A 56025-nucleotide genomic window follows, 5' to 3' on the forward strand; every position below is an offset into this window, starting at 1 on the left:
CTACTTCTTTTGGAATGCCAAGATGCTGTTTATTTTTATTGTAGCAAATTGCTTACATATTCACAAATAAACACATTTATTTATTTATTTCTGTTGTCTTTATTTATTTATTTATTTATTTATTTTATTTTAATCCCATTTATATGCCGCCCTTCTCCGAAGACTCAGGGCGGCTTACAATCTAAGCACAAATCATCTACATTTCAACCAAAAGTTCCTGGTTTAGAAATTAATTATTGGTTAATTTTATTAGGTAATACACTATGTCAATTGATAGCACTATTAAATAATTAGACATCTCTTTGCAAGTTTTGATGCAAGATATTTATTACAGAAGCAAAACATTTACCTGAAAATGCAAGGTTGCAGGAAATCTCAGTAAGTTTGCAATTAGCAGATTTACATAAAAATAAATCTCTGAGCTTGAAAGGACATATTATACTTCTAAATTATTATGCTTTATGCTGAGTAGTGTAGAAATCACTCATAGAATTATGAATCTGAACTGTAACTGTAGAGAAATATATTGAAGGAAATATAATTAAGGAAGGCATGTCTGAGTTTTAGAGCATCCAAATATAGAAAATGCATTGTTGACAGAATATATTTATGTACAACAACCAGCATTTGCTTAGCTTTGAATTTCTTTGAGAATTATTTTTTTAATGGATCCAATATTTAAATATTCACAAACAGTTTGATTATTTTACAAAGACCATACATATTGCTACCCTTATTGTACAAAAATATTAATCAGAATGATTGCTCCACTATAAAGAGGAACAGTACTTGTCCATTTTTAGAAAAGAATCTGATGTTTGTAAATTTTGAAGCAGAATGGGCTTTATGTGTTAAAATCAAGATGAAATTTTACACAGAAACATTAATTAATTGTATAATTAGTCCTTGCTGGAAATGAAGATACGTTCTATACCCAAAATTCTGCAAAGAGAAATGGAGGCTGTCCCTAAGTTTTCTAACCACCACTAAATATTGAATTTATAGAAGCTGATACAGGATAAAGAAAAGTTATAAGATGCAAAGATGGTGAAAATAAGATTTGCCAAACAGAGTGTTTTTCAAGGATCTTTGAAGGTGTTGAGGCAAAATTCTAGAGAACTGATAAAGGAAAAAATCTCTCAACTACACCAAAATTCTTGATTGAAGTTCCTTAGGAATGCAGGTGATGTGATTCAAGGCCTCACAGTTAAGTTCACAGGATATTACGCCTGACCTCAAAAGCACAGACCGTTGCTCTCAATTTTGTATTGTTGTACGGTGGGTAGCGCATTTTGTTCATCATCTCCAGGCCCATGCAGCGCAAAAGACAGCCACGTTGGTGAGTAAATGTATCGAAAGTAAACTTGCCATGGTATTTGCCAAATCCACTGAATCCTGCAATATTAAAAAGGAAAAAATAAGATCAAATTCATTTACTCTTTTTTCATCAGGCTGGACAATACTTGCCCTTAAAAAGGTTTTTCCTCATAGTACTTACTATAAGAAGTTTAATATTCAATGGATATTGCAATGGGTATTTTTAAAGAAAGGGACTAAATTCAATAGAGACAGCAAAGCTTGGTTAGATAATAATTTCCTAGTTTGCTAGATTTCGTGATCATTGATCTACAGCTGCCTTAATCCACAATAAAATGAAACTACAGTACTGCTTTTTTTGTTATCACAATACCTAAAAATTGAACAGAAATTAAATATGCACATCAGTTTAACCATGTTTGGTAGTCAAATGCAATACTGATTTACACAGAATGTTAACCTGTATTTAGTAGAGTATGACCAGACCTATTGAACCTGAGCTACTTATCCTGATGATCTTCTTAGTACCACTTATAAAATCAAGAATATTAACCCCTCTCCCTTTATTCCCGTTTACCAGTGTAATGTAGACCAGTTCCAGCCCTCTCCTTTATTTATAAATGACCACATGACTTATAGCATGGGATATTCATTACTTGATCGCATTTGATTTAATCTGGAAATATACTGGACAAAGTAAAAAAATGGACTCTTAATATCTTTGTCCGAATGAAAAACATCAAGTGGGAGAACTTTTTGGGAAGGATAAGGATGGGGGCAAGAAATGGAGACAGCACAGAAGTTAAAAGGTTAATCATACCAATGCCACCATACGGTAGGGAAAGCAACATTGCTTGGATCCCGACATCATTACCGCAAAAGGTACCACTGCTAGTACAATTCAGTACATGGTTCACAACCTATAAAGAGAAAAAGAATAGAAGCGTATTAAGAGTCCCGTTCTTAATCTTCCAAATGTGAGTTTGATCAAGTCTCAGCTCTATAATAATATGAGTCACAGTACAAACAAGGGTCTTTAGCTTTTGTGCCACTACGAATATTTGAAATGTTGAAAATGTGCCACAGACACACTCACAAAATGACGAATGTTGTAGATGGGGCCAATTAGCCGTTTGCTAAAAATCAATTGGAAGGCAAAAATAAAGAAACAAAAATTCTCTATGAATTGTAGTAAAATAGTTGAGAGATTGAAAATGGGACTAGGGTGGGGTCCTCTCCTCTCATTTCCTTGGAGCGACAGGGAATGACATATTGCCTCCCCCAGATCTGCCAGGTGGAGAAGCACCCCAGGCAAGCAGGCAAGTGGTCACTGAGGGCTTCAGCCAATACAAGACCTCTAGGCAGCTGGGGGGGGGGGCAGACTTCCACAACTTATCCCTCAGGAGCAGGCAGGTAGGGGAGGTGAGGTGGGCCAGGCTAGGCCCAGCCAGAGGAGGAGGAGGAAGAGGGAGGCAGTGGATTGACCACCATTGGGCTCCAGAGGCCCTTAGGGGCTGATGTTTCTTCTGGTGGGACACAGTTATTCCTATGTCCACTTGGCCAAGGCAACTTGTTCCATGCTGACTGGGTTGCACCCACACATCTGTGCCCACCTGGCCACGCCCATCCATCCATGCTGATCTGGCTGCACCAAATCAACCATCCCGATCTGGCTGTACCCAGCTGTTCATGCCCACCCATCTGTGCCAACCTGACCACTGTGAGTCATCTCATTCTACTCTCAAGCAAGGACTTTACGGCATATACTCAGAACTTTCTCTCAACTTCTCTCTTCCCAGGTAAAGAGAAAGATTGCTCTTTTAAAATGCAAAGGAGACCTCTGAGGTATAGGGCAAAAATATCAGTGCCTGAATTGAGGGAGGGTGCCATTAGCTCTGATAAATAGTTGAAATTATCTCCCAAAAGTTGAGGGGTGTCCAGGGACAGAGAAAGAAAAGACTTTGCTTCAGAAATCCAATGCAATTGTAATCCAGGAGATTACAAACCTCCAAAGGATTCCATGTTCCTCAGAATGTATACACAGAATGTCTAAACATGCCAGAACAGCATAGAGCATTTCTTACCTCTTCAGCAGTGGGCAGGTGATGAGAGAGAGGCTATGTTTTGACAACATAATCTTAAAAATAGTACTAATTCTTTGCATTATGGATGTGTAGATGAGCCAATTATTTTTTAACATCGGCTTATTGGTAAATAATCAAGGGTAGAATTGGGTTTTTCTTCTATCATCCAGACTGTATTATCAGTGGGCAAAGAACTGCTACCATGTTGGTTCATTGCAGCTTACGACATAAACATATTTTGAGAACAGTGCAAGTCTCCTATCTTTTGGCCAACATGGATGGGGTTATGGGAAATGATCCAGATTCTCTCACATACAGTATGCTAGACCTAAACAATGTACCTTGGAGTCAGAGGAGAAAGCATACACAGCTAGTGGGCGTTCTCTACAATTAATGTAGTCTATGGCTTCTTCCAGATCTCTCACAATGAATATTGGCAGGATGGGCGCAAAAATCTCCTCTTGCATGACTGGGTCCCATTCTTTCACATCCACCAACACTGTGGGAGCTGTAATGGGCAAACAATCATATCAAGGTCTGTTTTGTTTATATACTATAACTTTATTGTCTGATTTAACCAGAGTTTTAGCTTTCCCCATGAATACATTTTCAATATGAAACCCCAGAAAACATGTCTGTCTTCTTGCTTTATTTAAAACAGATTTTCCCAGTCTCTCACTTGCCAGATCATTAGACTTCAACTTTTAAAAAAGCCCCTACTGTGTGACCAATGACAATTAAAGTCCAAAACATTCGGTGAGCACCAACTTGGAAGGGTGATCTACGGCCCTATATCTACTTATAATACACTTTTTAATAAGATTGATTATTATATGTCATCATCATTTTCAACTCTTAGCAATCATACAGATTTTCTCCATTGTCTTACTAGATAGTACAGCTAATCCTTGACTTATGATGGTAATTGACCCCAGAATTATAGTTGTAAACTGTGCCTGTCAATAAGCAAGTCATAAGTTGACTGACTCAATTCTACAGACTACTTTTTTTTGCAATGATGATTAAGTAAACATAGCGATTGTTCAGCAAGCTTTGCAGTTGTTAAGCAAACACACTTTTTGCAACTGGTGTTTATTTTACCGATTTCTGGCAAAAAAACATAATAGTGATCACATAAATACAGCATACTGCAAACATCTATAAAATGCAGGCTGGTTGCCAAGTGCTCAAAATGCAGTCACGTCACCACGGGTTGTAAGTATCTTTTCTTGAGCTCCCTTGTAAGTTCAAATGGTTGATTAATAAGGACTACTTATAATCATAAACTGTCTTCCTGTCTTTCCCAAACTCCAAATCTTTCTTCTTTAGTCTTCCTCCAGCCCCAAGCTGTATACTCACCAATATAACGCTCACACTCATCTGTCTCTCCACCAATGGCCACCCGGCCACTTTCCAACAAAGCTCGGGCACGCTGGAAATACTTGTCATTGACCATGCGGGCAAGATCAGGTGACCCCTTGGGATCTTTGCCAAAAAAATCACAGATAGCTCGGCGCAGGCAAGGCAGCAACTGCTCTTGTGTTTCAACTGTACAGATCACATAATCTGGTGCAATGCATGTCTGTCCAGCATTGAAGAATTTTCCCCACACAATTCGGTTGGCTGCATTTTGGAAATTGCAGCAGTTATCCACATAACAGGGACATTTGCCCCCCAGTTCCAGAGTCAATGGTGTCAGATGTTTTGCTGCAGCAGTCATGACGATCTTTCCTACATGGTTATTCCCTACAGAGATATGGCCAAAAAAAAAATGGGTCAAGAGAGATATACAGACACCCACATCTCCAATCCAGTATCAGGGTCCTCAGTTCTGTGTTGTTTTTTTCTCTAACATTTTCCCATACAGTTCTGTAAAATTCCACAGATTGTTTTAAAAAATCCACTGTGTAAATAACAGTTGACAAAGCAACTGTTTTTTAGTGTTTCCTACAGTTTTTATTCCATCCAATTTTGTTTCATCTGTAGAATTGATAACTATTTTTTCCACTCCTCCTTCAAGTTATTAAAATATCAGTTTAGATCTAGAATGTATTAGGGACAGTCAATTAAAATCCCATGTCAAACTGCTGTCAAATTCCTGTTAAGTGTTGTTAATATAATCTTGAGTTGTTCTGGCAATGAAAAAGAAAAGCAAATCTGAGAAAATCTATGTGGGTTGAAATGAAGTATCTTCATTGTGCAGAAAAACACCTGAGACTGATACTTTTCATTATTTCCAAAAGCTGAAGTTCTATATCAAGGACAGGCTTTTTCCTACTTACAGTGTGACAACTCATCTTTTCTACCACTTGTGGGCAAGATCTACAATCTGGAAGCTGCTGATAGGTGAAGTTACAAATGCCACGTGCAACAGTTTCCCTGACCTAACTTGCTATTAACTCAGCTGTACTGTGATAGACCAAGATCATGGCATCCGGCCCTCTCAATTCCTGGCAAATAGATGGGGAAGAAATGGAGGTAGTGACAGATTTTATTTTCCTGGGCTCCAAGATCACTGCAGATGGGGACTGTAGCCAAGAAATTAAAAGAAGCTTGCTCCTGGGGAGGAAAGCTATGGCAAATCTAGACAGCACACTAAAAAGCAGAGACATCACCCTGCCAACAAAAGTCCGTATAGTCAAGGCTATGGTCTTCCCAATTGCAATGTATGGCTGTGAAAGTTGGGCCATAAGAAAGACTGAGCGCCAAAGAATTGAGGCTTTTGAACTATGGTGTTGGAGAAGACTCCTGCAAGTCCCTTGGACTGCAAGGTGATCAAACCGGTCAGTTCTAGAGGAGATCAACCCTGACTGCTCTTTAGAAGGCCAGATCCTGAAGTTGAAACTGTTGTATAGTGAGTTCTTCGCGCAGGAAAGGAGACGAGGCAAGCGAGTTCAGCAAAGCTCATGGTTTATTGCTTGCAGGATCTGAACTGAACTTGGGCTGCAGCTTGCAGCAATTTATAGCCTGGCCCCTAGGCAGCAGCCAATAGGTTTAAAGCAACCCATTGCCACCTAGGGGCAACCAATAGCAGACCTGGAGACCTGGAGTCTGGGTTGCTGGAGAGCCGTTAGCTGCTCCAGCTTACCACGTGGTGTTACCATTGACCCCAATACATAACAGAAACTCAAATACTTTGGCCACCTAATGAGAAGGAAAGACTCACTGGAGAAGAGCCTAGGGCTGGGAAAGGTTGAGGGCAAGAGAAGAAGGGGACAAGAGAGAATGAGGTGGCTGGATGGAGTCACTGAAGGAGTAGGCATGAGCCTAAATGGACTCCAGGAGATGGTAGAGGACAGGAAGGCCTGGAGGAACGTTGTCCATGGGGTCGCAATGGGCCGGACACGACTTCACAACTAACAACAACTGATAGACGTGATAAAGCTACTTAACCAAGTTACGGTACATCGCAAATTGCTGCAATATACAATGCCTTCTAGAAAGGCAACGCATTAGCTACAGAGATAAATTCTACTGCAGATGGGAGGTAGTGGCAGGGACCTAAAGGATGATTTTAGATAAATTATCTGAACCTTTCAATTTCAATACTTCAGTATTGCTTACCACACTGTTCTGTGCAGATATTATTGATAAATAATTTTAAATATTAAAAAGAATAACCTGAAAAGAATATTCAAAAAGGGAAAATCACCTGTGTAGAAGATATAATCAAACTTATTTTCCAGTAATTTTCCTGTTTCTTCAGGACCAGCTGTCACCACAGCAAAGGTTTGCTGTGAAATAGAAAAGGAAGTTCACATCCAGTCAAGCTGCCTGCATATCAAACAGGCGGTGTTTTCTGTCCCTGAAACTTTGCAAGACAAAAAGCCTCTTGGGGGCAATTTGGAACAGAAAAAGGATACAGTAAATTGAAGGTAACTAAGATTTTTCTTAAATATTTTAATTTCAAAATGAGACAATTGCTTTTGATGTAGTGAGCATATGGTAATACAGGTAGTCCTCAACTTACGACCGTTATTGAGCCTGGAATTACAGTTGTACGTTGTGCTGGTTGTTAAGTAGATCGTCACATGGTTGTGCCTGATTTGATGACCTTTATTTGCAGCAGTCACTAAACAAATGCTGTAGCTGTTAATTGAATCCATTGTCTGCAATGGGGTTTTTTTTGGTCGGGAACCAAAAGCAAACACCAGGTTTCAGCAAAAAATATAAATTGCTATCAAGTGACAGCAGGATGCTTCAAACAACTGTAAATGCAGATCACTTGTGGAGTGTACAAAAATGCAATTACATGATCTCTGGGGGTGGGGAGAGAGAAGGGGTGCCTGGCCATCACAACTTCAAACATGGCTTGTAAATAGTCCTGGAATGATCTGTTATAACTTCAAACAGTTGCTAAGTGACAGGTAGGATTCTATTTTTTTTTGTCTAACCTTCCTATGACAGTGGAATTGTCTTACATTCATAGTAATCTCCTAGCCTCATTCTTCCTCAAATCTCCCGCAGAGGGTTTTTCTATTAAAATAATAATCTATATAGTCAGTTTACCACCTTCAGACATTTACCAGCCATCACAATCCAAAAGTAAATAAATTTTGGAGGGATTTCAAATGAACTTGGAAATAAACTGACTCAGCGTCCAAAAATAGATAGTTTGAAATTAGTTCAGAACCAGAGTTTTTGTTTTGTTTCTGAAAGTATCCAAGGAATTGCAGTTAAAATTTCTAGGAAATTAAGGCAAATGGCAGAGGGACAGGCAAATCAAAAACCCTCAGTTTTGATTTTTTTTTTTAACAAGGCAAACTGGCAGTTGAGGAACTCACCGGATCCAGGTAACAAGGCAATGCTTCTGCAAGGAGCTTTTCAGTGCAGCTGCTCACCTCTGAAGGCTTGAGAATCACACAATTCCCTAATATGGGAAGAGAATACTTTAGGAGGGTTGCAACAGATCAATATCCACCACATGCCTGGATCTCCTGGAAGAACACCCATAAGATCTAATGTCTAAACTGAATTAGGAAATAGCTTCTCACTCACCAGCTGCAATGGCTCCCACAAGGGGCAACAAAGTAAGCTGGATAGGATAGTTAAAGGCTCCAATGATCAGCACCACACCAAATGGATCCTTGCGAATGAAGGCACAATCCATCACTGTTGCCTGTAGAAAACCAGAAAAATCCATGAAACCAATTGGGAAAGGGAAATTAATAGAAGATTTTGTAAGAGTGAAAATACTTGATGAGCTACAAAGCACAACCCCCCTTGATGTCTACTTCAAAATAAATCTTTGCTCTAATACATATGATTTAACATTGTTTATCTTCTCTTTTGTCTTTTAAAAGGCAGTGCAAGGCTTTAATATAGATATTTGAAAAGCTGATGCCGAAGTGTTTTCATTTTCAGTCATATAACCTTAATTTGTCTGGTAATCATGTTGTTTAATCTCATTAACTTTCCATCTTGATATGTACAAGAAGTACTTCTGATATAAAAAAAAGAATTCTCCATGTCATTGATTATGATTGGGTATTACTGTTCCAGCTTCAGAAGATGACACATATACACAGACACTTGTGGTGTATTCACTTGCCCTCCAGGAAGCATAATGGACCAGGGCTTTTCAACCAGTGGTACGGGTACCACCTGTGGTACATTGGCACCTTGCAGGTGGTACACGACCATCCTAAAAAAGTGGTAGCGGGGGAGGGGAATGAGCTGAACCAGTGGCAGCACCGCACAAGCCTGAGCAAGAGATGGCTGGAGCTGCAGGGTTGTGAGGGCTCAGCGAAACTGCCAGGATCAGCGCTTCTTCGGGGCTGTCAGGGCTCAGGGAAAGTGCCAGGATCAGCGCTGAGCTCCAGCTGGAGCTCAGCGCTGATCCTGGCACTTCTTGGCCCAGAAGAAGCGCCGATCAGCTGGAATGTTGCAACATCTCCAGGGTCTTGTGATTTACATTCAAATGCTTGGCAACTGATTCATATTTATGAAGGTCACAGTGTCCCAGGGTCATGTGAAGTGACCAAAACCTGCTGCAACCACCCAGCAGACGGGGGGGGGGATAAAAACCAAACATCCCCCACCCCACCCCCGCTGCCAATCCTCAACAGAAATGCTCACAACAATGAAAACTTTGGACAGGAGGAAGAGCGCCTCTGGGTGGGCAGGCAGGTGTCTTGCTTGGCTGTGGCTTGGGGGCCACTTTTTTCAGTGCCATTGTAACTTCGAACAGTCACTAAGTGAACTGTTGTAAGTCGAGGAGTACCTGTACTTCATCAGTTTCTTTCCTTTTTTTTTTTGGTCATCAAGTTTTTGACACCTTGCTGGGCTAGGCGGCACTCAGATGTTGCCATATCCTAAAAGTGGTACAATGGGTGAAAAGGTTGAAAAGCCCTGTAATAGACTACATCAGTGGAATAGGAGAGCTAAAATATTGACTGATTTTAGAAGTCCTAGGAATTGTGAAAGGTGTGTATTTACATTTGGGGAAGAGGATTAAGGAATGGAATGATTGCCTTAAGCCCCCATTAGGCTTACAGGGGTTTAAACCTCCAACTTTCCCCAAACCCGTTTAAACAATTACAACTCCACTACATGTAAATTTTATACTGAAATCAAGGGGGAAAGGCCAAAATGTTTGATCTTATCACACACTCCACAAGGTTCTGAGGGTATCAGGGAGGAATATCATTGACTTTATATCAAATATGGGATTAAGAAAAATTCTGTTGAAGGACAATCTCCCTGAAGGTTGTAAGGAACTTTATATCATTTGTAGGTAGGACCAAAGATTATTACATCATTTGTAGGTAGGACCAAAGAAACCATTCAGGTTAAGGCAAATCCAAGCATGAAAGGGGTTATTCATTCTCTTCTTTTCCTTTTTATGACACCCTCTTTTCTCTCTCCCGCCATGTAGTAAGTTTGGCAACTATAGTGTGGGAACTCATCCCCCACCCCCGAGAAGGAAATATTTTGGGGGACATTAAAAAGGCAGAATATTATATTTCCCCAAAGGAAAGCAGGCCCAGGTTTTCTTAATAGCCCCAAACAGAAACTCTGCAGGCCAGGTCTGTAAAAATGCAGATTTGATAATCCCATTCAAAAAGTCTAAGGCCCCATTCATGATCAAATACTGTCTGCAGAAACTGATTCAAGACAGGATCTTTCGAAATCCCTTGAAGCAAAACTGATAGCTAACAATAGCAGAGTGATAGGATTAGAACCAGCAACCCCTCACCCATCCAACACAGGACATAGCCATTAGCCACAGCCCCAGAGAAGCGGACATGAACTTTAGGACATAATAGGATTAACACACCACCATCAGAATACAAAAAGGGCACACTCAGACTCAGGTCAAAGTATATGACACAGGAAATACAAAGCCACAGGAACAGGAACAAGTGTGGTTCTGCTCTTCAATAAACTACAACCTTCTTTCTAAAGCAGTCTCCATTTTGTTTATTCCTGGTTTGGACTGGATCCTGAAGATTTTTCTTTCAACAATAATGTTCCTACTAAAAGCTTGAACCAACAGCTTGCAAAGAACTCTGAAATCAGGCCATAGGCTCTACTTTCCTACATTTGCCTTAAGTGCATGTAAAACATGATAATTTCACACCTAACACTTAAAACATTTTAATCTCTCTTGCACTGTGTGCTGGTGAGATTGCTGATCATATAGACTGGAAAGCAAATAATAGCTATAGTAACTAGGATTAACTGAACTGTGAAGGTTATCTGAAGGGCAGTAGATTGGAAATGTCTGTTCTAAAGCAATGCAAATTTAATTAATCTAAACTGGAGTGCAGAAATTATCTTTAAAAAGCAATTGGAACTTGTTCCTCCGATGGCAGAAAAAGCATGGCCCTAGAGACCCTCATTTCCAGAACCTGTACATATCAATAACCTGATGTCAACCTGTTTTGTTAAATTACAAATCTGATAATTCCCAAATACCACGAGAAGGGTAACAGGAAAGACGGAAGTATTAATACTCTAATAGTTAGAGATTTGCCTTCCAAGATGAGCATCCACGTGTTTTGAAAGGACATAAGTAGAAAGCCTATCTTCTGTTTGATGAAATAGTACACCCCATAGACTTTCAGCCCTGTCCAACATAAGACCCATTATTTTCCATTTGTTCTTCACCCATTCGGTTTAACTTCTTACTAGGTTCTTGTTCACGTGTTCATCCTTCATCCAGCAGCATAAGTTGTTAAGAGCATTGGCCAGTTCATTTCTGACTAAGAGAACTTCAGCGATCTCAGTTTCAAAGCAGGGCTGCGGAGAAGAAAGACAAAATGAGACGCATCAGTGATGTCCATGCTGAGCAGTGGTGGGATTCAATTATGTGAACAACCGGTTCGCTGTGTGGATGCCGCTTCCGGAAGTCCATTCTGGGCCTGGACAACAAAAAAATTAGCTACCGGTTCTGCCAAAGTGGTGCGGACAGGCTGAATCCCACCACTGATGTCGAGTACAAGAGGTGAACTAGGAAGCAGTTCATTGGGCAAATTTGTGTCGCATTCAGCACATAACACTGCTTTATCATGCTACCATATCATCCCAATTGATTCCGGAAATGTAATGTTTGAACTTTACACCAGGTCATGGCACTAAGCTTAGTTCAGTATCCTTTATAAGATGTAGATATAGGTAGTCCTCAACTTACAACAGTTCATTTAGTGACTATTCAAAGTTAGAACAGCACTGAAAAAAGTGACTTATGACCATTTTTCACACAATACCATTGCAGCATCCTCACGGTCACATGATCAAAATTCAGATGCTTGGCAACTGGTTCATATTTATGACGTTTGCAGTGTCCTGAGGTCATGTGATCACCTTTTGCAACTTTCTGACAAGCAAAGTCAATGGGGAAGCCCGGCACACTTAACTGTGTTACCAACTTAACACGTTCAGTGATTCATTTAACAAATATGGCAAAAAAGGTCATAAAATGAGCAAAATTCACTTAACAAATGTCTCACTTAGCAACAAAAATTTGGGGCTCAATTGTGGTCATAAGTCCAGGACTACCTGTACGTAACCCTTAATCAGGCAGAAGGCTTGCAGACAAACTCAACTACAAATGAAGCCATATACAGTATAGTCAAATGATTCACTCTGCAAAGAAATATAAAGTCTTGATAAGTTTAGACTTTTTCTGCCCACTTTACTGAGATAATAGATATTGGTTTTACTGAATCATTTTAGGAGACTGGTCAACTACATTTACATAAAGATTTTCTTTAGACTGATAATTGTTACTTGCCACCTCACTAAATTCAGCTGTCATGGCACATACAAAGAGTATTATTTCCTGTTCATAACTTTTTCACAGGAAATCCAGCAAAGAGAAAAACGGAATAGCTGTACCATGTCTATTGGGGCCAGCAAGCCCATCAGCAACTCCCCTCTGAGCTGCCAGATGCTCCGGCTGGGAGGCTCACTCACCTTGTGTAGGTCTGCACACAGGGCACGCTGGATATCTGCATGCCTTTCTTCCAGAAAGTGGCACAGGCCCTCCAGTTGTTGGACTCGATACTCCTTAGGAAGTGTCTTTCCTGTCATCCAGGTAGCACGTAAGCAATGCACTAGGTCAGCATAAGGGTTTGTACTAGGACAAAACAAACACTCATAGAATCAAAAGAGTTATGGGAGAGTCCCACTCTTTTTATCATTTATGTTAATTCTGAGCCCGCAAGGCAGGGTGCCCTGAAAGAACTGGATGGATAACTGTATTGCCTTTTTTTACTTTAATAACAGAGTTTGGGAAATTCTGCCATGACCCAATACTTTTTTGGCTCCCTAACACTTCATACAAAGGCTTCTACTTCAGAGAAGACTCAAAATAGTATTTTCCTTCTTGACCCACACTTGTGTCCTTCTTTTTCTAAAGAATGTCATCATTTTGTGCCAGAAGCAAGAACAGCTGCTGCCATACTTTTCTCATACTTTTCTTACAAACTCAAGTTGGTCATATCCAGATAATAATTAATGTTTTTTTCTTTCATGTTTAGAATCAAAAATTAAAATGATGAGGTGATGGAGCAGAATGATGAGGTGATGGAGCATAATCTAACTACCGTGTTTCCCCAAAAGTAAGACCCTGTCTTACTTTCTTTGGGGCTCTGAAGTAAGCACAAGGTTTTACTTTCAGGGAGGACTGACTTTTCGCCAGTACCAGCACCGGTACCGGTAGTCCCACAAACACATGGCGATGGCTGAGAAGTGAACGGAGAAACACAATGCAGCTGAAAGGCAGGTTAGTAAAAAAACGCTTGGGGGAGGTGAGGCATCTGGGTGGGGGTGGGCACAGTAACCTTACCCTGCACAGTGGTGGTAGGGTGGGGTGCATTTCTTTCCTGTGCAAGACGAGCCCCTGCTGCCCCTGGGCGGATGTGCTGGGCAGCAGTGGGCAGGGTGTTGAGGTGGGGGTTGCCAGGCTGACCAAAGTAGCAGGTGAAGCACCGGAGACTCAGGGAGGGAGGGCGGGCAGGTCATTGGCAAGAGCAATGCAGCTCAGCCGAAAGCGACCTTGGAACAAGTGGGGCAGGTAAGGAAAGAAATCCTTGCTCCCCACAGGAATTGCCTTTCTTTGCTTACCTGACTCCCAGCCCCATGCTGTTTCTCCTTCACAATCTGCCACCGCCACATACAGGGAAATAAAGGAAGGTTTTTTTTGGGGGGGAAAGGTCAATCAATTCCAACTTCGCGACATCTTTTTTTCCCCACGAAAAGTTGGAATTGATTGATTGACCCGCAAAACTGTAAGGTGCAGGGTTTTTGCTTTTGACAATTTTATTGTTTCATTATTATGTTACTGCATTTTATTGCTGTTGTGAACTGCCCAGAGTTGTTTAAGATAGGTGGCCATACAAATCTTCTAAATAAATCAATAAAATCCCTTTCTAAATGAAAGCTACATCTGCCATAGTGAGTCCACTGCTTAACTATAAACCAGTTTAAGTTCCCCATAGCATTTTTTTTCTGGAAAACCTCTCCCATAATCTTACACTGTGAATTTTCAGTATGAATGTTGAACACATGAACAAAGCTACTTGTCTGTTAAAGAAACAAGAGTGGCAGGAAAGCAGCAAAGTATTTTGGCCAAGGATCAGCAGATTGAGGTACATAGAAACCAACGGACTCAGATCAGATTGGTGCAACTCAACTGCTACATCAAAATAATTACCTCCACAAAAGTTTCTATTGTGAACTTTGGGCTGTTGAATCCTGTTGCTTTGTTCACGTTGCCCAGAAAGTAGGTAATACAAAATACCTTTGAAGTCATCTGGGCGAGCAGTGACAGGCTGCCAAGAGGTTTGCGGAGACTTCCTGCAACAACTACAACTCACACTCCTGAAGCTTGCTAGAGTTACAGGTGTCACCCTGCACTTCCCAAGTTTGAGAACTAAGTCAATCTTTTTATAACAGGGGAAGTAATTCATGCAGAGTAATAGCTCATACAGACAGCAATTACAATGACCTTGTTAAATGCAAGATGCTTTTATCCTTTATCACTCATTTTCTCAGTTAACCCGATCATTTTTATTTGCTTGAAAACACTTCAATGAATTTTGCACCATAGGCAGACAGTCAGGATGGATAATGATTCCAAGAACAGATAAGCAATGTTGGAAAGAAGCAAGACAGAACTTACTGAATGCCTGCCTATCACAGGTAATCCTTGGCTTAATAAGCATTCATCCGGTGACTGTTCAAAGTTACAGAGGCCGTGACAAAAGTGACTTATGGCCTGTCCTCACACTTAACGACCGTTGCAGCACCCCCATGGTGACATGATCAAAATTTGGGTACTTGGCACCTGGCATACAGTATACATAGAATGAAGGCTATAGCTAAGCACATTGATTTGTGCTTTAGACTGTAAGCCGGCCTGAGTCTTCGGAGAAGGTCAGGATATAAATGGGATTAAAAAAAAATCACTTAAATATGAGCCAGCAGGGTGCTGCAGCTGCCAAACAAGCCAACACAGTGTTAGGCTGCATTAACAGAGGGATAGAATCGAGATCACGTGAAGTATTAATACCACTTTACAATGCCTTGGTAAAGCCAGACTTGGAATACTGCATCCAGTTTTAGTCACCAGAATGTAAAAAAGATGTTGAGACTCTGGAAAGAGTACAGAGGAGAGCAACAAAGATGATTAGGGGACTGGAGGCTAAAACATATAAGGAACGGCTGCTGGAATTGGGTATGTCTAGTTTAATGAAGAGAAGGACTAGGGGTGACATGATAGCAGTGTTCCAGTATCTCAGGGGCTGCCACAAAGTAGAGGGAGTCAAGCTATTCTCCAAAGCGCCTGAAGGCAGGACAAGAAGCAATGGATGGAAACTAGTCAAGGAGAGAAGCAACCTAGAACTAAGGAGAAACTTCCTGACAGAACAATTAACCAATGGAACAACCTGCCTCCAGAAGCTGTGAATGCTCCAACACTGGAAGTTTTTAAGAAGAGACTGGACAGCCATTTGTCTGAAATGGTATACAGTTTCCTGCCTGAGCAGGGGGTTGGACTAGATGACCTCCAAGGTCCCTTCCAACTTTACTACTATTATGACTATTATATACTCACCAGACTCCGATTCTTCTGTTTTACCAATAAAATATCACACAACTGAGCTCAACAGTCTAGTAATCTGGAAGGATCTCACCTAACCTGCTTTCCTCTGTACCAATTTTTTACCTTTTTGAATCTTGGCATTCGCTGGAAGCGTCCTTGGGATTGCGGCACATTGGATTGGATTTCCCTGAGAAGCCACTCTGTGTGTTCCCACTTGGGAATTCTTGAGGTTGTCTGTTGCCTTGTCTTCTGCTATCTTGCTCTGAAGAATCACTGGCAGCATCTTGGATTTTTTGTTGGTGCTTCACTTTGTGATGCCTTGAGCTGCTTCTCTGCATGCTACCTTGTTCGCTGGTCCTTTCGCTCTGCTTTCTGATAGTCTGCCTCCCTGAATTCTCAGTGTCCTGGATTCTTTCATCTTCAGGAGGAATTTCATGGCATTTGTGTTCATCCAAGGTAGCATCTTGCTGGTCTTCAGATTGCCTGGATATGTCCTGAATTTTGGGTTGTCTTACATCTGACTGTCCTAGAAATACACTTGGCACTATTTCTTCTGCTAGAAAAAGAGAAGAAAATAATCAGATGTGCTCTCTTGCTGCTATTAAACCCTACACATTTTCTCTGTATAACTGCTACCTAGATATACTAAGTACTAAGTCAGTTTCAAGAAGATCTTAATTCATTAACAGTATTTTAGGTCCATGGATTCACCTCCATTATATTCTATATTGAAAGGAACAGCATTTGGGGATATGGCCACAACCTGTGACACATTTCAGGGCAGATGGTCCCCCTATCATTTCTCTCTCTCTCTCTCTCTCTCTCTCTCTCTCTCTCTCTCTCTCTCTCTCTCTCTCTCTCTCTCTCTCTCTCTCTCTCTCCCTCCCTCCCTCCCTCCCTCCCTCCCTCCCCCTCTCTCTCTCTCTCTCTCTCTCTCTCTCTCTCTCTCTCTCACACACACACACACACACACACACACACACACACACACACACACAAAATAACCTTCATTTGAAATTATACATATCTTCTACAACTGGTGGCTTCTAGATCAGTTATAGTGAGAAAACCTCACATCTCCTAAGGAACCATCTTTTTTTTTCTTACTGGATATTGTTGGGTTGTTATTTTTTTTATAAAATGCCACAATGAAAGGTTGGACAATATATGTTCAAAAAAACACAGAAGTCTTGATAAAAGTCACTGTTAGCACAGGCATCCTTAAATCTTTGGTATTCACTTAGGTCAATATCTCATGACCTGCCATATACCTTTGTAGTGATAGCCCTTGGTTGCCTCTTTACTAACACAACTCAAGATTTAACTCTCCTTTATTTCCTCTCAAAGCAATTTTGCAAGTCCTGCAAGTCTTGCAAAACCAGTAGTCTCCAGAAGTCTCCAAACCAGGAGGTACATTGTTTTGCATGTTGATATATGAACATGCTTCTCCCTACCTAAGTTAAAAAAAACAACAACCCAAGTTTAACCCACATCTTAACTGCACACTAATTCCTGCCCTTCACTTGACTAACATAGAAAACACCAGATAAACAAAGGTCCTTTTTTGGCTCCGCATATTTTCTCTGTAGTTTAACCCTGGAAACAATAACTGGGCATCTTAATATATTCTTAGGTATATAGTTCAAATCATTCATGCAGTATTCATTTTTACAATTATTTTATAACATGTCTATTTTACAGATAGAAACCTAAAACTGAGATATAGTAAGACTGATGGAACAGCAACAAATTCCCAAGAAAGGGACTCGTGTCTTTCAAATCCAATACCAGAATCCAAGTGGGCTAACTAATGAGTCTCTCTCTGACTGACTTCTAAACCACACACCCCAAAGCTCCGATTAAATTCAGGTACTTCCTATCTAAACCACTTATCACAAGACAGAGAATCTATGATGCTCCAGAGGTTGCTGACCACCAGCTTCCAGAATCCCTCACAGTTTGCTATGCCAGCTGAGGTTTCTCTGAAATGGGGTTCAGCAATATATGGAGGACCTTCACGGTTTGTTCTCTGAGATCAGAACTGTAAAATCTCAGAAGAGAATCCAGTCAATGCTCCTTAACTCCCTGGACCCGTAGCTGAACTGGCAATAGGTTCCTCTATATCAGAGTGGGACAAATTGTTGTCTTCTAGATATTTGAGGCTGAAATGCCTCTCTCTTGCCATGCTGCCTGTGCAGGAAGAGAGAGAAGATTCAAGGCATCAGATTGTCAAGTCAGCCTTAGGAAGAAAATATGGGATTTGCTTCCAGCCTCTGTGCTTTTTTGGTACCTGTTTCCATTGTTGTAGTTGTATTCCTCAGCCTCTACTTCTGCTTCTTTCTGCCTGGCTGGTTCTGGGTGCAACTGGAAAGTGGAAGTTTCCTCTTCACCCTGTTTATTTCTGGAGAAGTGTTTTTTACTTGGCACCCTTATGTTGGTTTGTTTTCTTGGCACTCCATCTCTGGCCATGCTGATTGGTTGTTAGCCAAAGCCCTCTTGTAATTCATTGGATGCTGAAGGAGCTGTGGGTGTGGCTCTGCAAAGCCACATGAATGGGAAGGGAATATTCAGTGCAAAGGATGTGACTGGAAGGGTGGAGATAATCCAGGGTTTGAAACAAATTATTTTCTGTGCCAAACCTATTTGAGAAATGTGAGTAGATCAATCAATCTAATTTTTATTATTATTTTTTTTATTTTATTTTAATTCCATTTGTATCCCGCCCTTCTCCGAAGACTCAGGGTGGCTTACAAGCTTAGCAGTAGCCTTCATTCTATGTATATGCCTGCTTATTAGGGCTTTCACACACACCCCAAGCGGCATTATTACAAAGTCAGCTTAATTGCCCCCAACAATCTGGGTCCTCATTTTACCTACCTCGGAAGGATGGAAGGCTGAGTCAACCTTGAGCCTGGTGGGACTCGAACCTGCACTAATTGCAGGCAGCTGGTGTTACTTAGGGAGGCATTAGCCCACTGCTCCACCAAGGCAGTGAAAACCAGCATAAGGAGGCTGGGATAGTGGGCTGTGGAAACACCTGATGAGCAGGAATGCACGCATGTGCATCCTCACTTGCAGGAGCAACGTGCAAGTGCGTGTGTGCATGCTCCATTTGCCACTTGTGCAAATGAAGCTGTGCTTGTCGGCCGCTTGCGCAAATTATTGTCTCCCCCACTGGTCTGCAAAGCCAGAAACATTGGGGAACTCTGCTCTACAGCACATTCTAGCATAACGAACTGGATGAGTGGTGGGATTCAAATATGTGAACAACTGGTTCTCTGTGTGGATGCTGCTTCCGGAAGTCTATTCTGGGCCTGGGCAACAAAAAATTAGCTACCGGTTCTGCCGAAATGGTGCGAACTGGCTGAACCCCACCACTGAACTGGATGCTTATTAAGACTAGTTTATGTCACACGTCATTATCTGATGGATTTTAAGAATTGCTGTGCAGAACCTGACAATATTATATGTAGAAGCAGGATTAGTATCTGAAAATAGCTGGAAGGTATAAAATTGTTCTGTGCGTCTTGTGGTACAGGTGGTCCTTGACTTACAACAGTTCATTTAGTGACCATTTGAAGTTACAACAGCACTGAAAAAAGTGACGTATGACCATTTTTCACACTTATGACTGTTGCAGTATTCCCATGAACATGTGATCAAAATTCAGACACTTGACAACACATATTTGTGACAGTTGCACTATCCTGGGGTCATGTGTTCACTTTTTACAATCTTCTGACAAGCGAAGTCAATGGGGATTTTGTTCACTTAACCACCATGTTACTTATTTAACAACTCTGGTTTGCTACAGGCTGCTAAATGAGAATTTTGGCTGATCATATCCCACGATGAGTAGAAGACCTGTAGAGAAGCACAAGGGTGATATTTTAGTTGTCACTGTCTTTTTCCATGTGGATTAAAAATTGCCCCTCATAGCTAATGGGACAGGGCCAAGGGAGAAAAAGAATTGTCTGAGCCAATAGTTGGATATGGACACCCACACTCTAGCCCAGGGCTTTTCAACCAGTGGTACAGGTACCACCTGTGGTACATTGGCACCTGGCAGGTGGTACATGACCATCCTAGAAAAGTGGTAGCGGGGGAGGGGAATGAGCTGAACTGGTGGCAGCACCGCACAAGCCTGAGCAAGAGATGGCTGGAGCTGCAGGGCTGTCAGGGCTCAGCAAAAGCGCCAGGATCAGCGCTTCTTCAGGGCTGTCAGGCAGGGTTCAGTGGAAGCACCAGGATCAGCGCCAGGCTCCAGCTGGAGGTCAGTGCTGATCCTGGTGCTTCTGAGCCCAGAAGAAGTGCAGATCAGCTGGAATGTTTCAGCATCTCCAGGGTCTTGGCAACTGATGCTTGGTGACTGATTCATATTTATGACGGTCAAAGTGTCCCAGGGTCATGTGAAGTGACCAAAACCTGCTGCAACCACCCAGCAGAGGGGGGGGAAATAAAAACCAAACACTCCCCACCCCCGCTGCCAATCCTCCACAGAAATGGTCACAACAATGAAAACCTCAGACAGGAGGAAAAGCACCGCCGGGCAGCCAGGCAGGTGTCTTGCTTGGCTGTGTCTTGGGAGCACTTTTTTTCAGTGCCATTTTAACTTCAAACAGTCACTAAGTGAACTGTTGTAAGTTGAGGACTACCTGTACTTCATCACTTTTTTCCTTTTTTTTGTTTTGGTCATCAAGTTTTTGACACGTTGCTAGGCGACTGGTGGTACTCGGATGTTGCCATATCCTAAAAGTGGTACAATGGGTGACAAGGTTGAAAAGCCCTGCTCTAGCCTATACTTTCATGAGGTCAGGTTCTAGTCTCAGAGTGGCTTTTAAGACATATTGTTGGAACTTGAAGGGCTGGTGCAAAATTGGAGAGGGGAACCAGCTGGGCATTATAAAGAAGTTGTGCTATTTGGCCGAATGTGAATAGAATTCCAGAGGTAGAAAGATCTTCCCTTTCCTAGCACTTACAGTTTTACAATATTGCAATATTTTAATATTTAAAACAACGAGGAATGAAATATTTTGCACTCTTGGCTAGTTAAGACTAGGCTCATTTCTAAAGGCGCAATAGCGCAATGGGAATCATCCACTCTGACACTTAGTCCAATGCTCAAAATTCCACTCTTCTCTTTCCTCAGCCATAGTACCTCATCAAATGCGGAGTCCTTGTTTTGTTTTGTTTTTAGAAACTGGAGTGAGCCATAAACCTGGCACACCATGTTCCTATCATAATCCTCCAAATGACACAGCAATCCTGTCTGTCCAACTATCACTATTATCCTTTTGCATCTCTGGAAATAATTATCTTAAACAAATATGTCATCATTCAGGATATGAGAGTGGTTTCAGGTTAATATCTTTGAGCAGAACTCTTAATTGAGCATCCTATGCTTCAGGGAACAAGTAACACTGGAAACCTTTTTAATATATTTACTGTGGAGTAGCTACATGGGTAGCCAGAAATATCTGCCTTATGAGTCATTCAGCAACATGTTCTTTGATTGACTACGACATTACCATCAAGACTATCTGTAATTGCAGCATCATGAGTTTCTGACATAAAAGAGACAATTAGATAACTCAGCTGACATTGTTCTGCTGTAGGTTATATGCAGAATTACAATGTTTTGTTTTTATGAAGGTGAACTTACCAAAAAATCTGATCAGTGGAAAGATGGTTAAAATTTAGTTCCTAAATCTTTTTTCAGAATGATCAAAACCACCTCATTAGTTTCAATATCTCCAAATAAGCAGCACAATTCAGTCTTTTTTTAGAAGAATGGCAGACCAGCCTATGGGAATATGCATCATTATAAACAATAATTCAGTCAAATACAGAATTTAAATTAACATAGAATCTGTTTATAGATTATTCTGCACATGGAGTTAAACAACATCCAAGGTTTGAACTTCTCCTAAAGTTAAGTTTTAAAACATTAGATTTAATTATACTGATTCATTTCCACTAAATGATGTTATATAGATAATAACAGCTAATGAAAAGACCTCTCTCTCTCTCTCTCTCTCTCACACACACACACACAAACAAACAAACAAACACACACACAAATGGAGAACAGTAAATGTTCAGAAAATGAAATTTGAAGTACTGAGTGGAAATTTGAATATATTCCCTACTAAGGGAGTAATATAATTTCTGCAGAAAACAACAATAACTCTAAACTTTACACAGGCTGGAAACAATGATTTTATTTGACCATGATCAATGTTTCAACATGACTGAAAATATCTCATACAGGTACTCCTCGACTTACAACTGGTTGCTTAGTGACCAAAGTTACGATGGATCTTCTAAAAGGTACTTAGAACTCACTTCCAGAGTGCCAATGGCTGGGCATGACCAGACAATGTTTGGAGTTGTGTCTTGACCATAACATCTCCCCCTCCTTTTGATGGGGCATAATTATGCCGACAATATTTTATTTTAGTATTTTATTTTTGTTCATCACTCAGTCAGCCAAATTGGATTTGGCATTTTGGTCCACCTATAAAATCCTTCCCAAGAACCTGGGAAAGGCAGATGTGGATGTTTGATGGTGTTGCTGATATCATTGCAGGATGCAGCTGCCTTTTGCAATTGACCGATGGTGAATTTGTCAAAGCCAAAGGTATTCAAGTGATGCTACAAATGTTTTGGGATTGCACCCAAGGCGCCTTAGAGCACCACTTGAACACCATTGCCATTGAGGCAACTACAACTATTTCAATCACTACTTTAAGTAAACGTCAGCATTCAAATGATGAACTAAGGATTGAACTGGAATAGGAAAATAATCCGGCATTCTCCCAGGCCCATTGCAACTCCAGATGACAAGTTTTATTTTATTTTTACAACGTAGTACTTTGCCATTCTCACTTCAGAACAGTTTGGAATCTCTGCCAGCTTCTTTATTGACTTGTAGGAAGCTGTGAGGGACCTCTGACCTCCTGTGGGCTGAAGCCAGACCCATCTACCTGCTCCCAGCAGCCAAAGGAAGGCTGGTCTACATTCAGTTTCAATGTAGGAAGTAGCGGAAAAATGAAACAGAGTGGGCAAGGATCAACAACTTGTGGCTAATGCCTCTAACACCAGAGAGATCCAATTTCTACTCCATCAGCAGCCACAGTGGCTCACTTAGTGACTTTCAGCACAGCTTACTTCACAGGGTTGTTGTGAAGAAATATAGGAGGATGGAGCACTATGAATGTGCCTTGAGTTCCTGAACAAAGATGAGTTATACATACATGTGCGTGTAGTTGGGAAGGGACAAGCAAAGCAATAAAAATATTGAGGCTTTTCTTCATGCACCTTAAATTTGTTGCTTCTTTAAGAGCCATGTGATGAGTCAATTCCTTACAGCTGGGTGACGGAGGGCTGGTGGGACTGGCAGGGAACTGTCACAGAATGTTCAAAATGACCATCACATGACTGCAATTGGAGACTGACCACAGCTGCAGCTTGAAGCAGCCCCAATGTTCCCAAATTCATGGTCATGGGTCCTGTAATGTATTGGGCCATTTTACTTGAACTGTTTTCACGTGTCTTTGAATGCTGCTTGAGATTGCCTAATGGGGGTGTCCGTGTAATGGTCGCTGGCTGCCCAGACATGCAGTGTCCAGGACAATCATTGGTTGGCTCTGGGGGCGGGAATAGGTTCCTTCAAACCTATTGGCTGCTGCCTAGCGGCCAACCACATAAGTAGCTGCATAGAAGCCTCTGTTCTCAGTTGTGTTCCTGTTCTATAATAAAGCAATTGTTAAATAGCAGGTTCTTTGGTGCAAGAATGAAGACGCAAAGCTGAGTACAGGATAACTCATTGTTTATTTCATGCTGGAACTGTAATGGGGAATTGTCTGCAACTAGCCGCAATATATAGTCTAGCCCCTAGGCAGCAGCCAATAGGTTTGAAACAACGATTGCGGCCTGGAGATAGCCAATTGCAGCACAGGAGACTAAAAGTCTGGGTTGCTGGAGAGCTGTTAGCTGCTCCAGCAACCCATGTTGTGTTACACAAGAGCCCAGTACATAACACCCCTCCCCTCTTAGATCAGACTATGACAACACCAATTAGTCTCAACAATTGTCAAGACTCATTATCCAAACACACTAAAGTAAAGTGATAATAATAAAAAAATAATAAAAAAACAATGTAGGTCACAATGAGATTAAACAACGTCTCAATGAACAGGCTTCACCATTTACACTAGGTTACAATGAGATTAAACAACGTCTCAATGAACAGTCTTCACCATTTGCTCTGTTAGACAGTTACATCATAGTACTAGTTTCTGTAGTCTAGTGGCAACAGGTTTTACAACAATATATAGCTCTTTATTTTACAACCTAAAATAAAAAGATATGAAGGAGGCTTGTGTGCCCTAGAGGAACGTCTCGGAGTTCCCATTACTTTGTGGTCTACCAGCTTACCCAGTGGGCTGGGTAGACTTGTGTCCCTTAGTGCTCCTGAGTCAAGGGGATCCGATGCACTCTGGCTGGCCTCACCAGGTTGGCCCACCCCAGAGTCAGACTGTTCGGCAGAGTAGGCACAGCGGTTGCTGAAGTTCTGTTGGCTTGCTCCTTCAGGGGGTCCATGTTGCACTCCAGAGCTCCCCAGTTCTCCCTCTGGTTCCACCTCAGTTAAGAAGGAAAAGTCCTGGTAGTCCATGTGAGGGCTGGCTTGGCTGCAAGTCTGAGGACCTTGGGAGGGACTTATGACACAGTCCTCGCTTAGTGGCCGTTCTGGAAACCGTTTCCTGAGCTGATCAATGTGTCTTCTGACAACTCACCCTCCCTCCACCCCCACTTCATAAGATAGGGGTCCAGATGCCTTGATGATTTGACCAGGAACCCACAGATTCCCATGACCATAGTTCCTGGCCCAAACCCAATCGCCCATGTGCAGCCCCCTCGGGGGTTTTGGTCGAGAGGCTTCTGCTGCCACTCTATCTGGATGCAACCTGTCCAGTTTAGTAATCAAACGCCTCCCCCAACGTAGTTCTGCAGGGCTAATGCTGGCAGAGTAAAAAATCTGCCAATCTGTGATGCCAGTCACCTGTAACAATGCACTTGAGTGCTTCCTTCGTTGTCCTCACCATGCGTTCAGCTTGACCATTAGAAGATGGATGAAAAGGTGCAGACATTGCATGTCTGATGAGATTAGCTCTAAGAAAGGCCTGAAATTCAGCAGCAGTGAATTGGGCCCCATTGTCTGAAACTAAGACATCTGGCAACCCATGTGTTGCAAAAAGTTTTCTCACCACCTGGATGGTCCTAGCAGTAGTCATGTTAGGAACTGGAATTACTTCCAGCCATTTTGAGTGGCTATCCACTACTATCAGGAAGAGCTGCCCCTGAAAGGGCCCAGCGTAGTCTATGTGAACCGTAGACCAGGGAGTGTGCGTTTCCTTCCACCTGTGAACTGGAGCCTGTGGCATTTCAGGCCTAGATTGCTGGCATGTATAACAACCATGGACTTGAGCCTCAATGTCCTTATCAAGGCCAGGCCACCAGAGGTAGCTTCTAGCTAAAGCTTTCATTCTGACAATGCCTGGATGGCCTTCATGTAATGATTGTAAAACCCTGTCTCTTAAGGAAGTGGGAATTATGACTCTGTTTCCCCATAGAATGCACCCTTTATGTGCAGATAATTCATGCCTCCTGACAAAATAGCTTTGAAATTCTGAGCCTGGACTTTTTTCCAACCAGCACGTGTATACCCATGACAATACTCTACTAAGTATTTTATCTGTGGCAGTTTCAGCAGCAATGTCCCCAGCATGGAGGGGAAATTCAGGTATGTCCTGTATGGACAATATTCTATCAGCAGGAGCCAGATCTGGATCCATTAGTGGCAGTGGTAGTCTGCTGAGGCCATCAGCATGGCCCATTTCCTTGCCCGGTTTGTGAATTAACTTAAAATTGTATGCAGATAGGAAAATAGACCATCTCAACATTCTTGGAGATAGTATGTGGGGGGGGGTTTGTTTGTCTGTTGTAAAAAGTCCCAACAGAGGTTTGTGGTCAGTGTAGACTGTGAAATCCCTGCCATATAAATAGTCATGGAATTTTTTTATTCCAGCAACAATGGCTAGGGCCTCTTTGTCAATCTGAGCATAGTTGCGCTCAGCAGAAGACAATGTTCTTGAGAAAAACACTATTGGAACCTGTTTCCCATTTTTTTCTGTGACTTAAAACTGCCCCCACCCCATAGGGAGATGCATCACATGCAAGACATATAGGTTTAGACTCTTTGTAGTGAGTTACAGTGGACTTTTCTGACAATAGTGCTTTTAATTCCTGGAAACTTTTTTCATGTAAGTTAGTCCATTTCCATGGAGCTTTCTTATCCAGCAACCTGTGGAGAGCCTCTGCTATTGCAGCCTTATGAGGTAGAAATCTGTGATAGAAGTTTAGGAGACCCAAGAATGCTTGTAGTTCTCCTTTTGATTTGGGCCTAGGGGCCATTTTAATGGCCTTCACTTTAGAATCAGCAGGGTGAATACCGTTAGCATCAATTCGGAAACCCAGGAATTCTGTTGAAGAAACCCCAATACTACACTTGTTCTTTTTTAATTTGAGGCCTGCTTCACAAAGCCTCTACAAAACAGCCTTGAGCCTACTGGCCAACACTTCTGGGGATTCTCCTGCAATAAGAACATCATCAAAATAAGGGCAGACACTCTGAATACCCTTGAGTGTACACTCCATGATTCCCTGAAAAATACCCGGTGCAACGCTGACTCCAAACTGTAAGCATTTAACTTTGAAAGCCCCCCTGTGAGTCACAATCGTTTGAGCCGCGGCTGTGGCCTCATCAATCAGCAATTGCTGATAGGACTGTGCTAAATCAAGTTTAGCAAAAATAGTACCCCCTTGCAAGGAGGCTAAAATATGGTTGACCACTGGGACCGGGTAAGCGTGTTGCTTGAGGGCCTTATTTAGTGTGCATTTATAGTCAGTGCAAATGCAAACTTCCCCGTTGGTTTTAAGTGGGGTGACTATAGGAGTTTCCCACTCCCCACCATCAACAGGCTGTAACATGCCCTGTTCTACCAGCTTATCAATTTCGGAATCAATTTTATGTTTTAAAGCAAAGGGGACCCTACAAGGCTTAACCCTGATTGGAACTACATTGGGATCAAGCTTAAATGAGATAGGTGGGCCTGTGTATGTTCCAAGGGTTGAATTAAAAACATCCACGTATTCCTTGCACACTGATGCGAGGTCTGCAGTTTGTGTCCAGTTTATGCCAGTAATCTGAATACCTAAGGCATCAAACCAATCAAGTCCAATAAGACTCATTCTCTGGCCCCCTACTACTATTACATCCAGGTGCCCCCAAAACCATTTAAACTTAACCAACAAGGTGGCTTCTCCCTTAACTTTAACATGCGCATTTTGAAAATCCATTAGGATTATATCTGAGAGTCTTAGTTTGGCCCAATTGTTACTGCGCCTACACACGAAATTAAAAGTGTCTTGAGAAATGATTGAGACTGCAGAGCCAGAGTCCAATTCCATCTTACATGGAATTCCTTGTGGCTCTACCATGAGCTTAAGTTTGGGTTTGAGGGGAGGTGCAATGTATGCAAGCTGTTATAAGTTTTGACAGGTTCAGGAGGTAGAGAGTGCTGGACAGCGATGGTGGAGTCTGGCTGGCGGAAAGCAGAGTTTGACGCTATTGGCTGTTGAGACTGGCTCGAGCTGAAGTTTGATTTAAGTGGTTAACAGACACACAGTTGATGCAGTATAAATAGTGCATATATAGCCATTTATTCAGTTCAGTTCTGTTACAGTTACTAGCAATAAAGTACAGTGTTACAGCACACAGCGTCTGACTAATTCTTCGAACCTGCAACATAATAACTGGCGACGAAGGTGGGATGCTGTTTCGATCGGCTGGAGACACTTTCAGTGATCAGCTAAAGCCTTGCTGCATCATGGAGGCACACAGGAACAGCAGTCCCCAGGTCAGACGTTGCTGCCATGGCACAGGTCGGTCAAATACCTGTCTTTCATACTTCCCATCCAGAGCTATGGGAAGTTCACATAGGACAAGTAGAGTTCTACTGCAAAGTGAACAATATTACAGAGGACGGGATGAAGGTGGCCACCCTCCTCTGTACCAGCGGATCAGTCATTTATAACCTGGCGGTGGGGTTATGTGCCCCGATGGCCATTGGAGCGGTTGCCTATGGTGACCTTCTGGAGAAGCTGAACAAGCATTTCAGTCCTCATGTGTCGTTTGTGGCGTGGAGATACAAGTTTGAGAACAAAGACCAGCTACCAGGAGAATCGGCAGCCAATTTTATTACTAGCCTACGGCAGGCGACTCGACTATGCCGTTTTGAAAACTTGGAAGACCGTTTGAGGGACAGAATTATATTCGGTATCAGAAACAGGAAACTGCGACAGAAGTTTTTTGCAAAGCCCGATCTAACCCTGCAAGAAGTCCAAGAGGAAGTCCTAGCCAGGGACATGGCAGATGCTCCAGAACACAATCGAGCATATGTTGCCAGTTCGAGCGGGGCTGTTAACAGGGCATTTGCATACGGGGACAGCGGTGACTCAAGTGACGAGGTGGAGGTGGACGTGATCCAACAGAAACCAGGCTTGGCACAGGCTCGTCACAATTCACAGAAGAGTCAACGACCAACGACCTCATCAAACAACCAAGAAAGAAAAGGGTCCGGTTACAGCAGCCCCATGTCAAAACAGAGGTGCGCCGGAGTTGGCACACATGTGGACAGTCCATCAACACACACTGACAGCGACTACCTAACAGATACTGAGGATTTGTGGACTGTAGGTCCTAACTTAAATACTGACACAGTGACACCTCCCAGAGGACCAGAGCAAAACAGACAGTCTGTTCTCCCCATACTGGACAGGGGAGAAACTTTGAGAAGATCTAATCATTCACACAAGTCACCGGCATATCTCATGGATTTTGTGCGTGAATAAGCAGAAGAACACATGTATATAGTTGTTATTGGGTTATGAGTATTGTTTAGTCTTAAAGGGGGAAGGGGTGCAATGTATGCAAGCTGTTATAAGTTTTGACAGGTTCAGGAGGCAGAGAGCACTGGACAGCGACGGTGGAGTCTGGCCGGCGGGAAGCAGAGTTCGACGGTATTGGCTGTTGAGACTGGCTCAAGCTGAAGTTTGATTTAAGTGGTTAACAGACACACAGTTGATGCAGTATAAATAGTGCATATATAGCCGTTTATTCAGTTCAGTTCTGTCACAGTTACTAGAAATAAAGTACAGTGTTACAGCACACAGCGTCTGACTAATTCTTCGAACCTGCAACATAATAGGGGCATCAAGCCCCGGTGCGGCATACGCTTCTACGGCTTCTGAAGAATCCCATACTAACTGGACCCTGGGCCCCAGTACCTCTCCTAGTCGGTTCTTCCGACTGGTGTTTGGGTGGCCGGTCTCTTTGTCAGGCTCTGCAAACCACAGCGATGTGGCCTGTTCTTTCACAAGCTCTACACGTGGCTGAACGAAATCTGCAGTTGGCATGAAAATGATTGCCGCCGCACCCCTTACATCTTGGTAAGAGAACTGCCTTGTAATTGTCCTCTCGTGGCTGGCCGTTGCGGTGTGGCACGTTGGGTTGCTTTTGGAGACAGTTGATCTCAGGTTCTTCTTCCTCAGAGAGTTCTTCGGTGCATTTGGCATCCTCACGGTGGACAATTTCTTCTAACTTTGTCGATTTGGCAGGCTGTACAGTTTGAATGGCACCCCCGGCAGCTTCGTTGGCCATCACCTCATCTTGCGCTTCAGAAAAAGTTAAATTTGGCCTAGCAAATAGTCTCTGCTGAAGTGTTCTGTCCTGTAGGCCGCAGACGACCCAATCTCGTAGTCGCTCTTCTAAAGTTGAAAACTTGCATAGACATGCGGCCTGCCTTAGGCCCGCTATGAACTCTGACGCTGACTCTCCAGGAAGCTGCACTCTTTGGTCAAACTTGAACCACCAAGCCATCTCAGACATCTTGGGCTGGAAATGCACGGTTAGCCTATTTGAGATCTGCGTAAGGGACCGCTTCGATTGGTGTCGGCTCAAAAAGGTTCTCGGCTAAATCAAAGGTAGCAGGGCTGCACACGCAGAGTAGTGTTGCAGCCTTCAGTCCTTCTTCCGTGATCTGATTGGCTCTGAGGTAGTTTTCTACTTGCGATAGATAAGATGGCCATTCCTCCAGGTGTTTCACATCAAATTCTCGCAATTTGCCAACCTTCGGCATTCTTTCTATCTGGTTCCTGCGTTCTTCCAGATCCTGCTTCAGACTCAGGGAGTGAGTTCCCTGAGCACGAGGTCGCTATTGTAGTTGCTAGCCGACCTTGAAGGGGGGTGGAATGCCTCTTCCCTCAGTCGTGTGCTGCCTTTCCCTCGAAGACTTCAGCTCTTTAATCAGTGAAGCAGGATCCCATCCTCGTTGCCACTGTTAAATAGCGGGTTCTTTGGTGCAGGAATGAAGACGCAAAGCTGAGTACAGGATAACTCATTGTTTATTTCATGCTAGAACTGTACTGGGGAATTGTCTGCAACTAGCTGCAATATATAGTCTAGCCCCTAGGCGGCAGCCAATAGGTTTGAAACAACCATTGCCACCTGGAGATAGCCAATTGCAGCACAGGAGACTAAAAGACGTGGTGTTACACAAAAGCCCAGTACATAACAGCAATGTTCCTGTTTCAACCCTCTCATCTCACCTCCTACTTGCAAAAAACCCACTACACAACACTGGTGATGAGGGTGGGATCCTGATTCTTCGGAAGAGCTGAAAGTCACTAGGGGGTGAGGCCAGCAAAGCACCTGGAAGGAACGCATTTTCCCCCCCGGTCGGCCTAGCACACAATGCTAGCGACCACCCGCCCTGCGGACCAGTCCCAGGGCCTACAGAAGAAGCAGGATGAGGCAACAAGAGGCCCAAGCCGCAAAGACTTTCTGAAGATGGCAAGTCAGAAAGCTTGAGGAGTTTGATGTTACTCACCCAGAGAGATGGGCATCGTACATCTTGAGGGTCGAAAACTACTTCCACGCCAACCAAGTCGCTGAAGATGGCCTGAAGGCCGCAACACTCCTCTGTGTCTGCAGGCCTGCAACATTCGATATCGCAGAGAAATTGGTTGCACTGGCGCAGCTGGAGTCCTTTACCTACATGGACCTGAAGAAATGGCTCGATGACCATTTCCAGCCCAAATTGTCGGTGATAGCATGGAGGCATGCCTTTGAACAACGAGTTCAACAACCGGGACAGACAGCAACCGAATTCATCACGGCGTTGAGACAAGCTTCACACCTGTGCCAGTTTTCGGACTTAGAAGAAAGACTGTGAGACCGACTCACCTGTGGACTTTGGAGCAGAGAGCTACAACAGAAACTCTTTGCAAAAGAGAGTCTCTCGCTCCAGGAAACCTTGAAAGAAATCGTGGTGGACGAAGCCGGCGGCGGAGCCATAAAAGCCATGAGGCCCACCAAAAGCTCTCAGCACGAGGAAGCTGTCCACCACTAGGATGCCGAACTTGCAGAAGACATCAACTTCGACCATGAAGTTGACAAGATCCAATGGCACCATGACAAGGAACCGAAGACTCCTTACAAAGTAGTTTCCTTCCCTCGGTATCCAGGCTGTGGCAGCTGCCACCAACAAGCGGACTGTAGGTTTTGGACAGCCATATGCTGGGCCTGCGGAAAGACCAGCCACATTGCATCAGTCTGCAGAGGTCACCAGAAGGACCGCCCTTCAGACATTCTGATCAGAAGAGGTACTGGGGCCCCGGGGCAGCTTAGTGTAGGGTCTTGCTCCAAACGTCGGAGCATTTGCCGCATGGGAGCTCGTTGCTCCCTTAAGCCCAAACTGTGACTTCAAGTCGAGCTGCAAGGCATTCCTTGCAGGATGGAACTGGACACTGGTTCAGCTGTGTCTATCATTTCTCTCAAAACCTTCCTTTTTGTCTGCAACCGCAGCAAGAGGTGGGCCAAGCTTAGACCATCTGACACCATCCTGACTGACTTCGAAAACTCCCGAGTTGCCGTCAAAGGCGAGGCCACATTGGTCGTCAAGTTCAAGGGTTTTTCAGGGCCCCTGGATGTGATTCTGGTGGAGGGCCAGCAAACAAGCTTAATAGGGCTTGATTGGTTTGATGCTCTGGGCATCCAAGTTACCGTAATCCACCGGACACAAGCGGTGAACTTGGCGTCAGTATGCGAGTTGTTCACGGACATTTTTGACACTAGCCTGGGAATGTACAAGGGCCCTCCAATGGCCTTTAAACGTGATCCTGCCATAATGCCTATCAGGATCAACCCCCCCCCCAGAGTGCTATTTGCGCTTAAACATAAAATTGATGCAGAGCTGGATAAGCTAGTTAACCAGGGGTTACTATAGCCTGTAGATGGGGGTGAATGGGAAACCCCAATTGTCACACCACTTAAGGCCAACGGGGAGGTCAGGATTTGTGCTGATTACAAGTGCACCATAAATAGGGTACTTAAGCAGCATATGCGTACCCGGTGCCAGTCATTAGCCACATCTTGGCATCGCTGCAAGGGGGTACTGTATTTGCAAAATTAGATTTGGCACAGGCCTATCAGCAGTTACCTGTGGATGAGGTCACAGCAGCTGCACAAACCATTGTTACACACAGGGGGGCTTTTAAAGTCAAACGCCTCCAATTTGGGGTTAGAGTAGTCCCTGGGATTTTTCAAGGAGTCATGGAGCTTACGCTCAAGGACATTCCGGGGGTTTGCCCCTATTTCGACAATGTGCTCATCCTCAGTGAGTCCACTGAGGTGCTTGCAAGGAGGCTCAAAGCTGTCCTTCAACGGTTCCGCGAAGCGGGCCTTAAATTAAAAAAGAATAAGTATAACATTGGGGTTTCTTCTACTGAGTTCCTGGGTTTCCGTATTGATGCTGAAGGCATCCACCCTTCCGAGTCCAAGCTGAAGGCCATTCAGCTGGCACCTAGCCCCAGGTCAAAAGGAGAGCTTCAGGCATTCCTGGGTCTCCTTAATTTTTACCATGCGTTCCTGCCTAACAAGGCTACAGTGGCAGAGCCATTACACCGGCTCTTAGACAAAAACACCCCATGGAAGTGGACCAAGGTTCACGAAAACAGTTTTAAGGCAGTAAAATCACTACTGTCCTCCAATTCAGTGCTCACTCACTTTAAAGAGTCATTGCCTGTATGCATTGCATGTGACGCATCTCCTTATGGGGTGGGGGCTGTTTTAAGCCATTTGGCAAGTAATGGGACTCAAATCCCAATAGCTTATTATTCAAGGACATTGTCCTCTGCTGAGCGCAAGTACGCGCAAATTGACAAAGAGGCCTTGGCCATTGTGGCCAGGATGAAGAAATTCCATGATTACTTGTATTACTGGCTGCTTATTATAAGCCACTGTTGGGGCTATTTACTACAGATAGGCAGACGCCTCAAATACTGTCCCCTAGGATGTTAAGATGGTCCATTTTTATGTCAGCCTATAGCTACAGGCTGATTCACAAACCCGGCAAAGACATAGGCCACGCAGATGGCCTTAGCAGGTTGCCATTGCCACAGATAGAGCCAGACCCGGCTCCAGCAGCGCACATTTTGTCAATTCAGGATTTGCCTGAGTTTCCCCTCCATGCTGGGGATGTGGTTGCAGAAACTGCTGCAGACAAGGGTGGCTTGAAAATAGTCCTGGACCTGAATTCGTCCAGTGCGCTCACACAGGGAGGGTCTTCTCAGGGTGCTGCTGGTAAAAGATTGCCGGCGGATAACACCCAGGGGGAGGGCCTTCTCTGTGGGTGCGCCTGCCCTCTGGAACCAGCTGCCCGTGGAGCTTAGGACCGCCCCTGACCTTCGTTCATTCCGCCGGGACCTGAAGACCTGGCTCTTTGAGCTCTCCGGCCCAGGCTGAGAATTTTTAACTGAGGTTTTTAGTTAAGGGATAATTTAATCTTTTTAATTGTTTTTTAACTTTTGTATTTTGTACTGTTTGATTTTAAATACCCTGTAAACCGCCCTGAGTCCTTCGGGAAAGGGCGGTATATAAATTTAATAAAATTAAAATTAAATTAAATTTAACCAACAACCAGGGTGGGGCCAGAAGCAATGGGGGCCCCAGCAAACAATGATGAGCCCACCCTTCAGAGCAACCTTCGATGGGGACTCAGAGGATCCAGGTGCTATGGTCGATGTGATTGCATCCAGCCTAGAGGGAGAAGCATCCAAATGGTTGAACAGTTTATATAACGAGCAAGCTCCTGACTTGGAGGACCCTCTCCTTTTCCTCCTAGGGCTGAGGGAAAGATTTGAGGACCCATCCATTGCCCTCAAAGTGGAAGAGCAAATCCACAAGATAAAACAAGCTGGCCGGGCTGCCCTGGAGTACATGTGGGAGTTTCAAAAGCTGGCTGGTCAGATAGAGAGATGGCCTGAGCAATCCATAATTCATCTTTTTAGAGAAGGGTTAGATGACTACCTTTCTCTGGCATGTATCTACCGCGCTGTGCCTAACTAACTGCATGAATGGTACCAGGCAGCAGTGAAATTAGATGTTCAGCTCGCCCGCTATAAGAAGCCTCTCCTACGTGAACCTGAGCCAAGGTCAGAACAACCTTAATGGCAATCACCCCCACAAAGATTTCCAACTACTGTGAGGGCTGAAAGACCCAAGCCACCTGTAGACCCGGCAATTAAGTGTTTCCAATGTGGACAACAGGGACATTGAGCAGCGAAATGCCCAGTCCCCTTCCCCCAACAGCAGAACAGACCAGGACCAGCAATGAGAAAGAGACTTGCACAGCGGCTAAAGGGAGAGAAATCCAACCAGATGACACGGGAACCTGTTGTCCAGGTCACATCCCCCACATGGGAGGACACCAGAACTCAGACTGGATCCACCCCCGTTCTACCCTCTTTTGACAGTGACGATGAAGGGGAGAATGACCCGATGGTGAGTCGATGCATCCTACCTTTGTATTGCCTGCTAAACTCATAATTCCTAAGTCAGGGGCACAAGTAGACATGAAAGTGCTAGTCGATACTGGCTGCTCCCAATGCATCATTAGCCTGTCATGTGCCTTGAGACTGGGCATACGGGCTAAGCCGCTCTCCAAACCTGGGAGGTTTGTGCAAGCTGATGGCTCCCTAATGGGAGGGACTTTAGTCACGCAATTAACGGAGCCCTTATGCCTGGAAATAGGTGAGCACTGGGAGTTTATTCGCTTCCTGGTAGCTCCAAAGATGTCTGAGACTGTGATTCTAGGCTAGACAAATGGAAGCCATTTATCTGGTGGGAAAAAGGAATGAGAACTGTTTGGCAGCTGTCAGGACAACTGGGAAAAGCTGGTGCTCAGCTTTCCAGCTTGGTTTTTCTTCACCTAGCAACCCTTAAAGGGTTGGAAAGTTGCCCTGGAGAAGAAGAAGAAGAAGGAGGAGGAATACTTCAGGAACTCAGATCAGGGGACACCTGATCGGAGAGGACTGTAGGACCCTCTGAAAAAAATGAAGAAAAAGGCTGCTGGGACAGCCACAACAACCTTAGTCGTCTCCAGCAGGAAGAGAAGGAATATAAACCAGCTGATTCTCAACTGCGTGCTGAAGCTGGGTGAGCCAGAATTTTTCTTTCCTTCTCCTTGAGGATTATAAAGGTTGTGCCCCTGATGGGAAAGGGCTGAAAAGTAAAGACCCCCAGAAGGATTAAAGTTAAAAGTGGCAAGCAATTACAAAGAAGGGGAAATGCTCTTTGTTAAGAATAGCGGACATTGATAAATAAGCCAAGGAGGACATCTAGTGGCGAAAGAAGAACGAAATTTCTGATATATTGTGAGAATTGAAAAAAATTGTTGTTGATTGAAGTGACCTTGACAAAGGACAGCTGCAAAGGATAAGAGTGCCTTGTTGTGAGATTGTGAGGGAAAAGACTCTTCAAAGTTACTTTTATTGAATTTGGCTAAATCTAAACAGATGTTGTTTTGGCTTTAGACTGTAAGCTGTAAAATGACTTCATCGAATATTACCAGACTCATGAAGAAAACTTCTTCTGCACCCTCAGTAGGACAATCTAGTCCAACAACACAGGGATCTATTGAAGCAATGTTGCAAGGTGAAAAGATAAGCACTGCTCAAAGCGAAACACAGACTTCATTAAAACTGCTTCAAGAACTAATGTTACGTAATCAAGAGGCATTGGAAAGAAATCGCCTGGATATACAGGAAAACCATAAAGAAATACAAAGTCGACTTGAGAACGTAAGTGAAGAAATCTTGGATATAAAGGGAAAATTTGAAGCTCAGAATCAAATGATAATTAAAAATCAACAGAAAATACACAAAATTGAAGAAAAAACAGATGAGAATGATTAAAAGATAGAAATGTTATTACAAGAAAATGAAAAACTAGAGAATGCAATTAAGACTTTAGAGATGAAAAAGCAGAACATTATTTAAGATTTCAAAATATCCCTGAGGATAGAGAAGAAAACATAGCAGAGGTGATTATTGACATCCTGGAGGAGGCTTTAAAGGCAGACTGAGGAGAAATCCAGCTAGAGGTCGATGAAATATTTCACATCAATTCAAACTACGCAAGAAGAAATAAACTGCCAAGAGAAGTACATGTACGGTTTACAAAGAAGACGACAAGAGATGAAGTACTATGAAGTTGTGGTTTTAAAGCAGATACCTAAGAGAGTTAGAGATACACGAAGACATTATCACTTTCTGACTACGAAGCTGATTGCCAATGGTATAAACTTCAGATGGCTGATGCCAGAAGGCATCTTAATAAACTGGAACAATACAAGATATAGATTGGACTCAATCTGGAAGGCGGAAGATTTTGAAGTAAGGAATAGGGCAATTTTAGATGAAGGAGTGAAACAAAGACAAGGAGAGAGTAAGGAGCAGAAGCAAACAGAAGAGAGGATCCAAGGAGCAACCGCACAAACAGAAGAACAGAAAGAGAAAGACAAGATTAGTGCAGGTTCGCATCCCACCAGGCTCAAGGTTGACTCAGCCTTCCATCCTTCCGAGGTAGGTAAAATGAGGACCCAGATTGTTGGGGGCAATTAAGCTGACTTGGTAATAATGCCGCTGGGGGGGGCGTGAAAGCCCTAATAAGCAGGCATATACATAGAATGAAGGCTACTGCTAAGCTTGTAAGCCGCCCTGAGTCTTAGGAGAAGGGTGGGATATAAATGGAATTAAAATAAATAAATAAATAAATAAATAAACCAAAAGGGCGAGGATGAAGGACCTGTCAGAGAACAAAGGACTACTAGATCTACTAGACCTAAATATAAATAAATGGAAATGGGGAAAGAAAACAGAATCTTCTCAGTAAATATAAATGGACTAAATTCCCCAATTAAAAGAAATAAGATTTTTAGGAAGTTACAGAAATTGAATTTAGATATAATCTGTTTGCAAGAAACACATATAAAAGAACAACATCATAAATTATTGGAATATCCAAAAATTGGGAAACTTTATTATGCATCAGTGCAACAGAAAAAAAGAGGAGTTGCTATATATATTAAAGAGACAATAGATTCTAAAATGGTATATTCAGATAAAGAAGGAAGAATTTTAATGGTAGAAATTTATCTGCATCAAAAGCAAATATTATTAGTGGTAATTTATGCACCGAACAATAATCAATTTTTTTTTACAAAAACCTACATAGAAAAATAATAGAAATGGAGTACCAAAGCATTTGCTTACTAGGAGATTTCAATGCAATAATAGATGAAAAAATTGATTATAAAAGTAACAAAACAGGAAAAAGTGGAAGAGGAAGATTACCTAAGACATTTTTTGATATGGCGGAGAAAATCGGAATTCAAGATGTCTGGAGGGAAGTTAACCCACAAAAATTGTGGATACTTTCTATTCAAATAGCCAAAAATCTTGGTCAAGGATTGATATGATTTGGATGGCTGCTGACATGAGAATGAATGTACAGGACATTGAAATAGAAACAGGCATATGGGCAGATCATAATCCTTTGAAAATGACCTGGAAAGGAATAAAAAAAAGGCCAAGATGGACTTTAAATCGTTCCATATCAAAAGAAAAAGAATTTATAGAGTTAGCGAAAAAAGAAATGGAATTCTTCTTCAAAGAAAATAAAAAAGAAGACAGAACAGTACAAAATGTATGGGATACAGCTAAAGCGTACTTTAGAGGCATAGCTATAACTTATAAGGCAAGGAAAAATAAACAGAGAAAACAGCAATATGTATTATTAAAGAAGAATTTGGAAAGTTAGAATTAGAACTGCAAAAAAATCCACAAAAAAAGACTTTGAAAAGAGAAATGGACATAATAAAACATAAATCTGTTAGACTCAGAAAAAGTGGCAGAACAGATAAAAAGAGTGAAACAGAATTTTTTCGAAAATGCCAATAAGCCGGGAAGATGGTTAGCTTATAAACTTAAAAAACAGAAAGAAAAAAAGATGATACATAACTTACTTGATGGGAAAGGTTATTTACAATATAAAAATGAAGAAATAAAAAAGATAGTCAAAGAATACTATAAGGAATTGTATGACAAGGAGGAGAATTCAAGAGAGAAAACTGTAAAATATCTGAAAGAAAGTAATCTTCCAAAGATTTCAGAGACATTTAAAATTATGTTAGATGAAGGGGTTACAATGATGGAAATATCAGAGGCCATAAAAAGACAAATAAATGGGAAAACACCAGGTCCAGATGGGCTTCCGGCAGAGTTATATAAGAATTTACAAGGGACTTCCGGGTGGTGCTTCAGCGGCGTGGACGGTCGGGATTGACCACCACCCTTCCAATTTCATTAAAGCCGCGGAGCAGCCAACGATCAGCTGTTCCGCGGCTTGAAAACCCTTCTCCTCGGGCGAAGAGGGGAAGGGGAGACTCTGGGTATGGGTAGAGCTCCCCTAAAGCCCCAGAATGTTTATTCTGGGGCTTGAAGGGTGAGAGCTCCCCCGAAGCCCGGAAATACTCCGGATTGGAGGACTTTTCTGCTTTTAAGCAGAACAAGATGCTGAATCCACTCCTGCTAGATTTGATTGTTATCTTGAGTAATTGATGCAGGCGGAGCGGATGCGGGAGCAATATAAACAGCAAGTATAAGACTTTAACTCTGGAACTTCAACTTTTTTCCTGTTTCAACGATTGTTTTAAAAAAGAAGGGGAAGATGGCACCTGAGTGATTCTTTGTAACAAGAATTGAAAGCGTCTGGCTGGTGTTTTTTTTTCTCAAAGTGAAAGTGATTGTTTGGATATTGAGGAGGAATATGCAAAGTGGATTCTCAGGACTTTAAGATTTTGTTAAACTTTGGAGCTGCTTAAAAGTGATTATAAGACTTGGATATTTAACAGTTAAACTACAATAGCAAGTGGGGCGGAAAAGTGAAAGTGTGTAACAAAAGTTAATTAGGTGTTAAAATGGCTTCCAAACCGCCTAGAATTCCCCTTTCTAAAGGTCCGGGGGCATTGCCTGTTCAGCAATCTGGAATTCAATCTTTGATGTTACCTTCTGCAACTGCTGCACCTGTACTGACTTTAAAAGACTTACAAGATTCTTTAAAAAATGCTTTAAAACTTCAGTCTGAAAAAATATCTGAGCAGGTGGCAGAACTTATTGAAGAAAAAAATAAGGAAATACGGGAGGATATTTTGATGGCATTTCAGGGGCTCTCAGGTTGTATTGAGAGTCTGGATGAACGTGTGGAAGAAGTGAAACAAAATAATCTGATGCTGGAGGCTAAAATGTGTGAAGTTGAGAATAAAATGGATAAAATTGATGATGAAGTGGTGATGACACAATATACAGACATGGAGTTTGCCCTGAGCATAAGAGGTTTAAAAGAAAATCCACAGGAAAATCTGGAGGAGATGTTGGTGGATGCTCTGGCACCTACTTTGGGAATTCAACCAGAAGATTTTTTTGTGGAGATAGATAAAGTATTCCATGTTAATTCTTGGATTGCTAGGCAAAGGAAACTGCCAAGAGATGTGGTTGTGTATTTTACAAAGAGAAAGACCAGAAATGAGATCATTCAAGCTTTTTACAATAATAGATTTAAAGTGGCTAATCAAGAGGTTTTGATTCTGAAAGAGATTCCCCCAAGAAATTTGAGAAAAAGGAAAGATTTTGTTTTTCTGGCAGATGAATTAAAAAAACAACAGCTTCAGTTCAGATGGGAGATAACAATGGGGATTGTGGTGAATTATGCTGGAGTAAGATATCATCTTAATACAGTCCTGAAGGCACGTGATTTTTATTCTAAAGTATTGAAAGCAGGTTCACCACCATCTTCAGAAGTTAAAGGAGGAAAAGAAGAAGTTAAAGGAGGAAAAGAAGAAGGAGAGCGACAGGTACAAGAAGTACAGCAAATTTTGGAAACTGTGCAACCCCTGGTTTTATTAGAAGAATCTAAGACTCAGAGAGTGACACGGGCTGCATCTAGACATAAGGAACAACAACAACAACAGAAACAGTGTTCTATAACTACAAGTCAGGAATCTACTTCTAGTGAAGCAGTGGGAGGAGCTAGGCCAAAGAGGCAGATGCTTGTGGATCTGCAAGAAACGCTCCGAAAGCTTCAAGTCGCAAAAGATGGCGACAAAGTTTCTAACCTGGAATGTTAATGGATTAAATTCACCACAAAAGAGAAAGAAAGTATTTCAGTATTTGAAACAATTTAAAAACGATGTTATATGTGTGCAAGAAATGCATATTCGCGCATCTGATCAAAAATATTTGATAAATTCTAGACTGGGTATACAATTTATTACATCTGCTCCAGAGAAGAAAAATGGAGTAGTTATTTATGTAAAGAAAGACTTAACAGCTAATTTAATTGAAACAGATATACAAGGAAGATATATTATAATTGAACTATTAATAGAAGGGAAGAAAACACTTTTAATTAGACTATATGCACCTAATCAACAGCAAGGAGAATTTTATAAACTGTTACATAACAAAATAATTCAATGGGATTATAAATCGTGTATTTTAATGTGAGATTGGAATGGAGTGTTGAATAATCAAAAAGATAAAAAAGGATCTTTTAAAAATACTCCAAGCCATTCTAGATTGCCAAAATCTTTTTTTGATTTGAAAGATGACTTGGAATTGAGAGATGTCTGGAGAGAACAAAATTTGGAAAAAAAGGATTTTACTTTTTCTTCTGATAGACATCAATCTTTTTCCAGGATTGATTTTGTATTAACTACTAATGATTTCTTTTCTAGGATTAAGAAGATTAAGATATGCCCAAGAACTCTATCAGATCATAGTTCAGTTTGGATGGAATTGGACAAGGGCAAGGGGGATAGAAGATCATGGAGGTTAAATGAAAATTTGTTTAGATATGAAGAAAATGTGGTAGAATGTAAAAAGCATATGCGAGAATTTTTTATTACGAATATGCATAAGGGTACTCCCATTGAAATGGTTTGGGATGCAAGTAAAGCTTATATGAGAGGAGTGCTAATCTATTTGAATTATATACATAGATATAGACTGGAATATAAGTGTAAAGAAATAGAGGAGGAAATAAAGTTGAAAGAGAAAGCTCTTATTCTGAACCCATCTGATAAGAGGTTGAAAGAAGTAATTAATTTGCTAAAAGGACAGTTTGATATGTTAATGGCAGATCAAGTAGCAACTAATTTATGATATGCCTAACATAATACTTTTAACAATGCTAATAAGCCGGGTAGGTGGTTAGCTTATTTATTAAGGAAAAAACAAAGATCATGTAATATTGATAAGATAGAATATAAGGGTAAAGAGGTGTTTCAGCAAAATCTTATTAAAAAAGCTTTTGTTGAATTTTATTCTAAATTATATGCTAAGGATATAAAGCAAGGTTTAGATATGGATAGTTATTTACAGGATGTGAATATCCCAATACTTACACAAGAGCAAGGGGAAGGGATAAATCAATTGATAACTGCTGGAAAAAACTATTTTAGCAATTAAACAATTCAAAGTACAGATGGTTTAACAGCTATTTATTATAAAAATTTACAATCAGAAATGGTGGAGCCTTTAAAAGAATTATTTAGAACAATTCAATCTGGAGGAGAAGTGCCTCCATCATGTAAAACAGCATTTATAACTTTGATCCCGAAGGAAGATCAAGATCTTGTTCAACTTAAAAATTATAGGCCTATATCGCTTTTAAATAATGATTATAAAATATTTGCAAAGATTTTAGCAAATAGATTAATGGGGGTTATGCAGCAAATGATTTACTCTGATCAAACAGGATTTATAAGTGGTAGGCAAATGAAAAATAATGTGAGACATATTGTAAATTTATTAGAATATTTGGAAAGAAATAATCAAGTCCCTGCAGCGCTGATTTTTTTGGATGCTGAAAAAGCGTTTGATGAATTGAATTGGCAATTTTTATTTAAAGTTTTGGAGAAGATGGAGTTTGGTGATAAGTTTTTACAACCTATTAGGGTAATATATCAAAAACAAACAGCTCAAATAATAATCAATGGTAGTGTTAAGGAATTTATTTGTGCAGAGGTCTCCTTGTGCTACCAAAGAGTTGCACAGACAAGGAAGGGCACTGAGAGCAGTAAAAGTCACACAAGAATACACTGAGTTATAAAAACAAAAGTAGTTTACTTTTGAGGTGGTGTAAAAACAAAAATGCACAGTCAAAAATAAACAGTCCAAGTCATACACAATAGCAACAGTCCAAGGAGTAATCCAAACTACAAAGTCTTCTTACCGGTCCAGAGGTCAATACACAGTTCAGGTTTACAACAGTAGTAAACCAACAGCAGAGCAAAAACAGTAATAGTAGAGATCAGTGAATTCAGAGAGAGAGAGAAGCTACGTTCCTAGCTTCCTCTTATGGCCATGAGAACACTTACACACCCATTGGCCAATTAACAACTTAAAGACATAGCATTATGGTTAATATATTTTCAACCCAACATTGTAGGCTAACACCATATGCCTAACATTCTCCCCTTTGGGTAGAATAATATATAACTCTTACAATCTTATGCACATTCTTTCACAATTAGCATTGTGTTTCACAGCACTTTGTACCTTCGTAAAATGGTCTGCAATATTTACATCAGATGGACAATACTCTAACTGTATTAATTTATCTTTGACACATTGTCTGACATTTAAATAACGAAGATCAGTATGTTTAGATCTTGTTCTTACTGCAGCATTATTAGCCATCTTTATCGCAGCTTGATTGTCCTCATACACAATAAATGGATCATTTACATTTAAACCCATATCTAACAATAGTTGTTTGTACACTAGCAGTTCTGTACATAACACTGATAAACATGAAAATTCAGCCTCCATTGTAGATAAGCTTATGTGTTTTTGTCTAATGGACTTCCATCCAATCAAAGAATCACCCAACATTATAGCCAACCCTGAGGTAGATTTACGAGTGTTTGTATCAGAGGCAAAACTCGCATCTGCATATGCAGTAAGGATTAACTCACGATTTGGCTCTAAATATAACGAGTAGTGAATAGTTTGCTTCAAATACCTTAATACTCGTTTAGCTGATTGCCAGTGTCTAACAGTTGGATTATTGTTGTACCTAGCTAATTGATTTACACAGTAAGAAATATCAGGTCTAGTCCAATTACTCAGATACATAAGACTTCCTATCAAAGATTGGTACATAGTCTTATCAAATACAGGACTCTCAACATTAGTGTCCTTAAAATCCATAGCCATCGGAGTTTTTGCTGGTTTACACATTTCCATATTGTATCTCTTTAATAACTGAGATATTTTACTGGCTTGTGACACCTTAAAACCCCTATTTGTTTTCACAATATCTAACCCCAAATAGTGGCTAATTTCTCCAAGATTTCTAATTGTGAATTTATTTTGCAATCTTGAAATGATAGTTTGTGCTTCTAACTCAGTTTTTGTTATTATTGCAATATCATCTGTGAATAATAAGAGAAAAGATAATGCTCCGTTGTGTTCTCTTCTAAACAAACAAGGATCAGCATTACTGGCTACAAAACCTAATGCACTTAACTCATTAACTAAACATGTATTATACTCATAGCCTGATTGTTTCAATCCATAGAGGCTTTTCTTTAATTCCCAACAATCATGGTCTCTATCACTGGTCAATCCTGGTGGTATTCTTAAATAAATAGTATGTTGCAATGGAGCATGTAGATATGCAGTTTCAACATCTACATGGTTAACCATATATTGGTTTTTAGCTGCCCATACTAAAGCTGCTCTTAAAGTAGTCGCCCTTAGACTGGGTGCAAACACTTCGTCATAATCCTCAGTAGTTTGGGCAAAACCTTGTGCAACCAAACGTGCCTTATGGGTTACAGTCCCGTCTACACCTTTCTTTAACTTATATATCCATTTACAACCTATAGCTTGCTCACCAGGTGGCAGTTTTGCTTTCACATAAACCTTAAGATTCTGCAAAGACTTCAACTCCCTGTTCATTGCAGCTTTCCATGATGCCTGTTCCTTTTCAGGATACATCCTGATCTCATCATAGTTAGAAGGTACTGAACTAACTTGACATATTACACTGGCTTCATAGCGATCAGGTGGATGTCTGATGCGCGTTGAACGCCAAGGAATTACAGGGTTTTGAGTTTCTGTCTCCTTTCCTTCCTCTGATTCCTCTTTTATCTCCCCTATCTCCTCTTCATCTTTCATATTTACAGGAGATGTATTATCATTACTAGTTACGTTATCAGAGGAGTCCTCAAACACTAGAGGATCAGTATTAACAGTTTCTTGCTCTAACCTATCCCAACCAACGTGCTCAAGGAATTTTGCACTAGCACTGTTATATACATTAGTTGTGCCCCGTTCCCAGAAACGATAGGATCTGTGGTTAGCTTCGTAACCTACGAAGTATAATTGCCTAGCCCTATGTTGGCCTTTACTCCTGAGTTGTGCAGGAATGTGGACCCAAGCTGGGGTGCCAAACGTGTGCAGGTAATCAAGGTTTGGTCTTCTACCATGCCATATTGTATATGGTATTTTACCAGTAGAAGTATTAACAACTATATTCAGAACATGGTTTGCACATTTTGCTGCCTCCCCCCACAGTCTATCTGTTAAGCCAGAATCTCTTAACATCGTTCTCATCATGGCTTGTAACGTTTGCCCACGTCTCTCAACAAATGCATTATGTTGAGGTCTATAAGGGGCTGAATGTTTATGCTCAATGCCAGCTGATTGTAGCATATCATCAAAGCGCTTATTTGTAAATTCAGTACCATTATCAGTAATTATGCACTGAACCTTTCTCTTTGTTTTTCTCTCCACGAACTTCAGCCAGTTTGCAAATTGTTGGAAAGTATCTGCCTTTGACTTAAGCAGATAACAAAAACCATAACGAGAGTAGTGGTCCAATATACTTAAAATATAACATGACCCTCCTAAACTTGGTTTCATGGGTCCAATTAAATCAGCAAACACAACTTCCAAAGGTACAGTTGTTTTGAAGCCGTTTATCCTGTTTGCAGGAGTTGCCTTGCTCTTTTCCTGATTACAGGCATTGCAATTCAAATACTTACTACATGGCTTCAGTTTAACTCCCTCTACTAATTCCACTGTTTTACGTAGTGAGTTAAAGTTTACATGCCCTAACCGCCTATGCAATAAATGTATACATTCATCATGTGGCTTCTTGTTCTCACATATTGAGTTAGCTTTAACTGTACTAACCTGGTTACTTGTGAGAACGAATAAACCATTTTTCAAATTAGCAGTTACACAGGTTCCATTTCTCTCAATAGTGCATTGCTCCCCTCTGAATGTTACCACAAACCCAACCTTAACCAATTCCCTTACAGATAACAAGTTGAATCTTAGTTTAGGTATATATAACATAGGTAACTGTTCATCAATGCATGGACAATAGGAATTACCTTCACCAGAGGCCTTCATCCTCCAACCGTTTGCTAGTGAAACATATTGGTTGCTGTTTTTCATATTAACAAACCTCTTTTTCACTTTAGTAATGCATTGTGAAGCCCCACTATCAACAACCCACAATTCATTATTTCTGGATGTTGATTCACCAGAAATAGCCAAACCAATGCCCTTCTTAGCCTTCCCACTGCTATTCACATTCTGTTTTTTACCCTTTCTACAGAATTTGGCTATATGCCCTCTAGCCCCACAAGAATAACATTTCTTGACGTTGTAAGCAGTGGTGAATTGCTGCTTCTCTCGTGGCTGTGTCTCTCTCAGCTGGTCTCTGTCACGCCTCCTTCTGGACTCTTCCAGCAGTCTCCCAGTAATGTTAGTCAATGTCAGTTCCTCTCTGGTCAGGACTTCCAAAGAAGAAACATACTCATCATAACTCTCATCCAAAGATGACAGAATAATGTAGACTTGATGCAACTCTGAAAAAATCAGCTCCTTTTCATGAAGCTCTTGAAAAGTTGCCTTCATGTAATTTAAATGGGTCAGCATATCTCCATTCTTCTGCAGACGAGCCCTAAACAGCTTACGTGTAAGGTGTATATGTGCACCCACACTGTCACGAACATAAAGCCTTCGCAAAACATCCCAACACCTAGCAGCAGACTCCTCACCACGAATATGGACAAGCTGCTGGTCATTCAGTGTTAGTCCAATAATGCAAAGAGCTTTCTCATTGCTACGTTTAAAGTTGTCTAACTTCTTTGCATCCTCTTCATCATCTGGATCCCAAGCAGTAGTATCTGGTGGGTTATTTACAACAGCCCATAGTCCTTCCTTGCGCAAAAGCAAGCAGCATTTTGTGGACCAGGAAACATAGTTTGTCCCATCCAACCGGGTTATCCAGGAGATGCCTGACAACAGTTCCTGTGCCATTTTACACCAAATACAAACTCAGCTAGGAATACTGTGTGTACTAACTCTCAGTACAGGCCTGGGCCCATAACCAGTGTTAAGGAATTTATTTGTGCAGAGGTCTCCTTGTGCTACCAAAGAGTTGCACAGACAAGGAAGGGCACTGAGAGCAGTAAAAGTCACACAAGAATACACTGAGTTATAAAAACAAAAGTAGTTTACTTTTGAGGTGGTGTAAAAACAAAAATGCACAGTCAAAAATAAACAGTCCAAGTCATACACAATAGCAACAGTCCAAGGAGTAATCCAAACTACAAAGTCTTCTTACCGGTCCAGAGGTCAATACACAGTTCAGGTTTACAACAGTAGTAAACCAACAGCAGAGCAAAAACAGTAATAGTAGAGATCAGTGAATTCAGAGAGAGAGAGAAGCTACGTTCCTAGCTTCCTCTTATGGCCATGAGAACACTTACACACCCATTGGCCAATTAACAACTTAAAGACATAGCATTATGGTTAATATATTTTCAACCCAACATTGTAGGCTAACACCATATGCCTAACAACCATATGCCTAACAACCTGATTTTTTTGGATGCTGAAAAAGCGTTTGATGAATTGAATTGGCAATTTTTATTTAAAGTTTTGGAGAAGATGGAGTTTGGTGATAAGTTTTTACAACCTATTAGGGTAATATATCAAAAACAAACAGCTCAAATAATAATCAATGGTAGTTTAACAGAAGCTTGTAAAATTGAAAAGGGTACAAGACAGGGTTGTCCACTGTCGCCATTATTGTTTGTTTTAACATTAGAAATATTGTTGATCAAGATACGTGAATCAAAGAAAATAAAGGGAATTAAAATTAAAGGTCAAGATTATAGATTGAAAGCGTTTGCAGATGACTTGGTTATTACATTAAGTCAACCAACTCAATCGGTTATAGATTTAATGGAAATAATTTTACAATATGGACAAGTTTCTGGATTTAAGGTAAATAGGCAAAAAACTAAAATATTGTCTAAAAATATGACTAAAGAACAAAAGGAAGTTTTAGGAAAACTAACAGGATTTGAAATAGTTAAGAAGATTAAATACTTGGGGGTATATCTTTCAGCTTCAAATGCGAAATTATATAAAAATAATTATGAATTGTTATGGTTAAAAATACAAAAAGAATTAGATAGTTGAAAAAAATTACAACTGTATTGGGAAGAATTGCAGCTGTGAAAATGAATGTTTTACCTAAATTCTTATTTTTGTTTCAAATGATACCTATACTTAAAAACTTGGAGGAATGGCAGAGAGGTATTAATAAATTCATTTGGGAAGGGAAGAGACCGAGAGTTAAACTTAAAATAATGCAAGATGTACGTGAAAGAGGTGGTCTTAAAATGCCCAATTTTAAATTATATTATGAGGCTGCGGTATTATCATCAATTAGTAATTGGTTTAACTTAACACAAGGGAGATTATTGAATATTGAAGGATATGATTTTTTATATGGTTGGCATGCTTATTTATTGTATGCCAAAAAAGTGGATAATGTTTTTAAGACACATACTGTATATTAAGATATGCCCTGTTGCGAGTTTGGAAAAAATATCGTTATAAGTTGAATTTTAAAATTCCAATTTGGGCAATACCTAAACATGCGATAGAAAATATAAATGTGGGATTTAAGCATGATGTGACTACATATAAAGAAATTCTTAGATTGGAAAGAAATGTATGGCAATTAAAGCCATTTAATATTTTAAAAGAAGAAAAGATAGTACAAACTTGGTTTCAGTATGGGCAGTTACAAGCAAGATGGAAACAGGATCAGAAAATTGGTATTTCTATAGTAGATGAAAATTTGGTTAAACAAATTAGAGATCAAAGTCCTGCACATATAAGAAGGATATATAATGCATTGATAGAAATAGACTCAGAAACGGAACTTGTTAAAGATTGTATGATAAAATGGGCCCAGAATATTCAAGAACCAATAATGATGGATACTTGGGAAACAATCTGGGTCAGAAATGTAAAATTTACACAGGCACAAAATTTAAGAGAGAATTTTTATAAGATGTTTTATAGATGGCATTTAGATCCTAAGAAATTGGCATGTATGTATCCAAATTATCAGCCTAAATGCTGGAGGTGTGGTTGTGATGATGCAACATATTATCATATATGGTGGACTTGTAAAAAAGTTAAAGCTTTTTGGATTAAAATTTGGTGGAATATGCAGAAGATATTTAAGAAAAAGATAAAGTTTTCTCCACAACTATTTTTGCTGGGTATTACTATAGACTGTACTGCTATAGAAACTAAATTGAGGCTGAATTTAATAAAGGCAGCAAGACTTTTGGTAGCGCAATATTGGAAGAAGGAGGATTTACCTACTATAGAAGAATGGACTTTAAAAGTTTCGAACCTGGCAGAAATGGCAAAAATTTCAGCATATTTGAAAGATCATTCGCAACAAAGATATATCTTGGAATGGAGAAGATGGATTTATTATATTCAGAATAAATATGGGACTAAAAGTTTCATTTAGCATTTGAATAAGTATTAGATTTATAAAATTTGTTATTATTTAGTTATTTTTAAGGAGAGTTAAAGTGCGATAGGATTTAAAGTGTTATTATAGCTAGTTAGCATATTATAGTTTAAGATTGTTAGGGTCAATACCCTGTATTGTGCTCTGGGAAGTCAGGGGGAGGGGGAGGGAGGGGAAACTGGGTGGGGGTGGGGGAGGGATGGGTTTTATGTTTAAAATGTATCTGTAAAACTTTTTAATAAAAAAAAGAATTTACAAGAGATACTAAACGAACCATTGAAAGACGTTTGTAATGGACTTTTATTAGAAGCTAGACTTCCAACGACGTGGATTGAAGCAAATATCACTTTAATACCAAAAGAAGATTCGGATTTGACCCAGATTAATAACTGTAGACCGATCTCATTGCTCAGTATGGATTATAAAAATTTTACTTCAATAATGGCACAGAGATTGAAAAAAAATAGTTGAATTTATACACCCAGATCAAAACAGCTTTTTACCAAAGAGACAAATTAAAAATAATCTAAGAGTGATAATAGATGTATTAGAATACTATGAGCTACATCCAGGGAAACAAATGGCACTAATATTCTTAGATGCTCAAAAGGCATTTGATAATCTTTTATGGCAATTTATGATTCATCAATTACAAATAATGGACTTTGGACAGAATTTTATAAATATGGTAAAAACAATATATAACAAACAAACAGCCAAAGTGATTGTGAATGGAAATTGTACTGAGAGCTTTGAAATAAGAAAAGGCACAAGGCAAGAATGCCCATTGTCCCCTCTGTTATTCATTTTCACTTTGGAAGTTTTAAATCAAAGTGTCAGACAAGATACAGAAATTAAAGGGTTGGGGATAAAGGGTGAAACATATAAATTACAAGCATTTGCTGATGATTTAGTATTTACTATGGAAGAACCCCTGAAGATGATTCCTAAATTGTGGGGAAAGAACAGTATGAAGAAATAGCGGGATTAAAAATAAATAAAGAAAAAACTAAGATAATAGTTAAGAATCTTACAGATAAGCAAAAAAGCCGATTGTCAGAATTAATAGAGGTACAGATAGTGAAAAAGGTTAAATATTTGGGTATACATTTATCAGCCAAATGCTCAACAATAAAAGAAGACAATTATATAAGGCTATTGAAACAAATAAAGCTAGATTTGGAAAAGTGGAAGAACTTACAATTGTCACTACTAGGAAGAATTGCTACAGTTAAAATTTAATTTAATTTAATAATTTAATTTGTATACCGCCCTTCTCCCGAAGGACTCAGGGCGGTGAACAGGGCAATACATAATAAAAACCAGGATACAAAAATTAAAAAGTAATTAAACTACAATGCCTGTAATAAATTAATACATATTAAAAGTTAAAACCGATTATAAAACCCAGCCCCAACCCATCAGACCAGGCCAGCTTGTTCAAAAAGAAAGGTTTTGAGATCGCACCAAAAGGAGCGAAGGTCGGGGGCCGTTCGGAGCTCAACCGGCAAGCGGTTCCAAAGGTCTGGCGCACCCACAGAGAACGCTCTCCCCCTGGGGGCCACCAATCGACATTCCTTGATCGGAGGCACCCTGAGGAGGCCCTCTCTGTGGGAGCGCACTGGACGGAGGGAAGTTGACGCCGGCCACAGGTGTTGCCGTAGGTAATCCGGACCCATGCCATGTAGGGCTTTGTAAGTCATCACTAACACCGTGAACCTCACCCGGAGAGCAACCGGCAGCCAATGCAGCTCGCGGAGCAAAGGTGTAGTATGGGAGTATCGGGAAGCTCCCAGCACAACTCACGCGGCTGCATTCTGCACCAGTTGGAGTCTCCGAGTGGACTTCAAGGGCAGCCCCATGTAGAGAGCATTACAGTAGTCTAGATGAGAAGTCACGAGCGCATGAGTGACTGTACGCAAGGCATCCCGGTCTAGATAGGGTTGCAACTGGCGCACCAGGCGAACCTGGGCAAAGCCCCCCCCCTAAAATGAATATATTGCCTAAGATTTTATTTTTATGTCAAACAATTCTGATAAAACTTGAGAAAAAATTCTTCCAAGAGCTGAATTCATCAGTTTTGAAGTTTGTATGGCAAGGAAAGAAAGCTAGAATAAAGATGAAAACGTTGCAAGATGCTAAGGAAAATGGAGGCTTTGGTCTACCAGAGTGGGCTTTGTATTATCAAGCATCTGTATTAACATGGGTGAAAGAATGGATAACACTTAGGAATAAAAGGTTGTTATATTTGGAGGGACATGACTTACAATTGGGGTGGCACACTTTTTTGTGGTACGGGAAAAACAAAATTCATAAGTATTTCCAAAATCACTGTATTAGAAATGCTTTGATCACAGTATGGGAAAAACTAAAAACTAAAATATATGTAAAAATTCCAGGGTGGTTATCAATGATGGAAGCTTTCCCACAGTTTTAGAAAAAATTTGGGCATATAGAGATATTTTTAAACACTGATGGAACATTAAAATAGAAACAAGGGCTGGAAAATCAGGGCATCAACATGTCATGGTGGGCACTGTTACAAATACAAAATAGATATGAAAAAGATGTGAAACTGTATGGATTTTACAAAGAACAAACTGTATTTGATAAGATATTGTTAATCTCTGATGAGAAATCAATTAAGAAAATGTATAATTTTTTGTTAATTTTGGTGATGGAAAGTGAACAAACTAAAGAGACAATGACAAGGTGGGCAAAAATCTTTGGTTATAATATAGAATTAGAAAAATGGCAAAAATTATGGGAGAGAAATTATAAACTGACAATGTCAACTGCGTATAAAGAAAATTTATATAAAATGTTTTATAGATGGCACCTGCCACCAGCAAGATTAGCAAAAATGTTTAAAAATATGTCAGATAGATGTTGGAAATGTAAATATAATTCAGGCACGTACTATCATACAGTATCTGGTGGACATGTGATAAAGCAGAGGCCTATTGGAAAAAAATACATGCTTGGTTAGAAAAATTTTTGGGAGAACATGTAGCATTTATTCCTGAATTTTTTCTATTAGGTATAATACTGTTGTTGTTGTTAGCTGCGAAGTCGTGTCCGACCCATCGCGACCCTATGGACAACATTCCTCCAGGCCTTCCTGTCCTCTACCATCTTCTGGAGTCCATTTAAGCTCACGCCTACTGCCACCTCGTTCTCTGTCGTCCCCTTCTTCTATTGCCCTCGATCTTTCCCAGCATTAGGCTCTTCTCCAGTGAGTCCTTCCTTCTCATTAGGTGGCCAAAGTATTTGAGTTTTAGCTTCAGGATCTGGCCTTCTAAAGAGCAGTCAGGATTGATCTCCTCTAGGACTGACCGGTTTGATCGCCTTGCAGTCCAAGGGACTCGCAGGAGTCTTCTCCAGCACCATAGTTCAAAGGCCTCAATTCTTTGGCGCTCAGCCTTTCTTATGGTCCAACTTTCACTGCCATACATTGCAACTGGGAAGACCATAGCCTTGACTATACGCACTTTTGTTGACAGGGTGATGTCTCTGCTTTTTAGTGTGCTGTCTAGATTTGCCATGGCTTTCCTCCCCAGGAGCAAGCGTCTTTTAATTTCTTGGCTACAGTCCCCATCTGCAGTGATCTTGGAGCCCAGGAAAATAAAATCTGTCACTACTTCCATTTCTTCCCCATCTATTTGCCAGGAATTGAGAGGGCCAGATGCCATGATCTTGGTTTTCTTAATGTTAAGTTTCAACCCAAGTTTTGCACTCTCCTTCTTCACCTGCAACAAGAGGCTCTTTAGTTCTTCTTCACTTTCTGCCATTAGAGTGGTATCATCTGCGTATCTTAGGTTGTTGATATTTCTTCCGGCAATCTTAATTCCAACTTTTGATTCATCTAGCCCTGCCTTTCTCATGATGTGCTCTGCATATAAGTTAAATAGGCAGGGCGACAGTATACAGCCTTGCCGGACTCCTTTCCCAATTTTGAACCAATCAGTGGTTCCATGTCCAGTTCTCACTGTTGCTTCTTGACCCGCATATAGGTTTCTCAAGAGACAAATAAGATGGTCTGGTACTCCCATCTCTTTAAAAACTTGCCACAGTTTGTTATGATCCACACAATCAAAGGCTTTAGCATAGTCAATGAAGCAGAAGTAGATGTTTTTCTGGAACTCCCTAGCTTTCTCCATGATCCAGCGTATGTTGGCAATTTGATCTCTAGTTCCTCTGCCTCTTCGAAATCCTGCCTGTACTTCTGGTAGTTCTCGATCCACATACTGCTGGAGTCTAGCTTGTAGGATTTTAAGCATGACTTTACTAGCATGAGAAATGAGTGCAATGGTGCGATAGTTTGAACATTCTTTGGCACTGCCTTTCTTTGGAATTGGAATGTAAACTGATCTTTTCCAATCCTGTGGCCACTGTTGAGTTTTCCAAATTTGCTGGCAAATTGAGTGTAGCACTTTTACTGCACTGTCTTTTAAGATTTTGAATAGCTCAGCTGGAATACTGTCACCTCCACTAGCTTTGTTGTTGCTCAGCTTTTCTAAGGCCCACTTCACTTCACATTCTAGGATGTCTGGCTCAAGGTCAGTGACCACCTCATTGTGATTATCAGGGACGTTAAGCTCTTTCTTGTATAGTTCTTCTGTGTAATTTTGCCACCTCTTCTTAATCTCTTCTGCCTCTGTTAGGTCCCTGCCATTTTGGTCCTTTATCATGCCCATTTTTGCATTAAACGTTCCCTTCATCTCTCCAATTTTCTTGAAAAGATCTCTGGTCCTCCCTATTCTATTGTTTTCTTCTATTTCTTTGCACTGTTCATTTAAGAAGGCATTCTTATCTCTTCTAGCTATTCTCTGGAATTCTGCATTCAATTGGGCATATCTATGTTTTTCTCCCTTGCCTTTCGCTTCCCTCCTTTCCTCAGCTATTTGCAAAGCTTCCTCAGACAGCCATTTTGCTTTCTTGCATTTTTTTTTCTTTGGGATGGTTTTGGTTGCTACCTGTTGTACAATGTCACGAACCTCTGTCCATAGTTCTTCAGGCACTCTGTCTATCAGATCTAATTCCTTAAATCTATTTGTCACCTCTACTGTATATTCAACAGGGATATGATTTAATTCATACCTGACTGGCCTAGCGCTTTTCCCTACTTTCTTTAATTTAAGCCTAAACTTTGCAACAAGAAGCTCATGGTCTGAGCCACAGTCAGCCCCTGGTCTTGTTTTTACTGACTGTATAGAGCTCCTCCATCTTTGGCTGCAGGTATAATACTAGAAAATATTAATAAGCAAAATTCATATTTGGTTCTACATATTACAATGGCAGCAAGAATATTCTTCGTGCAATACTGGAAAAATGAAGGAATACCATCAGAGGAAGAAGTAATTAAAAAAATACTGGGATGCGCTGAGATGGACAGACTAACTATGAGGCTGAAAGATAAAGAAGAAACAGAATACTACCAAAGCTGGAAATTATTCTACAAATGGCTAGAGGAGAGAACCAAAGAGCAGGACTTGATTATGTATTAGTGTTTTTGAACCCAGACCACATGCTGGTTGAAAAATTAAAATATGTATGTAAAGAAAATAATAATAATAAAAAGCTTACACACACACACACCAAAAAAAAAACCTCCCCGCAAATTGTCCCCAAAGCAAGTGCGATGGGCACAGTACTTTAACCATTTTAACTTTACTTTAAAGTACATACCGGGAAGAAAAAACTTCCTAGCTGATGCGCTATCCCAACTGCCACAGTACAAAAGTGAACATGAAGAGGTCTACGAGGCAATTATCCCCAGTTCACAACCTGCTGCACAACTCACACCTCACAGAACCCCTAATCCTGATGACCCAGGAGTGAAGAAGATAAAACGAGAGCTCCTTACCAATCAATGGTTCAAAGATAATCAAACCTCCCTAATATGCAGGGATGGTTTGGCATACATGGGGGAAAAATTGTATCTATCTGAAACCCTCCATCCCAATGCTCTCAAACACAGCCATGATGTAAAACAGGCTGGACACTTTGAATATTTAAAAACTCTACAGCTCATCCATCGGCAATTTTGATGGCCGGGGCTAAAACAAGATGTGGAAACTATGTCAAGAGTAGTACCGTATGTGCCACCATGAAAAAAATTCCAGGGAAAACCCCTGGGCTACTGCAGTCGGTAGCAGATCCTTCTCAACCATAGGAAGAAATAGCTATGGACTTTATTGCAGACCTACCCAACAGTAGAGGAAATACTGTCATCTGGACTGTGATAGATCTGTTTTTGAAGCAGGCTCACTTTATCGCCTGTAAAGGACTCCCATCTGCACAACGACTGACTAAATTGTTCCTGAAACATATGTACCGACTGCATGGTGCCCCTAAGCAAATAATTTCAGATAGAGGAGTGCAGTTCACAGAGAAATTTTGGAGGAATTTCCTTAAATTAATTGGATCATCTCAAGGCTTATCATCTGATTTTCATCCAGCTACCAATGGGGCTACAAAATCTGCTAACAAAATGGTGGAGCAATACCTCAGATGCTATGTTTCCTACCAACAGACAAACTGGACTGACCTCCTCCCTTTCGCCGAGGTGGCCTACAATAATTCTGTTCACAGCAGCACTGGCTACACGCCTTTCAGAGTAGCCACAGGAAAAGAGTTCAGCCTGATGCCTGACTACCCTCAGGTGTCCTCCGCTTCCC

General features: G+C 41.0%; 1 protein-coding gene across 1 annotated transcript; it reads right to left on the bottom strand.

Moving 5' to 3' along the window:
• Positions 1-1213: 1213 nt before the first annotated feature.
• Positions 1214-18420, bottom strand: LOC308673406 (aldehyde dehydrogenase family 3 member B1-like; the record flags this gene model as incomplete). Its single annotated transcript, XM_081337031.1, has 12 exons — positions 1214-1395; positions 2138-2237; positions 3743-3909; positions 4761-5147; positions 7054-7135; positions 8186-8271; positions 8400-8520; positions 11535-11645; positions 12822-12984; positions 16075-16507; positions 17848-17933; positions 18242-18420. 12 exons carry the CDS (start codon positions 18418-18420, stop codon positions 1214-1216), a joined length of 2097 nt encoding a protein of 698 aa, XP_081193157.1.
• Between the last annotated feature and the right edge of the window lie 37605 nt (positions 18421-56025).

This window comes from Vipera berus, assembly GCF_964194415.1.
Source record: "Vipera berus genome assembly, chromosome: 1".
In the NCBI taxonomy this organism is placed as follows: Eukaryota; Metazoa; Chordata; class Lepidosauria; order Squamata; family Viperidae; genus Vipera; species Vipera berus.